Raw genomic sequence first — 71,675 nt, forward strand, 5'->3', positions numbered from 1 at the left:
TTGACTTGAAAGCCATGTCAAGCTTTCCTGATCCATACGTACTTCAAAAGTGGCACCATATAAATAGTGTGTTCACTTTTTAAGTGCATGTACGATGGCTAGTAACTCCCGCTCGTGAGCCGAGTAGTTACGCTGAGCCCTATCTAATTTCTTGCTCTCAAATGCAACAGGGCGTCCCCTTTGCAAAAGCACGGCTCCAATGGCCTCACCACTAGCGTCTGTCTCCAAGACAAACGGCTCAGTAGGGTCAACTATAGTCAAAACAGGTGCAGCTATTATGGCTACCTTAAGTTTTTCGAAGCTTCTTTGTTGGTGTCCCTCCCAACATATATTCTTTGTTTCGTGCGCAACTGATCCGTTTTAACGGGACTACGATCTTCGCGTAGTCCTTTACATACTGTCGGTAAAACCCTGACATGCCAAGAAAAATCTGCAGTTCTTCGAGATTTTTTGGGGCTAGCCACTTGAGAATAGCTTCCACTTTCTCAGGTTCTATCTGCGTACCATGGGCGGATATAATGTGGCCCAAATAGTGAATTTCTCTTTCAAAAAATTCACATTTGCTCTCCTTCGCAAATAGCTTGTGTCGTCGCAATAACTGGAACGCTAATCGCAAATGTGCCAAGTGTTCTTTACGTGTTTTGATGTACACAAGAATATCATCTAGGAAAACTACTACGAATTTTCCTAAGTATGGACGTAAAACACTGTCCATCAGCGTCATAAAAGTTGCTGGAGCATTGGTTAGCCCAAACGGCATAACCAAAAACTCAACGTGACCAAATCGTGTCCTGAATGCTGTCTTCGCAACATCCTCGACCTTAATTCTAGCCTGATGATACGCAGATCTCAGGTTTACTTTAGAGAAATATTTCGACCCATAGAGTTGATCAAACAACTCGTTCATACGTGGCATGGTTGTACCATCTATCAAGAAAAATTCCAAACTACTAATAACCACATTATCAATCACAGATAATGACTGAGCTTGCTGCGAAGCCATAGGTTGCTAGATAATTGATGGTAATTACACAAGCCCAATGTCTCATTACATCATACATTCAATATAAATGCAAACATACCTCGTGATGATGAACTTAGGAATTTCATCCTATCCCTGTTTGGTGTTAGTATGAAGTATAACTATGAGAACATTATTTGCTGCCTCCTCATTATAGCGGCAAAGCTACCTAGTCATCACAGGTGGCAATCTCTACCAAGCTATAACCGATGACAAGCAAATAAACGAGTACTCTTGTAAGAACTTCATAACCATATCTCACACCAAACTCATAATCACTACGGATTAAATGCCAGGGCTTGCAAAATTGAATGTTGTCTGATAGGTAGAGGGGATCATCAAACTACGGATGACCTTGATAACTCACTAGGACTAGTGATGTGTAACTTTTAAGTTACTCCACTCTCCTTTCTTATTCCATACCATCGAACAAATCGGTCCCTCGATTTGAGCAACGTCAACATATTTATGAGTACCTCGATACTCATGGATTGTGGTTCGATAATTTAAAATGTTGATCTAGAGTATCTTTCACTTGAGGATCTTAATTTTATTAGCAGCTATGTATTAGTAGTGAGTAACTACGTACCCACTATCATCACACTAGTATATTAGTCTGTGAGTAACTCCATACCCAATGGCGTACCTCCCCCGAGTGGGAGTACCATATACAACCATGTATAACAAGATGCTTAAGTCACTTGCTGCTAAGAAGTGACTACACAAATTGATCCCTCCATTGCACATTGCAGTACAATCTCTGGTATTACAACACGAATTTTTGGACGTCCTTATCATAGAGGTCAAGTTAAAAACTAGTGCATAGGTCTTGTGGAGTCTCGGCTGACCTAACCACACCACTGGTGACTTCCTACAAAAAATGTGGCGCCGAAGTCACCACCTATGTACTTTAACTCTGTAAAGTACATGGTCTTCATCTATCATCTATGGAAAGTTGTAAAACATTCCTGCGATGGATTTTTATCACCCTAAAATTATTGTGCACTATTTTAGTATGAAGAGCTTTTTTCCTGGGTACGTTCACCCCAAGCTCATCTGTTGCTAAATTCTCCGATTTAACAAAAGATATGTCTGCCTCCAAACACTCCATTTCAGCCCCAGACTTTGAGTTTCTTCTTAACACTCCGGTTAAGTGAAAACTCACCAGATACAGTGGGATTTACCGTTAAGCTCTCCGGCTTAGCCTCCTATCCTAACTCAGCCCGAGTTTATGTACACTACATATGTCGGATCCGATACTAACAACAACCAGGCTCATCTGGAGTGAGATACTACTCACTATTGCCATGTAAAACCTTATTAAATCCTAGAAATGCTCCACTCATTCCTTAGGGGTCATACGACTTATAGGGTTTACACGCACATGAACTTGTAAGCAAAATAGCCTGTCATGCAATATTACAATTGCTTATGTAGGAAAGTAATATATTTCCCAAATTCATATGGTAGCAACTAAAATGTGCTCACAATCGCACACTTATGTTGAACATAGGCAAGACTACGCTTGCAAAATGCTATAGGGCGTCCCCCATGCATGAAATTGTCCAACCAAACTAGTCTTACTGCTAACCTCTAGATTTAGATCACTCCGAAACTAAATCACTCTGTTAGCACTAGTACACCATCATGGTCTTGCTACCTAGAGCTTCTCCGAACTCTGTAAAACTGGGTTTTATCCCAACTTATGGCTATATTTGGTAATTTTCAAAGTTCAAATTTTATCTTGCACACTTTATCACTACAGACAAGTGTACATATAGACCTGCCAAAGAGTCAAGTTACATGCACAAGCCTTGGCGTCCCATTCCACCAAGACTACAATCGATTTCATGAGAATTTGATGTCCCATACCATCAAATTACACCAAACCAATTGATGTGACATATAAAAAGGCTCTTTCCCCCCTCGAAAGATCACCACAAACTCTCGATCAGTGAGATGTCGACGCATGGCAATAAAAAGAAGAGAAAACCATGCTAGTAAGTTTAAGAACAGTTCTCTTCGATCAACTTCTATAAGGGCATTGAGCATTACATCTCAAAACTATACCCCTTCAGATTTACCTTTGATTTCTACAAATCAATCCTAAATCTGCTATTATTATTTAGGCGTATGCTAATCCTTTAGATTAGTACTCCTAGATAAACCATTCAATTGAGTATTGCTAGCAGCACTGCTAGCCCCTTTATCCCAAGTAATACACACCTTAGGGATTACTTTTACAAGGCAATCTACGTGACTAAATCATACTAGTCACTACTCTCTAGGCCAAAGTAGTGACACTATTTTGTTACTACCAACAAGGGCCAGCTTGCCTCTACGGGCCAAGGCTCTCTTGTTGCTACAAACAGTAAGCAACTTGTTTGGACACAAGGCATAACCACATCAAGACTACGCTTGTACATGGTTCTCATTTGCCAAAGTTTATCACAATCTTCTCACAACTGTTAAAAGATCGTGAAGGGTTATGAGCACTACGGCTCAATTAGGCTTACCTTGATTTCTCGTGATAAGCACTTCGTCTAATTTGGGCACAACTGACGCCACTGCCGGTCCTCTTAGCCCCGTCTAATTTGGGCACAACTGACGCCATTGCCGGTCCTCTTAGCCCAAGTAAACACACCGCAGTTTTAGATTTACACTATAGCCAAACTACGTGACTTTGATGGTCAATACTAAGTCTATGCTCAGCTTAAATTTAGTCTCTCTGAACCAAATGTGTGATCTCTACATGTGAAATCAAGTTGTGACTTGATCTCGTATCAATCAATGCAATGGTCTTTGTTTAACTACCCTTTGTAGAAACATGTACACTAAGGCGTGCAGGTTCAATATCTAGGTCATCATCCTCAAGCAATGTGAGTGAAGCCATGTTTACGTGTAGCATTCTCCCTTGGAGTCTTTGTTTTGTTTTGTCTTCCCTTGCCTTGGCTTCTACTTCAGCTTGTTTAATTTTTTCTTATACTAGCTCTTTCTTTTATTTAAGAATATTAGGGGTCATGGTCACATCGTTTACTAGCATACAAGTTTCACATGTTGACTCAAAAATCTCTAGGTGTTGGATTGGGTCTCCATCACACCTGAGAACTTTTGCACGAGTTTTGAAATGATGTGTGGTTTCATTTGAGATGGTATGGATTCAAGGGCAGTGCCCAGTTCCCTAACCATGCCTCTACTCATTTTAACAGCCATATTCAACAAGTCCGCCCTTGTGACTGTATTTAGATCTGCATGGGGATCCACTATTGGCCTACGAGGAGTTATCCCTCCTACTACACCTCGTCCTCCACCTACATAGGTCCTTCTATCCCATCCAGGTCTATGGCTGGGTCTAGGAAATCCCTCCTCCCTTGGCTCATCATTGGTGGCCTCAGCCCGCCTTTATTGATTTAAGAGTTCCATGCTCTACAAAAATGTGGGATTATTGATCATTTCATGTATCTCTTCCCTAGTGTAGAGACGATCCTCTCCTCCGGAAAATGCCCTAAGTTGACCGTCTACTTCTCCTTGCATTTCAAGGACTTCCTCATCTTTGGGTTCCTCATCTATGGGTTCTAAGGTTGGTATCCCTCCTTCTGTAATACCCATCCCCATGCTATCTGTGGCATCTCTAGTTGTTTCTATTTCCTTGCCACATGGCCGTAATAGATTTAAATTATCAATTTTCCTCTGTTTTTCCCTTATTCTTCATGTATTGAGCTCTTGCCTTTTTAAGCTCAGAAGCCTCAATTGATGCTCCGCTTCAGCCAGCTTCATGTCAATGTCCACTTCCTCATATGTGGGGAAGAAGATTTGACCCATCTTGGCAGCATTTTCCTTGTCTCGCCTAACCCTATGAGTCATTCCACTAAGTCTCACGGTGTTAGTGTTCGTGGGGCCAGACGTTAGGGATGTTGGTGTTGTTAAGTCCGGTTTCAAACCATGTTCCTCCGCGCTCGTTGAGACGGACCCTTTCCCGCGCAGATTGAGCCTCATCCTTTGTGCGGATTTGGATACCAAAGAATCCCTTGGCCATATCAAAGATTCTATTAGACTTTGCATGAGAAACGGGATTCCCTTCCTCTCCCAATCCAAAGAACCTTGGCCTTTCTTCCATGGATACATCACTACTAGTTTCTAAAGTGGTCAGATTTCTCCAAGCTACAACACTCACTACTCCAACTCTTTTGCTCGAGTATCTGTTGGACTGACATTTCACGTCGTGAACTATGTCTCACGTTGTGACGTTGTGAATAGCTTCTCCAAGCTACAACACTCAATTGAGTGCTTGCTAAGTGACTTGAACCAACGCTTGGGTGCTTTTCTAGTAGGAATATCTTGGGTGGTTAGATGCACTGTTGTCAAGGGTAGGATCATCTCCAATAAGTTTTCCTGACCTCAAGTTCATGAGAGAGAAAAGTTCAGCACAGCAGGTGAACTCACTACTCCAACTCTTTTGCTCGAGTATCTGTTGGACTAACGTTTCACGTCGTGAACTATGTCTCACGTTGTGACGTTGTGAATAGCTTGTGTTTCATGCCTTGAAATTTTAGATTAGACTTTCATTATTGTGAGTCGGAGAGACGACTATAGTGTACTTACGACTCTCTCTTACCTCTGGTCTAACAATCCGTCAATCCATGAACAACCCTTTTCACGTCGTGAAATGGGAGTTCTCTGTAAAATAGCACACTATATTTCAAGTCGTGAACTGGTAGACTGTGTTTCATGTCATGAAATGCTACTGCATTTCATGCCGTGAATACTTTTCCGTTTCCTTGTGTCAGTCCTGTCAGGATAAGATGCATAAACTTATTCTTGCTTGCTCTTGTTACCTCTCCCTTAGAGACATCCCCTCCATAACCTGTAGTATCATCCTTAACAATCACCTTAAGCCACTCCTTAGGCGCAACTCTTATTTTAACTCGGTCATCCCAAGGACCAATCGTGATCAAACCTTTGTGCCAACTTTGGTCACAATGGGCTTACGAAATCCATGGTTGTCCCAATAAAATTGGGTACAACGTGACATGAGAAGTAGGACATACCACTGGGAAACTAATTCTAAACTCAAGTCCTACAATAGTGGTATTTAGGGCTCGTAACACCTCTAGGGTTTTAACTCTTTGCTGGTCTCAACAGCAAGACTAAACTAGTAGGTTCTCAATCCTTCAACCCTAATTCCTCCTTAGTTTTCTCTATCATTTAGTTGATGGTGGCTGCCCCCATCTAATTATGCTCCATGAATTAAAAAATTACGTACGTTCACATCGATCATAGGAGCTCCTGGATCTAAGAAAAGATCCACTATTTGTACATCTTTTGATTTTCTACACTTAGGGTTTAATCTATCAATTACCACTCTAACTCTACATACTCTTCTTCTTACCAATTTTTGGTAGAGTTGCCTATCTAGGAGCAACCTCAAGCAGTTGTCTTAAGCTTATGGAAAATGGGACCTTCTCTAATTCTGCCATAAATCAAACACTTTATTCTATGTGGATCCACCAACTTCCCTCTCAGTCATCCTTTCTATGTGAACTAATCGTTCTTAGGAAAGGATGACACTCCCATGTGTATTTGTGGGTTTTGCAAGGGGATAGGTAAGATAGGATTATCTGAAGATTTTCCTCGGGATTAAGACTCTGCTAGTTCAATGTTATGGCTTACATTTCCCCCCACACTTACTTTCTTAGGCTCAAGTGTCACTTTCTCAGCTAATTGAGATGAGTCTCTCTTTACTCCTTGGTTTATTTATGAACAAGTCACTATGCTAATCATTGGTTTCATTGTTGCAAAGGTTACTTTGCAAGGCATGTATTTTGATTTAATAGTTTAGAAGGGGTCCTCACTTTTTATTTCTATAAGATTTTTTGAAGAGTTTGGCCTTTCACTCACCACTTGTTCACCCTTATCTTCGTTGAAGACTTGGTTTTTAGTGGGAAATTATGTTTGTAATGGCCTTCCTCACTATATTTTCTACATAGCACAATATAATCTTGATGTTTCATTCCACTGGGGCAATAAGCAGTGCACTATATGCCCCTCTTATCAACAAACGATAGCATATTATGGGGCCTTGTAGCCTAAAGTGATTACCACCCATTTCACTATTTCTAAGATTTCCAAAGTTTCTTCTGAAAGAACCTTTTTGCATATTTCCACTATTAGGATATGAGGTTCTGGGTAATGGAGGTTGCCCTTGTGCAAGCAATCCTCTTTGTACAAAAGGTCGTGGTGGCAGGCCTATCTCATGAGTAGCATTTGTTCTATCCATGAAGTTATGATTACTTTGTAACCCTTGATCTTGTCATTGTGCTACTAATGGTTACGCTTGATAGAACATTTGTCTTCACTATGATTATTTCATAAACAATAATTACAAAAGAGAGTTCGTGGTTGGTCTAGGTTTCAAGTCTTTTATGTATTCTAAATTGTAGACGTTCACACAAAGAGTTAATTTCTCTTTAGCTCCCTGCTCACTCATTTCTCCCTTGTCGTCACTCAGCTCCTGTATAACCTCTTCTTCTTCTTGGGTTTCCTCACTAGCGCTCTTCTTCTTCTTCTTTGGATACCTAATGTATATGGTATAAGTCTCTCTAAGTAGGCTCTTAACTATGTATAGCTTCACATTGCATGGTAGTTCATCTTAACGCACTAGATCTAAGTCTTCACTTGCTAATTCTCATGCTAATTTACCCTTTTGTAACAAGTGCTAATTTACCCAAAAAAAATGCACCAGAAATGACCCACTAGACTACTCTCTATAAAGACAGGTTACTAGCCAACCAAGTGTTAGACTATTATGCTACTAAAAAGGTAATTTATATGTTGGTTGCACACATTTAAGTTCACTTACTCGCATTCTAATGTAGTCCCAAATATCGCCTCCAAACATATTGCATAAACACTTACGTTTTTAATTTTTTCTAGGATAACATTTAGATTAGCAGGGTGGACAATGCCTCTTTCGGATCGTAGCTTCTGAAGACCTTCCACATGCTCCCTACTAGTGTTAAAACCAAAGGAAAATCCTATATAAAATATAAAGAGAAGGATAGCAAAAATATGGAGGGCTTCCCCTCCACTGACTACTTTGCGGCGGATAAACCACTCCTAACTAACCTTAAACTATATCCTAAAAAGAACTAATCACGTTTATCTCACTTACAAGCACAAACTTATTCCACATGCATTAATGTTTCAAATTCTGAATATGTCCATCACACATACACAAACACTTCACTTGAGCATCGGGAATAACTCCATGCTACTCAAATGGACCACATAACCTACTTATTGTACAACAAACTGGCCTCATTTTACAAAGCATGTACCCACATCTAAAATGTAAACAACATAAAATTTACATGCCATAAGAACTCATAAAAAACAACATATTACCATCAGGAAACCTATTGAAATTAATTACCTAACTCTGCTTATTAACCCTCCACTAAACAGATAATTACACACATTTCACACTACAACTATAAATAATATTCATTATCTATCTAAACACTTTAATATAGTAATAAAAAATAGAAAATAAACCAAAGTTTATTTTTTTAAATTCCTTCCAATTCATTCAATATTTTGAGATATTAATTTTCTAAAAATCAAGCTAGAAATAAAGAAAATTCATTATTTTTTAATTAAAAGACATTCTAATGATTTCTCAATATCTAAACACCACATAACAAATCTAAGAAGTATCCTTAATTTTTGAGAATAAATAAAAATAATTTACTATTATCAAGACCCAAAATCCTAATTTTTAGCCCATTAGAATATTAAGTAATTTGCTAATTATAATTAGCAAACATTATGAATAACGTTTCAAATTTTTTCTATCAAAAGAAAACCACATATTACACCATTGATAATATGTATTAATAAAAATTCATTAATTAACTTCATCATTTCAATTAATTAGCAAAGTAGTATAGATTTTGAAAATTGAGATAAAAAAGCAGATTAGCTTCAATAGATTTTAAAAATTCAGGTTAAGGTTTTCTTATTTAAAAAAGAATTGTATTTCATATCAATTTATTAACATCAATAAAAAATATAGTTCCTTCATTAATCATAGTGTAGCTAGTTTTAATAAAGATAATTAAATCACCCCTTAATCCTATTATGATATAATTCTTTAATCAAGTTTATCTAGTCCTAATGCATCGCTTCTTCAAAGGCCTTCAATATTTCATCATTAATTCTCTTAATATTCACTAATTATATCATTAAGAAAGCATGAAATGAGAAGTCAACCTTCAAGAATGATCAAAATGAACAGTTCTTCGTTGTAGATTATATTGATATTGCACTTAAGACTCCATTGGGAACATTTCTAAGCTCCTATTGCATCCCATTTCTCTAATCTGTCATGAATCGATCCCTAAATTGCCCAATTTACAGCCCACTAATGACTCTGCAAATTTCCCGTCTTTGAATGATCATCAAAATTCATAGATGACACACAAGAAGGATAGAAATACAAGTAAGAATGGATAGTATTCCTGCTTTAGAGTCCCAAAACTCTGTTCATACTCAAGAATCATTTCCAATGCTCTCTCCCCTCCTCCAAGAAGTACGTGACTTTTCCTTGCATGCTAAAACCACCCATCACTAAAGGGTCCATTCCCACTAACTTGACACCCTTTCATATCGTGAATGTCCGATCGGCCCCAGAATTGATCCTAAATCATAAACATAATCTAATGCATCTATCTATATCCCACTAATTCCTTGGAGTATGTCAGTGCAAAGCAACACAACCCATAAGTGCCGCCTATTTAAAATTGCCAAAAAATAAATTTTCTGATATACATAAAACTTTGCTAGAAATAACTAATACGCCTTAAAATAGACATGGAAACCTAGTAAAACCCACAAATGGATAACAGACTTGATTTCTAAAAACAGCTATTTTTAATTGCTAAAAATAACCTAATGAACTGCTAAAAATGACTAAAAATACCCAAATAAGGCCAAAAAATGGCCAAATTAAGCCCAAAATTTAGCGATTATCACTTGAGCAATCTCAGGATCTATTTTCATGGAATTTTTACTAGGTCTGTTCATTAGGTCCTTCCAGCTAGAGCAAAATTCCTCTGTTGCCTTCAAGGCTCCCACTATTCTTCCTCCTTTTTGAGGCTTCGCGGGTCTCTAGCTCTAATTTTTGCAGGTTTCTTAGCTCTTTTCAGTAGAGCTCCTCTCTTTTGAGAAATTCTCTAAGAAGGGTCTGTTTTGGAGGCGACAGTTCTTTTTTATCTTCACTATTAGAGGAGCTATTTGGTGCTATTTTTAATTCCTCCTTCCTTGTGGCAAAATCGGTGTTGCTATTTTTGGAAGCCTTGGGATCACAGCCTTGACTAGAATTATGCCACCGAATCCATTCACCAATGCGAAAACCCCACTAATCCACTACCCAGGCGTCCATCACCTCAGTAACGTCACTCCTCTCCAAACAATCATAAAAAATTCACCTCAAGTGCTCACTGACATAATGCAATACTATCAAGAATCGACATTCACTCCACGCCAATGCTACATGGTAACTCTTTTTAAACCTCCACAGGATACAACTAATACAACTATCCTTGTTTGTTTGCATATAGCAACTCTTTCCACCACAAGCTATAAGCCCTCACCTCCAACCATCGTGTACATTCTCTCTTCCCTTCCATCTGCTCTGCACACAGTCATGAAGAATACCATCTATGTCCCCAAGAGCCACCTTCCCAGGAATCTCTAAGAGACTTGATAAGAACACCTACCCCCAAACCTACAACTAAAGTATCACCTAAACGTACACCCATCCCTCCTGAAGAACCCCACACTTCCCACATCACAAAGCCCATAGCTTCTTCTTCTATTCTTTCCCCAAACCACATTTACCATCACCCTAAAAAGAAACCCACCACATTCGGAAAAAGCACAATGTGCTTTTTAGGGTAAGATCCCCACCACAACTCATTGTGCTTTTTACAAAACGGTGCAAAGATACAGCAACTCATTGTGCAGTACTCAGAGAAGTGGCACTAAAAGAGGTCATGATTTATATGTATGAGACTCGCACCAAAGTAGATTGAACACTCTGTGGTGGGGATCTTACCTCCCTTCCATAAAATTGCACTTGGAGTGACGGGATGCCAAAACTATACATAGATGGCCATTCAAGCACAGCACAAAATCACAACCAGAAGTCCATGAAGCCCATTCTTCCATCCACTAGTACAAGAAGATCCAGAGATAAGAGTTGAGCAACCTCCATGGTACATAGTGGTACTTTAACATACATCCAAGACAAAACCAGTCTGTCTTTCCATACTTCACAAACCCTTGCAACATTTTACCTACGTCTCAATTTGTTGAAGACTTGAAGTGTTGGCATAGTGGTGTTACACGTGTGTCTCAAACCTGTGACATCCCAGAGAATAGATTTACTTGTACACAAGAATATTGGCAGCACAAACATTGAGAAGAATATTGACAGCACAAACATTGAGAAGCAATGTCTGCTGTTGCAGCTCCTCCCAAATTCATGCTGTGCTCAGTAAGTTCGCATCATAATTTCGCATCCACATTAGTCAGCCCTTGAATCTTTTCAGCTGCAGCTAGGCCACTAAGAATAGCACATTCAACCTTTGGACCTAGGCAAAAGTCTCCACAGACTGCAATCCGCCTGCCCTCATCCACCAGGCATTTTTCTTCCATAGCAATGCTAGTTTTTGGAAATGCACTTCCCCTGCAAGAATAAAAAACGCATTCATCATGCGCTGTGTTCCCATGTCTTAAGCCGTTACTGTCTTAGTGGTGTCCATGTCATGTTAAAGCATGCTAAAGACATAAAACGCACACGCCCTAGAGCCAAACTGCAAACAATGTGCTCAAACATAGAATTGTAATCATACCATCTGTGAGCTTTTGCAAAGAGAGGAGCAGGAGTTTCTCCAATATCCTTGAAGTGTTCTAGCAGAGAGTGTGTGACAGTAGATAAGAGCTCTTCAGATGGTTTGCCCAAGCCAGCTTTCTCAATAACTTCTTGGGCATACTCTGGTGTTGACTGAAGGATCCAACATTCACTGAAAACCGAGGAAAGCCTATGAGAAATTACTTCTCTTGCAATAAAAATGGGCAGACCAGGTAATCACAATGGTCCCCCCCCACATGCGGTCCTTCTAAGTATGACCAGCCTTAGTAAACTTGTTCTATGACTAACTTCACAAAAAGCCTGGAATGCAGCTTACCCAATTGAGAGCTTGTCCCGCCCCGGTTTACTGCTGTCACGAGCAGCCCAAGCCAGCACCTTTGATCCAATGATGGTAAATCCATCGAAGGGAACCTGTTTGAAATGAGAGAGCCTGGTTAGGACAGCTAGAGGTAGCTACCCTTTGGATATCATGAGGGCAGCTTGAATATTGACTGCGCAAAATCCAATCGTACTTTCAAGTCACATAACAAAAAGGCAAACAAAGAAGACTTGGTATACTAAATCATCAGTCAAAGAGAAAAAAAATTGAAAACACAAAATTGACAACCTGCCCTTCAAATCCTCACCGAGGTGAGATAGTGAGGGAAAGTCAACATGACGGCAAAGCTCGAGGATGAGATCACACCTGCCACTTTCTCTGCTAAACTAGGTACTCCAGCTTCAACTACATCCCCACATGTTACAAATAATTTACTTCATGCAAAAGCGCAACTGTACTAATATTTTTTAGCTCAAGAAGGGAAAGGCCAAATGCGACACAAACCCCCCCCCACCCCCCCCAACCCCCCCCCCAAAAAAAAAAGAGGAAAAAAGGGGACGGAAAGGGGAGGGGGGTTTGTGTCGTCTATAATGCCAAAATTTACCCAGGGGTGGAGGAAGCCCATTCTGGATGAAAAAGCGTGGGGAAGCCATGTTTTTGTCTGTTGCCACAACAGCCCAAAATTCCCCAAGCTTCTGCCCGTTCTTGTCAGCCAACATCCACACTTTCTGTTCTTCCCTCCAATCCAGCTTTGCAACTGTGACACTGAACTTGGTTTTAACTCCTATGAAATAAAGCAACCAACATTCTCAGGTCCAGAAAAGATTAGGAAAGTAGTACAATATACTTCTAAACTTAGGCACCTAGCTCTACCAATTCAGCTAAACAAGAAGAATGTGATGTTAGGCTGACTAGCACACAAGAAGGATGGACTGAGAGCAATAAAATATACACCACCGCGAAGGTTTGATGGACAAGACACCTTGAAAGCGCCAAAATCAAGTCTCTCTATTTGAATCTCCAGAGGAGATTATATATATATGTATACGTAGATGAATCCACCTTATAAGAAAGTGCAATTTATAACCTCATGGTAGTCATCCACAAAATAATAAACCATCAACTCCATCATGCATAGTATGGACTAGATACTACGACATCCCCACTGAAGTGCCCAATAGTGGGTGTACAACTTGGTATCAATATATGCTCCCACACACACACACACACCCCACATGCACACGCACACACATAGGAGCATACATTCATACAAAGGTATGTGTATTGAGTTTTTGTCAGAGCTCCAGAGATGCAAGGCAAACTCAACCATAATGAAGCCTAGCACTAAGGATCATAACAAATAGAAATAATTATTACAACAAAAAGGTAGTTGATAGGACATATGCACCACTAAAGATAGAAAGAATTAACACAATATCAACTGGCCACAACTTTTGACCAAAACTTCACAAGGTGAAATTTGCATGTCCACTAATACAACATAAAGATATACCTAGATGAATCCACGAACATGCCCAGATTCACCGTATAAGAAAGTGCAATTTATAACCTCGTGATAGTCATCCACAAGATAATAAACCATCAACTCCATCATGCATAGTATGGACTAGATACTATGACATCCCCACTAACGTTATCAATGCCCAATAGTGGGTGTAGAATTTGGTATCAATATATGCTCCCACTCACCCCCCCCCGGCGCGCGCGCGCGCGCGCACACACACACACACACACATAAGAGCATACATTCATAGGATTCCGCCATAATAAGCCTAGCAATATAACCTTATCCATCTCTGACGGATGATAGATTCCAAAGGCCCAGTAGGTTCGATGGAGAATTCTTAGGCTCTTCACATATGAGCCATCACTCTTCGCTTTGTCACATAGGGTGTTATTATTGTTGGGACTGCGAAGATGTATATAGCTCTATTCTATAAGGAGGATGGGACAAACATCACCTTGCAACTCACACATTTTCAGATCTCAGCTATTCCTGCTTCCTCGGTCTAGGTCATCCAATGGACCCTAGAGTATACGGTTCCTTCTCTTTTTTGTTGTTGTCTAGTAGGATTTTGGAGATGTGTCATGCATCTGTTACTATAGTACTAATAAAATGTGAATAAAGTGTAGCAATGGTGCCCACGTAATGAAATGTCCACTCCTTTTTAAATGAATGTGAATGCCATTAAAAACCGAGGTTCCCATTTAATAAATTGTCCATCCGATTATAATAATGACGTGGACAGCTTCCAATGTCCATCTTTTGGCCACTGTTCACGCGTGAATCCTTCCCAAAGACTTCGAAGCTTGCCACAAGTATTATGCACGAGCAATTTCAATTGCATGACTCAACATCCTATTCCGGGCACCATATCCATGAGTGTTAGGCACTTGGCACAGGTATTGGATAATCCCCAATTCCCAAAGCTTGTATGCATTATTTATAGGGTTTATGTCACGATTGGTGACAAGCATCACCCCAAGAGTGGACATTGTTTCCATGTATACTGTAGTAGAGGAGGATGACACGTGATCTTCAGTTTACATGCGGAAACACTCTTTGGTCTCATTGTTTTATTGGGTCTTTTCCAGAGAGGAGAGAAGCTGCCGACTATGCCACACAGAGGTTGAGACGGAAGAGCATTACATATGCCGCTCCCCAGTATACTATGAGATCCGCGGGAGGTTTCACTGTCTATTTCGTGAGGAATTCGGTCCACTCTCCAGGATCATTGACTTCCAGGACCAACGTTGCTTGGGCCTCTTCCTGCTTGAGCTCCGCGCCTTCTTGAGACACAGGCCCCAGCCACACCGCCCCCCCACCCCCCCCCCCCCTCGGCAGCCAACCATCACCAGTTTCTTTTGGACCCAAGAGGTGGAGGACACCGACATAGTGGATCTTGTGGACCCTCCACGAGCTGCTCTAGACCTACCTCGCCCGAGAGGAGTTACCTCGGACCGAGCCTCTGCACTCCAACGTGCCCGACGCCCTCGACCCCCCCCCCCCCCCGTCAGCCACGTTCACCTCATCAACTCTAGATCCAGGACCTGCTCCACCGCCATCGAGCTACCTTTCCACGTGACATAGCTGAGGGAGACCTCTCGGCCATACTCGTCAACCCCATGCTTGACATTTTGGAGAGTGGTATACCATCTACTCAGAGCTGATGTTGCTCCCATGTTTTTATGTTCTGAGTATTCCATGACGAGTTTCCATGGACAGTTTTGTATCACCCCACTGAGATAGCTATATTTATGTTTTCATTTTGTTTTATTTTCCATTCCATGATGAGATACGCCATGGACATTATTGTACCACTTTGGTCATTGGCCCATTGGGATAGTAGACGCTTAATATAGTAGACGCTTAATATATCTTTCTCTCTCTCTCTCTCTCTCTCTCTCTCTCTCTCTCTCTCCATGATCATCATTGTATCAGCCCTTTGAGAGAACTATGTTATTTGTACTTGTTTTGTTTTTCTTTTCCATGATGTGACATATGACGGATAGCATTGTATCACTTTGGTCTCATAGACCCATTGGGTCTTTATGAGACATTTAATATAAAACTCTCTCTCTCTCTCTCTCTCTCTCTCTCTCTCTCTCTCTCTTTGTGTGCCGTTGACCACGAGTCGACTAGGCCCACATGGCCACCTCCAGGAGTCACCCTAGACAGAGCTGGAGAGCTATGTAGAGCATGGCATCCACGACCTGCTGGGCCGCGGCCCCAGCCGAGACATTATCAGAGGATACAAGCGATATTGGCACGACGTCATGCGGCACAACCTCAGCGCTTCAGCCTGTCTATGCTGGATCGACCTATGCGAGACATTATGGGATGAGTCTATCTCAGCCGCTTCCCATAGCCTACCATTTTTCTAGTTCCACACTTTTATCAGATATGCCTTTTTCTGGCAGTTGTATCAAGCCACTAGTTCCTCTTTGGCCACATGTTATAGCTAGTTGTTTTTCAGTTTATGCTTTTCATTTTCTACTTGGTACATTTGGGTACATTTGGTTTCCTTGAGTTTTGAATCATAGTTGTTTCTCGTACGCGTACGAACCTATTCGTACGTACGAGTCGTACGGTACGATACCGTACGAATTCGTACGATATCGTACGGTACGAGTTAGGTTTTTTTTTTTTTTTTTTCCCCAAAAAAAATTTTTCCCTTGAAAAAAAATTTCCAAATGCTTAAAAAAAATAGAAACCCTGCTTTACGAAGATCCCAAATGCTCGCAATACTTCGCAACTTTCGTGTCCACTCAGTATTCCATATGGGGTTGTGGAGAGACCTAAAAAATCTGGCGAGGTAGACTGGTAGTGTACACTTGATTGGTAGGATGAGAGAATCTTGCTACATCACTTGGGGATCCCTGGTATAGGTAGGCTAGACAATTAGATTCTCAAGTTATGCACAAGGGAGAACATTTGGACATGGCCATTTTGATCTAGAGAGGAGTCCCTAAACTTATCACCCTAGATGCACTCCTCGTATTTGTGCAAGGACGGTCCCTTAGTCATAAACGCTACACTGGGAGACCTTTGGTATTGCATTACCCATCCAGGTTCTTTTTTGGAGACAATCGGGAGATCCAACCGGGAGAGACACATATCCATGTACTGGTTTCTCAAGCACTGTAGACTCCTCCCCTCCCAACCTTCCCTCACATTCAAGCTTGAAGCTCCATAGCTTGTAAGTGTAAAAAATAAAAACCGTATTTTATCGTACCGTATCCCAAAATTTCATATCGTACCGAATATTCCCGTACGGTATCGTACCGTACCGTATCGTATTTTCGTACCGTGACAACTATGTTTTGAATGTATTGGTACTTTTGTCTCATAGGCCACTTTGGCCTCTTGTAGACGTTAATCTCTCTCTCTCTCTCTCTCTCTCTCTCTCTCTCTCTCTGCCCACCAGTGCACGTTAGGCCTGGCCCCCTTTCCCCACCCGCCCTTGCTCCCCGTCTGCCCATTTCGCCTCTCTGCCCACCAGTGCGCGTTAGGCCTGGCCCCCTTTCCCCACGGTTCGCCATTTCGCCTCTGCCCCCCTTTCGCCTCTGGTCTGCCCATTTCGCCTCTCTGCCCACCAGTGCGTGAAACCGATCCCGTCAAGTGGGAAAGACTCCGTTGGACACCCACACGCTTAAAAGCACAACTTTAAAACCACAAATATGAAATGGACAACTTAAAACAACTTGAAATTAAATGAACAGAAATGGAAAGATGGACACCAGCACTGGGGCCGGAACGGGCCGACCCCCCCCCTCAATATATGATATATTTATTGGGAGTATTTAAAGAATACAATGCTCCATGGGTTCTGAGAACCAGATAATGTCCATGTACATATGAAAACAGTACCAAACAAGTAGGCTCGAATTTCGATGTAGAAGCTCGAAGCAGAATGACCACTAGGGTGGTCCAATCGCTACGGTCCTGTGCTTTCACTGGACTCCGCGGAGAGCGCCACACTGGTGTTCCGAGACCACGCACAGACAGGCGCTCTCGTACTAACGCCTGGCTCTCCCGATCTCAGCACCTTTGGACCGAGGTTTGCCAATACAGCTTGGACAACCCGGCACCGAACGGGTGTGGCCGTAGAGGGATGAATCCCTTACCAGATTTAAACATTAAATGCTTTACTCAAATCTGAAAATCACTTACTTGTAGATGGTTGATAGAAAACCCATACTCGAAGTATGAAGAAGATGAAACCACCCATGATGAAGAAGCAGTTGCCTCGTGGTGAACCACCAAGACAAGCATCACCTCGAAAGACCACAGCCGCCTGCTGTGTTAGAATGAGCACCACTTACTGGTGGTGGATAATGTCCAGCCTTCAAGTATGCTGCCGCCTGTGGGGAGGTAGTTGCAGCCAGCCTGTAGAGGGGCAGGCGCAGCCGGCAGCAGAGGGTATGGCCTGTTGGAGGAGTCGCCTGTAGAGGTGGAAAGAGAAGGCAGCCGCCTGCAGCAGCAAGCTCAGTCGCCTGTAGAGGGGCAGGTGTAGCAGCGGCAGCCAGAGTGTAGGCAGTCGCCTGTAGGAGCAGAGGCAGCACACTGTAGTCAGGAGCAGCCGCCTCTGTGCTGCTGTAGCAATCTGTTGGAAAACAGGCGCAGCCCTCTTGTAGTAAAATCAGCCGGCTGTAGAGAGACAGGCGCAGCCAGCACAGCAGTGGGTACTGCAGTCGTACAAGGAAGGCAGCCAGCCGCTTGGGAAAAACCAGCGAGGAGAAGATGGTTGCCGATTTCTCCACGCAAGTTGGTGGTAGCGACGGGTGATGAACAAAACGCCAGGAAGCAGCGATGAGGTGCCACGCTTGAAGGAAGGCCCTTTTTTTAATAAAATTAAAGTGAAGATAACCTTAGTAGATTCTACGCATGCATGTGGGGGAACTAGTGGGGGTTGGTGACCATGCCCACCCCCACACTCACTTAAAAGTGAGGCTCCCCACCTTGGCCCCAAAGTGGGTGCCCAAAGGGGGTGCCCACTTTTAAATAAGTGTGAATCCCCTAACCTTATAAAACAAAGGGGTTAGAATTTTAATATTAAAACAACGTGTAACATACTTACCACCTGTTCACATGCACTGAAACTTGTCAGAATACAGGGCAGACTTCACGACTCACTGGCAGGCGTCCCCGCTCAGTAAGTAACACGTCAAGCAGGCAAACACACAAATACATGTCATGCGAAAACAGTTTCAAACATGCAAAATATGTGTGCATGTGCAAAAAGTAACATGGACATATCTCCCGTTCATGGAACAAGTACAAAATATCTGTCGGCACAAAACTGGCACGACATAAAAAACATAAAAACCTGGTCTTCCTATGGAGTGACAGTCCCATAGGTAAGACACAGTTCCAGGCACGAGTTTCCCTAGGTGTGACAGTCCCATAGGTAAAACACGGCACGAATACTGGCTCTTCCATGGCGTGACAGTCCCATGGATCGAACACAGTCCAGGTCATACACGGGTGGCACTGATCTGGCTCCCGTCCATACGACACCATCCTGCTAACACACAGGTGGCACCAGTCTGGCTCCCGTCCATGTCAGCAAAATACTGGCCTCTTCACATGAGACACCGACCTGGCCTCAAGTGAACGAGACGCAAAAACTAGGAATGGACCAAATGGGTGACATCCCCCCGGGCTTCTAAAGAGTTGACCTCAACTTAAAAGCCTCAAGATATGCCTGCAACAATTGCGGATAATCTGCAAAATAATCCTCATTTACCCATTTGGCATCAATAGGCAAATAATTTTTAAACTTCACAAGGTATCTCCTGGAAAGCTTTCCTGCAGGTAGCTTTCTCTCCTTGTGAAAAACAATCCGTTCTGGCTGGAGGATCTCCTCAAGCTCTTCAATTTCTGGCGGATCTTCTGTGACAGGCTCATCAGGACATATTTCCGAAATAGACTCACATGAAAAGCATTGTGAATCTTCCAATGACTAGGTAAAGCAAGCCTGTAGGACACTTCATTGATCTTCTGAATCACCTTGAAGGGTCCATAATAGCGAGGAGAAAGCTTAGGATATGATCCTTCTCGTCCTGGCCTCTTCCGAAGCCTAGCCTTCTCAAATTTCAGCAATACCCAATCACCTTCTTTGACTTCCATGTCCCTTCTATGCTTGTCAGCAGCCTTTTTATGCTTATCCTGAGATCTTGCAATGGCTGTCCGCACCTGACCAAAGGCAACATCCAAGTCACGAACATATTCATCAGCTGCAAAAATCTCATCCTTGGTACGAAGGATGGGTGGCAAGACCACTCTGCCATAAATAATCTCAAACGGAGGCTTTCCTGTGGAAGCATGGATCGTATTGTTGTAGGCAAACTCAACAAGTGGAAGATACTTCTCCCATGCACTCTTTTGATCTGCCACATAACACTTCAACAAATCCAACACAGCTGAATTTGCAGCTTCACTTTGGCCATCCGTTTGGGGATGATAAGCTGATGAAAACTCAAGCTTAGTACCCATATTATCAAACAAAGCCCTCCAAAATAGGCTTGTAGTCCTGGGATCTCTATCCCCAACAATGGATTTAGGCATACCATGATGCTTGAAAATATTAGCAAGAAAAAGCTTTACCATATGATCAGCTTTAATGGTTTTCTTGACGGGCAAGAAATGAGCTTGCTTGCTAAACCTGTCCACAATAGTCCAAATAGCATCATTCCCCTGCTGGGATCTAGGCAAATCCATAATAAAATCCATCGTGATACTTTCCCAAGGTTGCGAGGGAATAGGCAATGGCTGAAGCAAACCTGGAGGCTTTTGCCTGTCAAATTTTACCTTTTGGCAAGTAATACATGCACGCACATAAGCCTCAATGTCTTTACGCATGCTTGGCCAAAAGAAATACCTCTGAATCATGCGAGTAGTAGGTATAATACCTCGATGACCAGCATATGGTGGAGCGTGACATTCGTCCATAACCTTTGGACGCAAATCCTTCACCACACATAGGCAATTATCCTTCATTAGATAACCCTCATTGATAACATAAGAGGCATGTGAATGACCAGCCATCAAATCAGTCCATATATGGCAAAAATCAGCATCCAAATGATACAAATCTCTCATAGCAGATAGATCTCCATGAGAGGCCACTGAGACTGCAGCAATATAAGGCCTCCTAGATAGTGCATCGGCCACCACATTTTTCTTTCCTGGAGTATGCACAATCTGAAAATGAAACATGGAAAGAAAGTTTGCCATTCTCATCTGCTTCTCTGAAAGCTTGGTTTGAGATAGAAAGTATCTCAAGCTTTGATGATCTGTCTTGACTACAAATTCAGCCCCAAGAAGATAGTGTTTCCAAATCTTTAAGGCGTGAATTACAGCCAAGAGCTCTTTCTGATAGATATCCATATGAAGCTCAGCATCATGCAAACGACGGCTCTCGTATGCAACTGCATGCCCTTCTTGATTTAGGACAGCTCCTATGCAATCACCACAAGCATCACATTCAACCACGAATGACTTGTGCAAGTCAGGAACAATCAATACTGGACCACATATGATCGCATTCTTGAGCTGCAAGAAAGCATCCTGTTCCTTTGAAGTCCATTTGAAAACAGTTTTCTTCTTCGTGAGATCATGTAGAGGAGTGGCAATCATAGCAAAATGCCTTATGAAACGCCTGTAGTACGAACATAATCCCAGAAAACTACGTACTTGATGTACGTTTTGCAATTCGGGCCAATTCCGAATAGTCGCTATCTTTGCAGGATCCATTGTAACTCCATCTTTGGATACAATATGTCCCAGATAATGAATCTCTGAAAGGAAAAACTCACTTTTCTTGGCATTAACGAAAAGTTTACGCTTCCGCAACTCTTCGAACACTGTGACCAAATGAGTTCTGTGTTCCTGCTCATTCTTGGAGAAAACCAAGATATCATCAAAGAAGACTCTTGTAAACTTGCGATGGGATCGGAATATCCTATCCATCATACGATTAAAAGTAGCAGGAGCATTGGTGAGACCAAAAGGCATTACCAAGAATTCATATAATCCGAAGGCTGTCCTGAATGCAGTCTTATGGACATCTTGTGGCACCACTCGGATCTGGTGATAACCACTCTTCAAATCAAGTCTGCTAAAGCAAGCTGAACCATCAAGCTTATCCAAGATATCATCAATACGTGGAATAGGAAATTTGTTCTTGATGGTAAGCTTGTTCAAAGCTCTATAGTCCACACACATACGGAATGATCCGTCCTTCTTTTGAACAAGAAGCACAGGAGAGCAGTAAGGTGAGGAACTGGGCTGAACCAAACCTTTCTCTAAAAGCTCGTTTACCTGCTTCATAATTTCTTCTTGTTGTGCGGCACTCACTCGGTATGCGGGTTTGTTAGGTGGAGAACTACCTGGCACAAGATCTATGCGGTGATCTTCGGGCCTTTGTGGAGGTAATTCTCCTGGCAACGAGTCAGCAAAACAGTCTTTGAATGCATTAAGAAAATTCAGCCTATCATTAGACATAACATCCACATTTTGTTGATTTGGCACAAAACTATCACGCACAAAAACCAAGTACGCTGAAAGACTCTTTTTCATTGCTTTATTAATTTGGATGTGTGATACAACTGGGATGGAATCCCCTTCTTTGCCAGCATCAATAAAGTGCATGCGGCCTTTATGCATAAAGGAAATCATATTGGACTTGTAGTCTTTGCGGGGCTCAAGCCTATGGTGCCACGGCTTGCCCAACAATACATCACATCCATTCAGTGGAGCAACTAGGAAATGCTCATTATCAAGATAGCCCTGTATATGGATACGCAACTTCCCTATCAAAGGGGTAACCTGCACCTCTTTACCAATAAATGCAGCTTCGGCTTCAATCTGAGGTCCCATGTTTTCAACCTCAATACCCAATGCAGCTGCCATTTGCATAGAGATGAAATTGTCAGTTGCACAATCATCAAACATGAAGAGTGCGGGCTGATCCTTGATTTGCCCCCAAGCCTTGCAAACCATTCTCTCTTTAGCATCATGACCTGTATTACCTTGCACATCAGGAACTGCATGAACATTTGCTTTGGTGTGCTTGTCCTCGTGCTTTGGTTTGCGATCTGGGCATTGCCGAAACATGTGGTCTTTGCTACCACAAGAAAAGCATTTTCCATCCTTAGCATATTGCTCTCTTTGCTCCGGGGTTAAGCCAAATTTGTTCTTCCTTGGGCCCTGTTCTTTAGATGAGTAATTTTCAACTTTACCACCCTTGTAAGGCTCCCGGAAGTTCTTTTTAGATGGCTGTCCGCCCTTTTGCTGATTTGGGGCAGCCTTGTCCTTCGCCTTGGAACCTCCTTGATCCTGCTTGATCTTGAGCACCAATTGCTCTGTAGCAAGGGCAGAAGCTGTGAGTTGTTGCAACGTATGTTTTGGGTGCAATTCAATACCCGATCTATAAGCAGGTTGCAATCCAGAACGAAACTTCCTCTTTCTTTCATCCTCTGAGATTAGCATGAAGGGAGTCACTTCCAGCAACACTTTCCAAAATTTGTTAACATACTGTTGCACACTCTCATTATCTTTTTGTTCCAGCCTGTCCCACTTTTGAGTGAGAGTTTGCTCTGCATTGGGTGGCAAGAACTGAGCATAAAATCTGTCTTTGAATTCCTTCCAAGTAGAGATGGGATCCTTGGTGATCTTTTCGGTGATCCACCAATGGGCAGCAGTGCCTTTCAGAAACATGCTAGCATGGCGCACCTTCGACTTTTCTGTAAAGTCCTCATCGCTAAAAGCAATGTCGAACTGTGCCACAAACGCTAACACCTTAGAGGCATCATGTTCACCATGAAAGACATCAAATTTGACACATTTATCACCTGCTTTGAACTCCTTGAGCTTCCTGGCATGAGGCTCATGGTCCTCTCTTTTTCTTTTCCCCTTATCCAACGGGGTAGCCCTGTCTGCATGGGCTCCATGGGCCGTCATAGAAGCTTCATGGGGCACGGTGGCATGTGCTCCACGAACTCGAAGCTCAGATGCATGTGACTTACCTGCATATGGCATGGTCTCTCCATGAGACAACTCAGAAGGCAAAATTTTTCTGGAAGCAGACCTGTCACCATGAGATACATATCTTGCATGCATGTGACTTTCGTGCCCTCCATGAGCACTGGCATACATAAATCTGTCAGGCTTAGTGCCTTGGGGAGAGGATGCATGTCGAGAGGTGACAGTCACCTCTTCCTTTTGCATAAAAGATTTCAGCCTCTGAGATGCGGGATCTCCATGCTTCAAACGAGGTGGATTTCTGAATTTTAGCTCTCCGTCATCCCCCTCTTTGATATCACCTTTGCGAAGAAGATAGGCAAGTGCCAACTCCCTTGGTTTCTTGCCCACTTCACGAGCCATTGATTCAAAGGTTACATCAACCATAGCATCAGCCTTCCTGGCTTCAATAGCACTTTGCAAATGGGGATCTTCATGTAAAAACTTTAATTCTTGCTCTTGAGCCTGCAAAAGTTTTCTTATATGTTCCATTTCAGCTTTCATAGCATCAGGGTCTTGTTCAAGCATAACTGTCTTTCCTGGAGACAGTTGACCCTTGGATTCACTATCAAGAACCCTTTCAAGGGGCTTGTGCCTACCACGCAGGGCATCAGACCCACGAGAGGCACTAGAGGGACCCCTCGAATTTGGTACTTCCAAAGGGTTGCCTTGGCTGTCCATTGTGTTCAAAGTTTGCTAAAAGCGGGATGTCCAGTACACAGGTTCGTTTCCCCACTAGGAAGAGGGAAACAACCGTGCTCTGATACCAATGAAACCGATCCCGTCAAGTGGGAAAGACTCCGTTGGACACCCACACGCTTAAAAGCACAACTTTAAAACCACAAATATGAAATGGACAACTTAAAACAACTTGAAATTAAATGAACAGAAATGGAAAGATGGACACCAGCACTGGGGCCGGAACGGGCCGACCCCCCCCCCTCAATATATGATATATTTATTGGGAGTATTTAAAGAATACAATGCTCCATGGGTTCTGAGAACCAGATAATGTCCATGTACATATGAAAACAGTACCAAACAAGTAGGCTCGAATTTCGATGTAGAAGCTCGAAGCAGAATGACCACTAGGGTGGTCCAATCGCTACGGTCCTGTGCTTTCACTGGACTCCGCGGAGAGCGCCACACTGGTGTTCCGAGACCACGCACAGACAGGCGCTCTCGTACTAACGCCTGGCTCTCCCGATCTCAGCACCTTTGGACCGAGGTTTGCCAATACAGCTTGGACAACCCGGCACCGAACGGGTGTGGCCGTAGAGGGATGAATCCCTTACCAGATTTAAACATTAAATGCTTTACTCAAATCTGAAAATCACTTACTTGTAGATGGTTGATAGAAAACCCATACTCGAAGTATGAAGAAGATGAAACCACCCATGATGAAGAAGCAGTTGCCTCGTGGTGAACCACCAAGACAAGCATCACCTCGAAAGACCACAGCCGCCTGCTGTGTTAGAATGAGCACCACTTACTGGTGGTGGATAATGTCCAGCCTTCAAGTATGCTGCCGCCTGTGGGGAGGTAGTTGCAGCCAGCCTGTAGAGGGGCAGGCGCAGCCGGCAGCAGAGGGTATGGCCTGTTGGAGGAGTCGCCTGTAGAGGTGGAAAGAGAAGGCAGCCGCCTGCAGCAGCAAGCTCAGTCGCCTGTAGAGGGGCAGGTGTAGCAGCGGCAGCCAGAGTGTAGGCAGTCGCCTGTAGGAGCAGAGGCAGCACACTGTAGTCAGGAGCAGCCGCCTCTGTGCTGCTGTAGCAATCTGTTGGAAAACAGGCGCAGCCCTCTTGTAGTAAAATCAGCCGGCTGTAGAGAGACAGGCGCAGCCAGCACAGCAGTGGGTACTGCAGTCGTACAAGGAAGGCAGCCAGCCGCTTGGGAAAAACCAGCGAGGAGAAGATGGTTGCCGATTTCTCCACGCAAGTTGGTGGTAGCGACGGGTGATGAACAAAACGCCAGGAAGCAGCGATGAGGTGCCACGCTTGAAGGAAGGCCCTTTTTTTAATAAAATTAAAGTGAAGATAACCTTAGTAGATTCTACGCATGCATGTGGGGGAACTAGTGGGGGTTGGTGACCATGCCCACCCCCACACTCACTTAAAAGTGAGGCTCCCCACCTTGGCCCCAAAGTGGGTGCCCAAAGGGGGTGCCCACTTTTAAATAAGTGTGAATCCCCTAACCTTATAAAACAAAGGGGTTAGAATTTTAATATTAAAACAACGTGTAACATACTTACCACCTGTTCACATGCACTGAAACTTGTCAGAATACAGGGCAGACTTCACGACTCACTGGCAGGCGTCCCCGCTCAGTAAGTAACACGTCAAGCAGGCAAACACACAAATACATGTCATGCGAAAACAGTTTCAAACATGCAAAATATGTGTGCATGTGCAAAAAGTAACATGGACATATCTCCCGTTCATGGAACGAGTACAAAATATCTGTCGGCACAAAACTGGCACGACATAAAAAACATAAAAACCTGGTCTTCCTATGGAGTGACAGTCCCATAGGTAAGACACAGTTCCAGGCACGAGTTTCCCTAGGTGTGACAGTCCCATAGGTAAAACACGGCACGAATACTGGCTCTTCCATGGCGTGACAGTCCCATGGATCGAACACAGTCCAGGTCATACACGGGTGGCACTGATCTGGCTCCCGTCCATACGACACCATCCTGCTAACACACAGGTGGCACCAGTCTGGCTCCCGTCCATGTCAGCAAAATACTGGCCTCTTCACATGAGACACCGGCCTGGCCTCAAGTGAACGAGACGCAAAAACTAGGAATGGACCAAATGGTCGGCCAATTGGTGACAGTGCGCGTTAGGCCTGGCCCCCTTTCCCCACGGTTCACCATTTCGCCTCTGCCTTGCCCAGGCCCCCCGCGCTCTCCCCACCCGCCCTTGCTCAGGCCCCCAAGGCAGCAACATAACTCTCTCTCTCTCTCTCTCTCCTCCCTGCCTGTGGGAAGGACTGCAGAGTGATTTGGAGGAATGGCCCCGAGTCTCCAAGAGAAACTGGAGGCCCTCGAGATGGCAATGAAGGCACTAATCAAGGAGAACAAGAAGACATCCGATTCCAACCTCAATGAGGTGGAAAACAAACTACACAGGCACATCATAGCTCTCGAAGCACGGATCACGAACCTCGAACAAGAGAACACGGCACTCAAGGAGGAGGTGAGTGCATTGAAAGTGGAAATGGTAGCCATCAAGAATGCTGAGAAGGAAGAAGGGGAGATCAATGACAACACTCTCACGGCCATCAAAGAAGAGATCTCCAAGGAGATTACAAAGGACATGGAGGGAAAGCTCGAAGCCAAGCAGTCAGGATGGGTCGAGGTGGTGAAGAAGAACATCCGTAAAGAAGTGAGGGAGGAGACTCAAAGGGAAGAAAACCAAATCATTCACACCACCATTGAGGAGGAGAAGATGAGGCATGCCCGCCACCTCAACATTCGAGTCATAGGTATAGCCGAGACACCCAACTCCACTCCCGAGAAAGATGGACAGCTTCTATGCATGAAGCTCGGCTACAAGGAAGAGCACCCTCTCCCCTTCACCAAAGCATGGAGAGCCGGGAAAGACTCAACACGCAAGCGAGCCCTCATCCTACAGTTTGCAGGAGAGACGGAGAGGGTCACCTTCATGAGGAAGAGGGTCATACTACGGGGTTTAGAGGGAGCTCCTATTTTCTTGGATGATGATCTCACAAGGATGCAGCTTGAGCATAGGAGAACTTGCATGCCACGAGTCTTACATGCGAGGAGAGAAGGCAAGAAGGCCTTCTATCGAGATGGTCGGGTCATCATTGATGGCCGGCCCATGGATTAGCAGTTTGGGGCCTATGGGACACAGACCAAGCCACTGACAGAGATACACATAGCAGTATGGAACTGTAATGGTTCACTATGGGTGCAGCCTGGACGACTGGAGCATGTTATGGTGGGGAGAGACATCATACTTCTGACAGAGACACATCAGAGCCCAGAGAGAGGGCTACCTCGAGTAGAGGGATTCCAGTGGGAGTCAGCATACAGGAGGACCACACGCCAGGGTACTTCGAGAGGGTCGGGGGGAGTAGCAGTCCTATTCAGACGGGAGCTACAGGGGAGACTGAGAGTGGTAGCACAGGATCCAGAGGCCAGATACATGTGGATCAGCTTACAGCTCTCACAGGACAGGGTTATATACATAGCTCTATGTTACTTTTCTCCATCAGGATCCTCCTATGTCATTACAGAGGACATGCCACAGGAGGAGGAGACAGGAGCCTCGCCATATACTTGTCTGTCAGAGGAGATTATGCATTATTCTACACTAGGGGAAGTATTTCTTACGGGCGACTTCAATGCCCACACACAGAGCAGACAGTGTGAGGTGTATGACTATGATGACATGGAGATCCTCCACCCTGTGGATCCAGAGGAGATAGGGGCTAGTCGGGCATCAGAGGACACTGGACCAGACAGAGGACATTATGGGGACCACTTACTAGAGTTGGGAGCCAGGCATCGTCTCGTTATTTATAACGGGATGCTACAGTGGCCGGGATCAGGAGGGCTGACATGCTTCCCACATGGGGGTCATACACGGACCGGAGGCACGGTGGTAGACTACATTATGGGGTCTTTGGAGGCATCACAGCTTGTCACCTCATTCTCCATTCCACCTCGTCCTATTGGGGCAGGTCATACATACTTGGCATTTTCACTAGCCGGATCACCAGTATCACCAGCCCCCCACATACCGACGCCACACACTACCATCTACTTCACACATGACATGGCAGACATATACACTGGCAGAGTAGAGGATGGGCTTCTACTCATGGATCCCCTGGCATCTATGGATACCATTACAGCCCAGCTCGCATCACTCCTACACACGGCTGCATTACAGAGCTTCCCACATCGTGTACACTCAGGAGAGCCTGCGAGACCTGGGACTATGCCCCAGAACAGATGGTATCATGACGAGTGCAGAGCCCTATACTCACGACTCCGCATACAGAGAGCCTTGGGAGCCATCACAGAGCAGGAGTCGAGGAGAGAGATGAGGAGACTTACTCGCTGCAAAAGGCGGGCCTTCGCAGAGATACAAGAGCTAGAGATCTTTCATTTCTTCATGAGTAGAGATAGCCCTGTCTCATGGCGGCACTTCAGAGAGCCCCGGACCCCGACACCTATTGCAGACCCACAGACATGGCACACATATGCAGAGGGTCTATACCATGCCCCACAGCAGCCACCTATACCTCAGCCACAGGAGCCTCGACCTACCACAGCTAGCTTCTTTACCCACTCGATGGTACAGGAAGCTATCCGCCGCCTACAGCATGGACGGGCCGCCGACCATATGGGCCTGCAGGGTGAGCATCTCATATATGCAGTAGATTCTTTAGCTCCTTTTCTTGCACACCTGTTTAACAGGGCACTAGCAGAGGGTTTGCCTGCGGAGTGGACGATGCACACCATTGTGCCGATTCACAAAACAGGGAATATGCTCGATCCGAGCAACTACAGGACGGTTATGGTTGGCCACGTGCTGGCCAAACTCTATGGTGCAGTGCTGGAGCAAGAGCTTAGCGTATATGCTGAGCGAGCAGGTTTACGCTCATCAGGGCAGGCAGGCTTCAAGAGAGCTTTCTCTACCACTGACCATGTATTCACTTTGAGATGTATGATTGATCAGGCCAAAGTGAGGAAGAGAAAGCTCTATTGTTGCTTTGTGGATTTCCGCAAGGCATTTGACACAGTACCACGAGAGAGGCTCTTTCAGCGCCTACAGTCTCTTGGCTGACATGGGGCATCTATGCATTATATGAGCAGGTTTTTGGGCGAGTCAGATGTCCAAGAGGTATGTCCGAGACTATTGCTAGCACCATTGGTGTGAAGCAAGGATGCCCACTTTCCCCCACGCTATTTGGGTTATACATTGATGAGGTGGCTAACTTCATTACACGGGGAGGCAGAGATGGAGTTGATTTAGCAGGTACCTCAGTACATATTATGCTCTATGTTGATGATATTGTATTAGTGTCTGAGTCCCCAGGTGGTCTACAGCAGCATCTACATGCACTCGATGATTTCTGCACACAGAGGGGTCTTACTATAAACCTTGGGAAAACCAAGGTTATGGTCTTTCATACATCGAGACAGGGCAGGAGTCAGTTGACATTCACTCTCGCAGGATGCCAGGTGGTGGTGGTGACATCATACGTGTACCTAGGGGTTACCTTCTCTGTAGCAGCCACACGCTTTACCATGGGTTCAGCAGGCAGAGCTAGATTGACACGGGGATATGCAGCATTGGCTATGCTAGAGAGACAGTGCCACCAGGCGCATTTTCAGGAGCCCCGGACGAAGGGGTGGCTATTTGACACATTAGTCACACCGGCATTGATGTATGGAGCAGCAGTATGGGCGCCAGGCCTTGCTACCCATTGGTGGACACAGATAGAGAGACCACAGGCCCTCATGATGGCACGCATGATACGCAACAAACCGTCAGTACCTCATGACATTATCCGAGCAGAGTTTGCTGCGCCTCCTATGATGGTAGAGGCCATATTTCAGACTATATGCCTGCTAGACAGATTCAGAGAGATGCCACACGACAGATTATCATACAGAGCTTTTCAGGCATCTAGACAGTTGGCTGAGGCAGGAGACAGAGGATCATGGTATGCACAGGTCACACATTGGTTCTCACAGCAGGGCCTAGACATGGATCATCTACCACCATTACAGTATGACAGGGATGCACCACATATCCGTCTCTCATAGTGAGAGGAACAGAGTATTGAGACAGGATCTATGGCAGCTCTATACACGAGAGACATGGATATCGCCTACACAGCCTCTTCCACCGAAGATGCTATACTACAGAGATCACTTCATGAGTATCACTGATGATGGATTTATAGAGCAGCCTAGATACATGGAGGGCTTTTTACCACACGGCTACCGAGTGGCTATTGGTCAGCTCAGAGTTTCATCACACCGATTGGAGATTGAGACTGGCAAAGCAGCACGGATCCCCCGAGAGGAGAGGGTATGCAGATTGTGCAGAGAGGAGGTGGAGAGTGAGGAGCATTATGTATGCAGATGCAGAGCATATACAGCCATCAAAGAGAGATATCCCATTTTATTCAGAGAGCCACATTCCCTACGCCAGATCTTTGAGACAGCAGACCAGCGCATACTGGGGAGATACATTCTAGACATACAGCGCCACAGAGAGACATTATTACAGGCTCAGACAGCTCCAAAGGGGGGGCGACAGACACAGATTACTACATCTTTTCAGAGATCCATACCCCTCCCAGCCCCTACACGGCAGGGAATTACTCTCCAGAGAGCAAAGACACTTAGAGCCCGCAGGAGACAGAGGACACCTGGCTTTCGGACACCACGCCTATACCAGAGAGAGATGACAACGATCAGAGCTCAGTTTCACAGAGAGGGTGCGGAGCGACTGGCTCGCTTCAGAGCACACCCAGGCATGTTCTTCAGGGAGCTGTGGACACCCCCTTCACTGATGTATACCATTTTATACCCCCAGTATGGTACAGGATGGAGCTAGCTAGGTTGCATATCATGATTGTATACTCCATGCATATAGCTTTGCATTCTTCTAGTAGTAGAGCTCCATCCCCTGCACACCCAGATTCAGCTTTTTTATTCAGTACTTTTTCATTTTGTTGGGATGACAGAGGATACCCCATACAGGTACTCCGATTTGTCTCATAGGCCGAGTTCGGTCTTTTGGAAGACGCTAATAAAATCTTTCTCTCTCTCTCTCTCTCTCTCTCTCTCTCTCTCTCTCTCTCTCTCCTCCTCAACCTCCACATACACATCACATGGATTGCACCTTTGGAGCTCCGAGAAGATGCACTTCTACAAAGATCGTTTCCTCAGACTCACAAAGGATGGCTTCATCCAACAGCCAAGCTACCTGTGTATTCACAAGTCACATGCCATGCAGATCACCATTGGCCAGCTACGGGTATCTCTATGATGAGTCAAAAAAGAATGCTCTCGCGTTTTGTCCCAATCTTTGATGATCACACCCAAGTCTGGTGTATGTGTAGGCCGAGTAGATCTAACCAGATGATCTGGTTGATCTCTTGTCGTGAGAGGTTGAGGTGTGGAGAGTTTAGGCTGCACTGAAATGGGGGGAGACGATCCATGTGCATGAAACCATTCAACTACCTCTGAGTACCATACCTGTTGTGGTGTGTGGCAGTCGTCTTCTCTAAGGGGGAGACGATCCATCTGCAATCCATGTGCATGAAACCATTCAACTACCTCCGAGTACCATACCTGCTGTGGTGTGTGGCAGTCGTCTTCTCTACAAGGAGGGTAGTATGGCCTCTCTCTCTGCTCCCTCTCCCTCTCTTGATACACAGGCATAGAAGACTAGTGCTTGCCGGGGGAGGCGGTCTCTATCTAGGCAGTATATATGCTGAATGTAGGTAATGGTCTGGAAGAGAAGAGCATATGTGATGCCAATGAGGTGATAGCCCGAGTGGTGGTGGTGTTTGCCTAGGACCAGGAGGTGGCATCGCCTACAGGCAGATAAAAAGTGCTAACGGGCGAGGGCCTATGGGCGGTGAAAAACAGTAACTACAGGAGGATCTTGGGCCTAAGGCTGGTCGGAAAAAAAAGAATTTTTTTTTAAAAGAGATCATCTGTGACCACGGGGGTTACCCCAAACTTCGCAGGTATATTGTCATGGAACACAGACGGCTTACTCCTGATCGTGTGTGACACCATGAGCACCTAAAGCCTCTTAATACTCCTCCACACAGCCTCCGCCAATCGAAGACAATAGTGCTGGCCGAGGGAGACGATCTCTATCCAGGGAGTATACATGCTGAATGTAGGTAAAGGTCTGGAAGAGAGCATATGTGACCAGTGGGGTTAGCCCAAACTTAGCACATATTATGTCATGGGGCATGGACAGCTTACTCCTGTTCATGCGTGACAACATCAGCACCTGAAGCCTCTCAATACTCCTCCACACATCCTCCACCAATCCTGGTCCCCAAATGGCTGCTCCATGCATAGCTGCTCGGCGCACTAAGGTGTCAAAGAGCCGACACTTAGTGCGAGGTTCCTGAAAATGTGCCTGGAAGTAGTCTCTCCAAATAGGCTAGGGAGACATGCCCTCGTGCTAATCTGTCAGTGGAAGCAGTAGTCATACTGTGAACACGGGACCTATAAATGTGACTCCAAGGTAATCTCCATTCACACCCTCTAGGTAGTTAGGATAACTGTGAGGTGGTCAGGCGGTGGTGTTAAATACCATCACTTTCGTTTTTCCCAAATTGACCATAAGGTCTCTTTTCCTGCAGAATGTGTCTAGAGCATCTAGGTGTTTCCAGAATGTCTGGAGAGGTTTAAAGGGTCAAAGTACATTATATTGTTAGTTTGTCTCATTGTTTGACAATTAGTTAAGCACTCCACAAATTAAAAGTCCGTTGATAAAAATACCTGGCTGTTGTGACAATACTTGGCAGATCGCATTCATGCCCGGAACACCAACATATCGTTTTCTAAACAAGTCCTGCAATGGAGCATTGCCCATGGAAATTATTATCATGGTTCCAAAGCAGAAGATAAGCATGATATAATTCAATCATCTACTGGTGCTGAGTTTCCATGAAGGTGAAGTACACACAGCATCTGCAATAAAACTCTTCGTACTAGCATCATAGGTACCAAAGTTGCCTTTCCATTCTGCAACAACTCCAGCTGTCTCCCACTTGTCAACCAACTGCTGTACCACAGCATCTTTTACCGTGAAATATTGTGCTCCATGGTCAAAATAGTGGAATTTTCCATCTGGAGTCCTCTCCCTGCACAAAGCCATGGAAATGGCCTCCTCAAAAAGCCCTAAGATTCTCGATCAATGCAAGTTTTACAGATAAATATGAATTTTTAACAACTGAAATTTTCGCAAGTTCTTATTAGCTTCAATTTTCGCAAGTTCTCATAAGCTTCTACAAACGCTGTGGCATGATTGGCACACTTGTCTTGGGCATAGTTTGCACAGCCTCAGGTGCTACGACGATGATTGGGATGATTCAATAGGTTTCTAATCTGGCTCAAGAAATGCAACCGCTTGGGGTTGCCTAACAGTTTCATTTGGATACATAGAAAACAGTTACCCAAATATCCAGATTCTAGGTTGCCAAATGGGACCTGTGTACAACAATGAGAGCCTATCGTAGTGAGCCGTAAAATTAGTACTGTACTAGCTGAAATCTTCCAGAGTGATGGTGAACAAAGAGGTTTCCGAAGCATCATTTGGCACATCTACATCAAAGTCCAACAAGAAAAGAAGTGACTCCTCCAATAGAGGAATTAGCTACTTCCCTAATGCACCAAATGACCCAGAAATGGACAGTTGAACTCCAAAGAGACCAACAAGGCCAACACCAACTATACCCAAGAAGAGAGAGAGTTTGGCGTGCGATCTGTCACACCGTACCAGCTCCGAACGTCCATAGTTGAGGCCAAGACAAGCCCCCCAGTGCCCACTCTGTGTATTGCCTAGGATTGAAGAATCACGAGACAGCTCACTGTAAGTCACACAGCCTGCAAGCTTACCAACAGCTGCTAGTTTTGCTGCCTAACCCTAGGCAGCCTTTGGCTTTGCCACCTCCACCAACCAGGCCAACGAACAGAAACGCACGACAGATCATGCCCCAATGAGGGATTCTAAAGGTGCCAGACATGCCCTTATCACGACTAGCGCTACCACCTAAACCCCCGCGGTACACTGTGAAGTAACGCCAATGAACCAACTCAGCATTGAAGATATCTTAGAGGGAGAGGATGTTGGATATTCTTCAAAGAAATTCTTGTCAAGCCACACCGCTTCATGTATCCCTCGGTCTTGAAACTTCGTGAGGAGTTGTCTTTCTCTTTGGCTGGAGCCGTGCTTGAAACGATAAGAATAGACCTATACAAAGCTACCAGAAATCCAAAGCCCTCCTTGGTTGTTTTGGCGGGTAGAGGTAGTGGTGTTGGAGGTGTTGCCTCTATTTTCCTTGGCTCTAAAAACGCACTCATCATCAAAATGTCTAAGCATTTGGCAATAAGTGCAAAATCTATTCTTTTTGCGAATATTTTCAGTCACAGGGGACAGGGGGAACGGACCCCTGGGACAGGGAAACGCCGTTCCATAACGGACTGGAACGGAGACAGAATGGGGACGGATGGGGGACATGCGAGTCCGAGGTGTAACAACGGGGCGGCGTTTCGGGGACGCCAAGACAGTTCAGCCTATGGGACGGGACGGACTGGGACGGTCAACTGACCGTTGGGCAGTTGACTGTTGTAGCCGTTGTGCATTGTAGTCGTTGGGCGGCTAGGCATTGAGCAGCCCCTCCCCACTTGGCCCATGGCTATAAGAAGAGCCCCCATGCTATAAGAAGACACACCTCCTTGCTCTTAGCTCTTGCCTCTCGTCACTTGAGTCTCCTTCAAAATCTTCAACCTAGACCTGATGGTAACCACTCTTGAGGTCGATCTTAGTGAAAAATTTAGCACCGTCTAAATGCTCCAAAATGTACTCTATCCTTGGCATATAAAACTTATTCTTAATGGTGAGTTTAATTAATGCCCTGTAGTCTACACAAAGGCGTGCAGACTTGTCCTTCTTTTGGACAAATAGGATTGGTGCAACAAATGGTGAGGAAGAAGGCCGAATGAATCCGGCTCAGAGGAGCTCAGATAACTGTTTTTCTAACTCGCCCTCTAAAGTCTTGGAAAGACGATAAGGAAACCTGCTAGGAGGATCTGATCCAGGGATCAAATCAATGTGATGGTCCTCAAGGCAAGAGAGTGGGAGACTGGGCGGGAGATCGTCCCTAAGCATAATGTCCTGATGTCTAGTCAGGAGGTCTACTAAGTGAGGGACTGAGGATGAGATGGATGCTACCGATGAGGTAGAGGCTGTTTGAGCAAGAACATAAAGTAGTGCTCCTTCTGCTCCCTTGCGGATAGCTCGTCAGGCCTAGAAATGCGAAATCAATGGGATACCAAGAATGCTTCTATCCCCACGAATCATGACAGGCTCAGGAAAACCTTTACAGATAGTAAAAAGTGTCCTACCCCCAATCGGGAATAGGCTCATACTGACAGAACCACTGAATTCCTAAGATCATGTCACATCCCAATAGAGGCGAGACCATGAAATCTCGTTGGAATGAGACCTTCTGAACATCAAAGGCAAACTGTTGTGCCTTCTAAGAAATGTAGGTGCGGAGACCAGGTGTAAACACGTCCACATCCAGATGATATGGGACTAATGTGCAGCTCATTTTATTAGCCAACTGGGGAGAGATGGCATCTTCAGAACTGCCCATATCGTAAAGGACTACAAACTGTCGGCCCTTGGCAGAGCCATAAGCTCGGATGAGGCTTTTCTGTGCAGCAGCATCGCTCTCACCCTCCTACTGAGCATCAAATACCACGGATGGCATAGGCTACATAGAAGGTAAAAGTTGAACCGCATTGGTGGTAGTAGGCAAGGCTGGAGGAGCTAGGGATGTTGTGGCAACTGTGGCAGAAGGAGCTTTGGCGGCTTGTTCCGCTTGCCATTTGTGGCAATCCTTCTTACCATGCCCTATGATGTGACAGGAAAAACATCTATTTTCGAACTGATACTTCTTTTGCTCCTCTAGAGAAAGATAACCTCCAGTAATGTCTGCTTTAGCCTTTTCATCAGGGGTTTTCTTAGGCTTAGATTTTTTATCTTTCTTACCCCCGGAACTGGAGCTATTACTGTCGTCCTTCTTAGCATCTTTAGAAGATGCATTACCTTTCCCTAGCTACGCAGCCGATTGCTGCTGCTAGGGTTTGGTACTGGACTAGGATGATTGCTTGGGCTTGCCTCCGTTCAACTTCATTTCTTCATTCTGAGCGAGAGTCAAAGCCCGGTCATATGTACTGGGTTCAAAGTTGCGAACTGTGAACCGAATGTTAGGATCGAATCCACGAATGAATTGCTCCATCTTGGCCTGTGCAGATAGCCCTAACTGTTGTGCTAAAGTAATAACCTTGCCGGAAAACTAAAGCACTGGGGATTCGTTCTGTCTGAGTCCATACAACTCATCTGCCCGACCGGTCATGTACTAGGGCGAGAGGAATCTGGTCTTCAAGTCATGGACAAATGTATCCTAGCTAAAAGCTATGACACCTGTGGTCTGGTCTGTATAAAGATTAGACCAATGCTGCCACCAAGTGACTGCCTCACCAGTGAGATGGGAAGACGATACGTGGACTCTATCCTGAGAATTTGTGATCCTAGCTAATGAAAAATGAGCAGTAAATTGATGAATAAACTAATTAACTCCTAAATGATCACACTTACCATCATACTTACTAAAATTTGGTTGATTGCGAATGACGGTAGTTGATGTTGCGGACTGCTAGTTGGTGGCACTTGAGGCGGGGGATGCTGAAGAGAGGTGCTGGTATCTAAGATGAATGGCCTCCTTTTCCCTTTGGTGCTCGAGTAACATACGTTCTCGATCGAGCTCTCGTTGGTGTTCCCGACGCCGGTCTTCGTCGATCCTATGTTGGGCTTCCTCATAGTCCCGAATTTTTGCTTTTTCTTGTTGTTTTCTCGCTTCTGCTTTTGCTTTTTCTTCTCTCCTTCGGGCTTCGTCTTCTCTTCTTTGTTGTTCCATCTGAAAGAAGAGGGAGATGTAGTCGGGGGCTGCTGGAGGTGGAGGAGGACGTGCTGCTGCTGCCTCCAAGAGTTGGAGACGCTCCATGAGAAGCTGATTCTGAGCTCTAAGAAGAGCTATGGTGTCTCCTGTAGTCGGAAGAGCAAGGTCTCCTTCGAGGGAGACTTCTTCCAGAGATGGGTACTCTCCTCTGTAGACATGATGCTGAAGTCGGTGGTCGTGCCAGAACGCAATCTGACCATCCAAGGATGCCCTCACGCTAGGATATGGTGTGTGTGGACAAGCTGAATCTGATACCAATGTAACACGCAACGAAAGTATTCGTATTGGAGGATCCTATCACTCAATGCTCACACCGTCGTCTGTATCCTGAGTTTCGCGAGTTTAGCAATCCACTTTAAGACTTCAAACTTTAAAGAGATATGAGAGAGAGAGAGAGAGAGATGAGAACTGTACACCGTATGGGGTCTCGAATTACCCACTGAAGGACCCCCTACCCCATTACCGAGATAGTATTTGCTTTATTATCTTTAAAGAGACTGATGGTGTGACTGACGATAAGCCAAACACAAGACCTCTGAAGACCAAGTGTTGGGCTGAACTGTACACTGCTGTAGATACCAAAGATGTCCAATCTCGAGCCTATGCACTCTTCACCAAGTGGCTGGAGCAAAACGATGAGGTGATGAATGCTGAAAACTGTATGGATGCAGAAAACGCAAGGTTAAATGCTGGTTGACTGAATGCTGAAACTGCTGCGTTTTGCTGTTGCAGGGGCTGAATGCTCATGCGTTGATGCGCCTAGGACTTTAGGACGAAAACGCTGGGGTATGAGGACTGGAAACTGCAATCGCTTTATGCTCCTTATGCTGAAGGCTCCAAGCGTCGAATGCTCTATACTGAATATGATGAATGAATGGCTGAATATGCTAGGGATCTATTTATATGAGCACAATGAGCCAGTCGGCTGGCTACAGAGCTGGCCGACTGCTCATGTCCACCATAAAAGCATAAATGATGTGTAAAATCCTGAAAATGATGGAAAAAATACCCAAAAAATCCTAGTAAATATCCTGATAAATACTAGATGATATATGGGGTGTTTGCTATGGTCTAGATGCAATGGATGAATGATGTGCAATATACAGAATGCTTTCTGATGCAAACCCTAAGGTTTCTACTGATTGTATATGCATGAATGTGTCTCTTTAAGCGGGTTAAGGGACTTAGACTGACTGACTGACTGACTATGGCTGAGAATGACCTACGTAGCTCGTGCCTAACTTATCCTGGACTGAGGATTACAATGGGGTCACGGCGTACGACAAATATCATCCTGAATGGTACTAACAATGTTACAATGTTGCACTGATGATGATGAGCCAGTTTGTCACCATGCACTACAATGCAGAGTGCATGTGACAAATGACAAAGGTGAAGCATAATGACAAGGCAAGAGGTTTACCTCAAAAGTTCATATATTTGATCCATTAGATGAAGTGCCTTTTTTAAGGCTTGAGTGCATCTACATTAGCCATTAATCATGGCCCATAAGCTTGGTTACACATCCCCTAATCTTTTCTAGATTTGAACACCATCTCCCTTGAAGTGAGCGCCCATGAAAGCATCTCTTCCCACTTGTTCTAGGCGCCTACTTTTAGCCTCCACATGGACTGGCCATTCCACCTTTTCATTAACCTTTGGACTCTCGTTAACCCTTTGAACCATAGTCAATGACTTATGCAACCATTACAAATGTTGAGTCACATACCACTCCCACTTGCTCCAGACATTTACCCCACATCACTTGCTTTTTCAACAAGGTGGCCAATGGGTAGAAGCATGTCCACATCACTCGGGAGCGCGTGCACGTGGCATCCCCTCCTACTTATCTCGGAGCGCGGGTGCAAATGATGCTCCACCGTTCCAACCCCGTAAGGATCATCTAGCGAACTCGTTCTGTGCTCCACACACCGGTCTGAACTCCAATAGCATAACTATTGGACCTGCTCTCTTCAATGATGTCACCACCACTGCATCTTCCAAAATTGTGGGCACTGGAATGAGCTCCTCTGTCTTTGGATGCTCAGCTAGCATGGTAGACACCACTGTGGAATCGCTCATCTCATCCTCCTCCTCAATGGATTTGGAGAAAAAAAATTTGAAACTCACTTCATGACTCCTCTTTGTCCTCCAAAACTGGAATGGATTCTGGGGTTGGTTCCACTCCATTTGTCTCGATCACTTCCAATCTTGGTAGTGTCTACTCCTTGGACTCATGCTCCAAATTTTCTCCTTACTTGGGTACTCTTATCACCGATATCACTTCCTCTCTTGAAAGCTTTCTGGCACCCTCACACACTCCCTACTATTGACCTTCATTTATGGATCGACTGACTACTGTATGTGCTGCCTTTCTTGCTTGGATCTCTTGTTAGCAAGCTGCCAACTGCTCGATCATCTCCACACTCCTCTCTATCCATATGCTGCCACTATGTTCTTGTAGAGATCGATGTTGGCAGACCATGTTTACTCCAAAGAAACCAAAGAGCTCTCAAACATCTGCCGAAACTCCATGTTCTACACACGTGTACCGTCTGCAGATGTGCGTGAAGAAACACACGTACATCTGCAGATGTACATGAACAAACACACCTTTGCAATCAAGGACCAATCGAAGGTTTCATCCCTGCGCGAAGGAGGAAGGGTGGGTGTAGCCAATTGGCTTGATCACAAAAGCCGCATAGACACAGATATAAAGCGCTACCCTATCTACCCCCTCCACCCACAAACTGGCCGGCCTGTAGCATCCCCTTAGAGGCGCTCTTCTACTCCCATTTGCTACTACGGATGGCTACCTACTGTGTGCTGTCCTGCAACCTAAATAGGGTACATTTTACCGATTCTGGCCGCCTACTGTGTGCTGTTCGGCAGCCTAAATAGGGCTGTATTTTTACTGAATCTGGCTATCCTTATGCTCTCCCAGATCTGGGCTTTGAGTGCCCACCACTGGACCCCCCTGATGTGCCTTCTTCCACCCATGTTGTAATATGCGGAAGCTTCGGAGAAGGATCGGTACTTCAAAACTCAGAAATCAGCACTCTTTTCGCGACGGAATTAACGCACAAAACTGAAAGACGATGTGCAGAAAATAAAGAGAGAAGGGGGAGATGGAGAAGGACACAGTATTGGGTCCCAATTACCCTCTGTAGGGCCCCCACCACGGATGGTGTATTTGCTTTATTAGAATGATGTAAATCTGAAACAAATACAAAGTACTTGACCTTTTCTTGGCTGGAAAACCTGCCCTTGACCTTCAGTCCTTCACCCCTTAGCTTTAGCAAACCCTTGGCTGTCCTGGCCCTTGAATGCTTGATGCTCTTGGTGAATTATGAGATGACTACAATGAATTATGGGCTGGGCTTTTATACTACTCCCTTCATGCAGTCGGCTGGCTTCAGGACAGCCCACGACTGAGTATTTTTTAATAAAATACTCACACACTTTAATAAAGTGTTTTCACACTTGTAATCCCTGCTGTCCAGCCTGCGCATGCTTCTGGACAGCACCCTGGCTGCTGGGCATGCTGCGCATGGGTGTGGGACTGCCCCCCACACCTGGCCGCCTGCTGTTTAGGGCTTTAATCTCTGTCGGCTGCCTGTCCAGAAGCTCTGGAGCTGGCCGACTGCCCCTCCAGCCCTTGCCTTGGCTGGTGGGCAATATCTTGGGCCCTCTTCGCCCCTTGGGGGTGGTTCTACACCTCCCCCATGCCCAGACTAAGTATGCAAGCTGCAAATCCTTGCACTGGGGTAGCCCTATGGGCTGGCCCCATCTCTACATGCAAACTACATGCCTACAGAGGCCTGGCATCCAGTTGCAAACCAGATACACAGCACATCTAACATCATTCCAGAGGGAGACTCACAGCGCGGACTGGCACTGCTTCATGTGCAGGACAATGCACACCTGACCTTGGACTCATGTGCAGGACGATGCACACCTGACCTCGGACGACTGAGATGGATCCCCGGCTGACTCGTCCCGGACTGGGCTCACATGGGACCAGTTCACCATCCCAGGTCCTGCACCTTCTGTACAGAAATGTCTACGTGGCATCCAAGTGCGGGATGCACGTGACATCCCCTTCTGCTTAACTTGACGGAAGCTGCATAGCCTCCAAATAATCCGTCAATAATGCCGGATAGTCTTCGAAAAATTCTTTGTCGAGCCATACCGCTTCATGAGTTCCTCGGTCTTGAAACTTCGTGAGGAACTGTCGTAGTCTTCGGCCTGAGCCATGCTTGAAACGGTGCAGAAGGATCTGTTCTGGAACCATTACTTCTGCTTCATCAATGATGTCTGGTTCCGCTTCGTCTTTGACCTCTGAAGGGGGTGGACCTGCATATGGCTTTAACCAACTGACATGAAATACATCGTGCATAGTCCAACTCGGAGGTAGCTTTAATTGCATAGACACCTCATTAATCTTTTTCCGGATGGGGAATGGTCCGAAGCTCCTGAAAGACAACTTTGGGCATTGCTTGCTCACCTGCTTCAATCTTTGCTTCATAATCCGAAGATATACCCAATCTCCTTCCGAAAACTTCATGTCCCTTCGGTCTTCATTGGCCTGTCGAGTGTAGGCCTCTTGCGCTTTAGCCAACGTGTCTTTAACGGACTCTAGGATCTCCTGGTAAGACTCCGTCACTCTGTTCGCCTCCGGTACTGAAGACGAAGTCCTGGTTAACAACGACTGGAAAGGCCTTCCAAACGCTGCCTCATATGGAGTCCTGCCAATAGCTGAAGAAAAAGAGTCATTCAGAACAGCTTGAACTAAAGGCAAAAACGATTCCCACTTACCTTGCTGATCGTGGACATAACACTTCAGCACATCAAAGGCCAACTAGTTGTATATCTCTGTCTGGCCATCTGTCTGTGGGTGGAATGCACTGGAAAAATTCAACTTAGTACCAAAATTATCAAACAATGCCCTCCAAAAATGACTGGTAAACTTGGCATCTCGGTCCGACACTATGGTCCTAGGAATCCCACCAATCGGGTACCAATGCCGAATGAATAGCTGGGCAACATCCTCGGCGGTCACATTGACCCTGCAAGGAATAAGCAGTTGCCCTCGGCGGTCACATTGGCCCTGCAAGGAATAAGCATAACAAATTTGCTGAACCTGTCAACAATAGTCAAACACTGTGTATTACGCTTACTCGGACTGGGAGGCAGATTTGTGACAAAGTCCATCGAAATGTCTTGGAAAGGACCCTCAGGAATTGGCAAAGGCTGTAACAACCCTATCTTCTTTCCACGAGAAGCTTTCACCTTTTGACAAATGTCACAGCGTTGTACATATGTAAACACATCACGCCTCATCTTTGGCCAATAGTATTGCCGTTCTAATTTCTCCAAAGTCGAATTCATGCCCCTATGACCACCTGTAATGGCGTCATGGGCATCATGGAGAAGAGCTGCCCGGAATGATTTCATGACACACAGTCGGCCTTTGTAATAAAGCCAACCATCGCGTATCAGAAAATGGCATGGTCCTGTGGCATCCAATGCCTGTTCCCACTGAGTACCGAATTCCTCGGAATCCGCGTACGTGAGTCCTGTACCAACAAGGTCAAGTCTAGTGGTCTGAATCGCAGATACTTGTCCCTTCCTACTCAAAGCATCGGCCACTGGGTTGGCCTTTCCTGGAAGGTACTCAATCATGCCACCGAACTGCTGGAATATCTGACTCCAGCGGTGTTGTCGATCACTCCTCTGTGCACTTGGCATCGTCTGAATCCAGCGCAATGCCTGATGGTCAGTGCGAACCTCGAAGTCACGGCCATACAGGAAATGTTTCCAATGTTTCAAGGCCTGTATAACTGCTAGGAGTTCACGATCATAGACTGAGTAGTTCTTTTCGGCGGGCAGTAACTTACGAGACATGTAAGCTACTAGATGACCATTCTGTTGCAATACACCTCCAATGGCGATGTTACTCGCATCGGTGATCACCTGAAATGGTTCGTCCCACGAGGCAAGGGCTAAACAAGGCGCTTCAGACAAAGCCACCTTGAGGTTCTGGAATGCCTCCAACGCTCGTGGAGTCATTCGAATCTTTTGCCTCCTTGTTTTCACTCCCTTTAGCAGATCGGTGAGGTCTGCCGAGAGATCAGAAAACTTGTCAATGTGGGTGGAATATGCCTGGCATATACCCACAAATGATCTAATGTCATAAGCAGTCTGAGGTACTTCCCAGTTAACAATCTCGGCCACTTTAGCCGGATCAAGTCGAATGCCTTCGGCACTGATTATATATCCCAAGTAATGTACCTGGAACAGATAAAATTCTGACTTCTTTTCATTGATATAGAGCTCGTTGCTTTCCAGCAACTTAAGGACTTTCTCCACATCAATGTCATGCTGCTCAACTGTAGCTGAAAATATGAGTATGTCGTCCAGAAATATGAACACACACACTCCGATCAACTCCCGGAAAATACGCATCATCATGCGGTTAAATGTAGCTGGGGCATTCGTCAAACCAAATGGCATGACCACAAATTCATAGTGGGCCCGTTCTGTACGGAAAGCTGTCTTGGGGATGTCCCCCTCAACAATCCGAACCTGGTGGTACCCACTCTTTAAATCCAATTTAGAGAACACCTTAGCTCCATTCAGCCTCTCGAGAATATAGTCAATTCGAGGCATCGGGAATCGGCTCTTGATAGTCAGCTTGTTGAGTGCACGATAATCGACACACAACCGAGAAGACCCATCTTTCTTCTTGACAAATAAGATCGGAGCTGCAAATGGCGACACGCTGGGGCGGATGAAGCCAGCTTGCAACAATTCTTGGAGTTGGCGGTCCAACTCCGATTCCATTGCCTTAGAAAGGCGATACGGAAACTTGCTCGGGGGTTCCGAGCCTGGGAGGAGGTCAATCTTGTGATCCTCCGGTCTGGACGGGGGAAGCTGGGGAGGGAGACTGTCCCGAAGAAAAATCTTCTGGAACTTTTCATGGAGAACCGAGTACTTCTCGGAAGCACTGGCCACCGTCTGGGCTGTCTGGACGTAAATCATCGCACACTGTGCGCCTTTCCTGACTGCTCGTTTAGCCTGCAAGTGGCTTATGAGCGGAAAGTTTGGAATACCTGGCTCACACTTAATGGTCACAGGGGTGTTTGACACATTCCGATCGATCTGGAACGTGTGCTTGTCCCACTTGACATCAGGAAGAAACTTGTGAAACCACTGGATACCCAAAATTATGTCTGCTCCTACAAGAGGGGCAACCATAAAGTCACGCACAAACTCTATGCCCTGAATCACTAATTTAGCACCTAGAGCTTCATACTTGACGCTCGTTGTCATACCTGTGCTAAAACCCTCAACTTGTTTGTCCACCGGAGTTAGCTTGAAACGGGCACGCCTAGCGGCCTCTTCCGTGATCACATCCTCCGTGCTGCCGCCGCAGTCAAACAAGACAACGACTCTTTGGCCACCTATGTAGCCAAAGGACTTGAGCAATTCGTTGCGCTCATACTCCTGGTCATGGGCGCCCTTCTGCTTATCTTCGAGCTCCCGGCTAATAATTGCTCCAACTGAAGCACCGGGGGTTGAAGAACTAGGGGTAGCCTGTCACCATTTGGCCACCCAAATGGTTCACTCTTGCTTTCACACTATGTACATATTGGATTGGTGTCCATGGCTTATGGAATATGCCTATGCAGGTGATTGACACGTGTCATGCTGTATAGTTGGATATGATATTCCGCTGGGACTTGATGTTATCATGCCCGGAATATCTAGAGGACTTGGCTTTCCGCTGGGACTTGTGCCTTTGTGTACATGCCCGGAAACGCTTGGAGGACTTGGCTTTCCGCTGGGACTTGTGCCTTTGTGTACATGCCCGGAAACGCCTGGAGGATTGGCTTTCCACTGGGTCTGGTATTGCGTATACTTGCCTGGAAACGCCTGGTCTTATATGGTTTCATGAACGGAAATTGCTCATGCCAATGCTGCACTGCATAGCATCTTTATGTGCTTGCCTGCAAATGAAATTGCATGCTGTTTTCATGCCTGCATGACCTATGTGTAGTTCCGGGCTAGGGGACGCCCGCCCGTGAACCGTGCGTGTGAAACTATCTGCTGACATGGTTGTGTGGCATGTGAACAGGTGGTAAGTATTACCCAATCTAGGCTCAAATAGCCCTTAGGACTTAGCCAATATTTATAAGTGAGTGCGTTCCCATTTCATTAAAGTTTGGGCGCCCAAAAGTCACTTATAAATTATGACCGCTTCCAAGTTCACACTCACTGAAGTCCCGAGGCGGACAAGACTCAATGTCCAGGACCTGATCCTCCCTTTTTACTCATAAATGGGCATCTCCCCATGTCCCTTCACCTGATTGGACCCCAATTCACTTACTTATTAAGAGAAATTCGTGTTTTCTCTTCATGAGGATTTTTGGAGGCTGAAAACTCTGTTTTTCCACCATTTCTCTCCATTTCCAAGCTCTCCATAGCCATACCCAACTTGCTAGGGTGTTTTCCAAGCTTCCAAGAGTGTTTCCAAGTGCTAATCACTCTCCTACTCACTCCCAATGACTGAAATTCAGCAAAACAGCTCTCATTTTTGCTGTAATTTCTGGTCTTTTTGCTGAAAACCCTAATTTCAGCCTTCCTTTCTCAAGTTGAACCATAGGGGAAGCTTTCCCAAGGTTCCCTTCATCCTCTTGAAGACTTTTGTCGCGAAGGATTGCGGCAAATCGAAGATATCAACACTTCTAAAGCTTCCAACGCGAAGGCTTCCGCTTGCAACAACTTCTATGAAGACTGGTAAGCTAATTGGACAATGTGTTGTCATTACTTACTCAGTAGAAGGGCAGGACTCCTTGTTTAGCCGCCCTGTGTAGTATTTCTCTTGTCCTATGTGCTCTTGAAGATGTTGCTACCTTGCTTGGTAGAACATAGAGCCAATGGTAGAGAATATGGGCACTGAAGTCGGGCCGGGCATCAAGGCAGCTCCTTGGTGATCTACATCGACATACCATTGTTTTCTAAATGCTGAATTTCATATGCATTGGCATGGAGGATTTGGCAATGAATGCCCGTGAAGCTATGTATTGAATTTCTCCAATAGTAATACAATTTACTCAAGGGAGGGGTCGGCCGTTCCGGCTCATTGTGTGCCTCTTGTCAATTCAGCAATTTACTTCTTGTATTTGAGCAAGTGTCCTTCAAATCTTAGTGTATTTAAGTGTATTGATTAGCATTGTGTTCAACCAAGTTACATTGGTATCAGAGCATACGGTTCTCTTTCACTTCTATCGTGAGAGACGATCACCGTGAACACTAGCTATCTCTACACTTAGAACATTATGGACAGCCATACAATGAATGTTGGAGATGCTAATACAAGTGGCAGGGACAATGAAATGCATGCCTCCAATGCTTTACAGGATGAGCAAACTCATGTGGTGCACAATAGGGAACATGAATATGTGGGACAGCCGTCTCGTGGCAAAGAGAAGATGCAAGAAGAAGAGTCCATAGTCTTGAGAGCTGAACTTACTCGTATGCAGGCTCTTCTCCATGCACAACAAGAAGAATTGAATCTCTATCGCCGCGAGGATCCATTGATACATGATCGTTTGAAGGCCAAGAAAGCTGAATCTTATATGGATCATGCAATGGCAATGATTGCTCAAGAGTTGCACATGCAACCGAGGGATGCAGCACGTGCATACTTGGCTCGTACCGAGGATGCCTATGCAGAAAAGGCAACCATCCCACATGTCTTGGAATCCCCAAAAGTGCCCGAACAAGAAGTTATGTCTAAGAGGATGAATCTCCATGCTATGGGAGAGGAACAATCAGTGACTTCACGCCATGCAGGAATATCTCATGTAGCCCGTGAAGGATACAATGTTTATGGCAGTGGTCAAAATGTATGTCAAATGCCATTGCCGGCTGAAAATGTACATGCACAACACATGCAACATGGGCTGCAATTTTCTGTTGGTGCAGGTATTCCGCGTATCTCTCATGCCACTCATGCCTTCGAGTGTGCTCGTGAGGGAGAAGCTATGGCTGAAAATGTATCAATGCATGTTGAGGGGCCAGCCATGCCTCATGCTTACAGGGCACATGTATCTATGCCTTATGCATCACCTTTTGGTCCAAAAATGATGCCAATTAAAGGGACTGTCCCAATGGACAAACATGGGGGAAAACATGTTGAGATGCACACACATGCATCAAAGTCTCGTGACTTCAAAGCCGGAGACAAATCTGTGAAGTTTGACACATATCATGGGGAATACGATGCATCAAAGGCACTTGCTTTTATTGCCCAGTTTGATATTGCTTTCAGTGATGAGGATTTCACTCAGAAATCCATGATCCGGCATGTAAGCATGTTCATGAAAGGCACTGCTGCCCATTGGTGGCTCACGGAGAAGCTCTCACCGAATCCCGTTAGATCATGGGAAGAATTCAAGGAGAGGTTTTATGCTCAATTCTTGCCTCCCAATGCATTGAATGAGATAACAATGAAGTGGGATTGGGTAAAGCAAAATGAGGGGGAATCGGTAAATGCATATGTACAAAAGTTTTGGAAAGTGCTTTTGGAGGTGTCTCCATTTATGCATGTCACCGAGGCGGAAAGGAAGAGAAGGTTTCAATCGGGATTGCAACCCGTGTACAAAGCGGGATTACAAATGTATCCTGGTCATACCTTACACCAATTAATCGCAGCCGCCACCGCCACCGAGCAATTGGAACTCAAATTGAGTCGATCCAATAAGGCTAAACCCTCATTTCAAGGCAAAGAGAGGGCTGTCCAAAACCTGCAAAATGATGGACAGCCACCTAAAAGGGACCAAAACCAAGCCAAATCAGGTCCAAAAGCTGAAAATAAGTTTGCTAACAAGCGCCCTTATAAGCCGGCAAACTTTGGTCTTAGTGCTGAGAAGAAGGAGCAATATATGCGTGAAGGCAAATGCTTTACTTGTGGCAGCACTGAGCACATGGCAAGAGCATGCCCAAATAAGAAGAACAAAGCTGAAAATGCTAATGTACCGAAGCCTAATGTGCATATGGTTCCGGATGTACAGGGCAACACTTCACATGATAGCAAAGATAGGGTTGTATGTAAAGCTTGGGGACAGCTCAAAGATCAACCTGCTTTGTTCATGTTTGATGATTGTGCATCGGAGAATTTCATATCCACTCAGATGGCAGCTGCTTTGGGTATTGAAGTGGAGGACATGGGTCCTCAAATTGAAGCAGGGGCTGCCTTTGTTGGTAGAGAAGTGCAGGTCATGCCTATTTTTGGCAAGTTGCGCATACACATTCAAGGCTATGTGGATCATGAGGATTTTCTTGTGGCGCCTTTGAATGGCTGTGATGTATTGCTTGGAAAGCCTTGGCATACACGTATTGATCCGTGCAAGGCTTACAAGACTAACAGGATCACCTTCATGCATAAAGGCCGAGAACATGTAATTGATGCTGGTGAAGAGGGTGATACCATTCCCCTTGTATCTCATGTACAAATTAAGAAAGTAATGAAAAAGAGTGTTTTTGCGTACTTGATTTTTGTACGAGATCCTATTGAGAAAACTAATGTACATGTAAACACTCTTTGTAATGATAGGCTGAAATTTTTGCAAGAGCACAATGATTGTTTTGCTGATGAGTTACCAAATGAGTTACCACCTGTACGACCGGAAGATCATCGCATTGATCTTGTGCCGGGTAGCTCACCACCTAATAGGCCAGCCTATCGTGTAAGTGCATCCCAAAAAGAGGAGATCATGAAGCAAGTGAATGAGCTTCTTGAGAAGGGTTTGGTTCAGCCAAGCTCTTCCCCATATTGTTCACCTGTCCTCTTGGTTCAAAAGAAGGATGGATCCTTTCGTATGTGTGTGGATTATAGAGCTTTGAATAAGCTTACCATCAAGAATCGGTTTCCGATTCCACGCATAGACGACATCCTTGACAAGTTGGATGGATCGGCATGCTTTAGCCGAATTGATCTCAAGAGTGGATATCATCAAGTGCGTGTAGTGCCTCAGGATGTACACAAAACTGCTTTCAGGACAGCATTTGGGCTTTATGAGTATCTTGTTATGCCTTTTGGTCTTACAAATGCCCCGGCTACATTCAATAGAATGATGGATCGCATATTCCGTGGGTACAGGAAATTTACAGGTGTCTTCTTTGATGACATACTAGTCTTCTCGAAGACCGAAGAAGAGCATAAAGCTCATTTGGCTATTGTTTTTGAAGAGCTCCATAAGCATAAACTCTTCATAAATGCAAAGAAGAGTGAGTTCTTCTTGTCAGAGATACATTATCTTGGGCATATTGTGTCCAAAGATGGAGTGCGGATGGATCCTGCAAAGATTGATGCAATTCGGAATTGGCCCGAATTGAGTTCAGTGCATGAGATCCGTAGTTTTCTTGGATTATGCTCTTACTACCGCAGGTTCATTCGGCACTTTGCATGGATTGCTTCTCCTTTGCATGATTTGACAAAGAAGAAGGCCGTGTTCAAATGGACTAATGTAGAGAGAGATGCATTCCTCGCATTGAAAGATGCAACTACTCATGGTCCAGTGTTGATCGTTCCGGATTTGCAAAAGCCTTTTTGTGTGGAATGTGATGCATCTGGAAATTGCATAGGGGCTGTCCTTAATCAAGAGGGACATGCCGTGGCTTATGAGAGTCGTAGATTGCATGATGCAGAGCTATCTCTTGGCATTTATGAGAAAGAGCTCTTGGCTGTAATTCATGCACTTACTATATGGAAACATTACCTTCTTGGGGCTGATTTCACTGTGAAGACAGATCACCAGAGTTTGAGATATTTTCTTACTCAAACTAAATTGTCAGAGAAGCATATGAGGATGGCCAATTTCCTCTCTATGTTTCATTTTCAGATCTTGCACACCCCGGGAAAGAAGAATGTAGTGGCCGATGCATTGTCACGAAAGCCGTATGTAGCAGCTATCTCGGTTGCCTCTCATGGGGACTTGTCTACCATGCGTGATTTGTATCATACGGATGCTGATTTTGCCACTATTTGGGCTGATTTGATGGTTGGTCATGCACATGCCTCATATGTGATCAAAGAGGGTTATCTCATGAAAGATAATTGCCTATGTGTAGTGTCTGACATGAGGCAAAAGGTTTTGGATGAGTGCCATGCTCCTCCATATGCTGGTCATAGAGGCATAATGCCTACTACGCACATGATTGAGCGGTATTTCTTTTGGCCAGGTATGCGGAAGGACATAGAGGCACATGTACGTGCATGTATCACCTGTCAAAAGGTCAAATTTGACAGGCAAAAGGCACCAGGTCTGCTTCAGCCATTGCCTATTCCCACGCAGCCATGGGAAAGTATTACAATGGATTTCATTATGGACTTGCCACGTACCCAACAGGGTAATGATGCAATTTGGACAATTGTGGACAGGTTTAGCAAGCAAGCTCATTTCTTGCCGGTCAAAAAGACCATCAAAGCTGAGCATATGGTTAAAATATATCTTGCACAAGTGTTCAAACATCATGGAATGCCGAAGTCCATTGTGGGGGATAGAGATCCCAGGACTACAAGTCTCTTTTGGCGGGCCTTATTTGATAATATGGGCACCAAATTGGACTTCTCATCAGCTTATCACCCTCAAACGGATGGGCAAAGTGAGGCTGCAAATTCAGCCGTGTTGGATCTCTTGAAATGTTATGTGGCGGATCAGAAGTCTTCTTGGGAGAAGTACTTACCGCTTGTGGAATTTGCATACAACAACACGGTGCATGCATCTACGGGAAAGGCCCCGTTTGAGATTGTTTATGGTAAGGTGGTTTTGCCACCCATCCTTCGCACAAAGGATGAGATATTTGCAGCTGATGAGTATGTAAGAGACTTGGATATTGCTTTTGCTCAGGTGCGGACAGCCATTGCAAGGTCACAAGACAAGCATAAAAAGGCTGCCGACAAGCATAGAAGGCAATTGGATGTTAAAGAGAATGATTGGGTATTGCTGAAATTTGAGAAAGCAAGACTTGCAAAGAGGCCTGGCAAAGAGGGTGCATATCCTAAGCTTGCAACTAGGTACTATGGACCTTTTCAAGTGATCGAGAAGATCAATGAAGTGGCTTTCAGATTGGCATTACCTAGTCATTGGCACATACACAATGCTTTTCATGTGAGTCTCCTTCGCAAGTATGTAGGGCCGGAGCCCAGTGAAATGGTCATTGAGGATCCACCAGAAGTGGATGAGCTTGAAGAGATCTTGCAGCCAGAGCAGATTGTGTATCACAAGGAACGCAAGCTTGCTGCAGGCAAAGTTGTGAGGCGTTACCTTGTGAAGTTTAAGAACTATCTTCCCATTGATGCTAAATGGGTAGATGAAGAGTTCTTCAAAGATTGCCCGCATGTGCTTCAGACATATTTGGATGCATTTCAGTTGCGGACAACTGTTTAGAAGCGGGGGGGAATGTCACCATTTGGCCACCCAAATGGTTCACTCTTGCTTTCACACTATGTACATATTGGATTGGTGTCCATGGCTTATGGAATATGCCTATGCAGGTGATTGACACGTGTCATGCTGTATAGTTGGATATGATATTCCGCTGGGACTTGATGTTATCATGCCCGGAATATCTAGAGGACTTGGCTTTCCGCTGGGACTTGTGCCTTTGTGTACATGCCCGGAAACGCTTGGAGGACTTGGCTTTCCGCTGGGACTTGTGCCTTTGTGTACATGCCCGGAAACGCCTGGAGGATTGGCTTTCCACTGGGTCTGGTATTGCGTATACTTGCCTGGAAACGCCTGGTCTTATATGGTTTCATGAACGGAAATTGCTCATGCCAATGCTGCATTGCATAGCATCTTTATGTGCTTGCCTGCAAATGAAATTGCATGCTGTTTTCATGCCTGCATGACCTATGTGTAGTTCCGGGCTAGGGGACGCCCGCCCGTGAACCGTGCGTGTGAAACTATCTGCTGACATGGTTGTGTGGCATGTGAACAGGTGGTAAGTATTACCCAATCTAGGCTCAAATAGCCCTTAGGACTTAGCCAATATTTATAAGTGAGTGCGTTCCCATTTCATTAAAGTTTGGGCGCCCAAAAGTCACTTATAAATTATGACCGCTTCCAAGTTCACACTCACTGAAGTCCCGAGGCGGACAAGACTCAATGTCCAGGACCTGATCCTCCCTTTTTACTCATAAATGGGCATCTCCCCATGTCCCTTCACCTGATTGGACCCCAATTCACTTACTTATTAAGAGAAATTCGTGTTTTCTCTTCATGAGGATTTTTGGAGGCTGAAAACTCTGTTTTTCCACCATTTCTCTCCATTTCCAAGCTCTCCATAGCCATACCCAACTTGCTAGGGTGTTTTCCAAGCTTCCAAGAGTGTTTCCAAGTGCTAATCACTCTCCTACTCACTCCCAATGACTGAAATTCAGCAAAACAGCTCTCATTTTTGCTGTAATTTCTGGTCTTTTTGCTGAAAACCCTAATTTCAGCCTTCCTTTCTCAAGTTGAACCATAGGGGAAGCTTTCCCAAGGTTCCCTTCATCCTCTTGAAGACTTTTGTCGCGAAGGATTGCGGCAAATCGAAGATATCAACACTTCTAAAGCTTCCAACGCGAAGGCTTCCGCTTGCAACAACTTCTATGAAGACTGGTAAGCTAATTGGACAATGTGTTGTCATTACTTACTCAGTAGAAGGGCAGGACTCCTTGTTTAGCCGCCCTGTGTAGTATTTCTCTTGTCCTATGTGCTCTTGAAGATGTTGCTACCTTGCTTGGTAGAACATAGAGCCAATGGTAGAGAATATGGGCACTGAAGTCGGGCCGGGCATCAAGGCAGCTCCTTGGTGATCTACATCGACATACCATTGTTTTCTAAATGCTGAATTTCATATGCATTGGCATGGAGGATTTGGCAATGAATGCCCGTGAAGCTATGTATTGAATTTCTCCAATAGTAATACAATTTACTCAAGGGAGGGGTCGGCCGTTCCGGCTCATTGTGTGCCTCTTGTCAATTCAGCAATTTACTTCTTGTATTTGAGCAAGTGTCCTTCAAATCTTAGTGTATTTAAGTGTATTGATTAGCATTGTGTTCAACCAAGTTACATAGCCACTGGGATCTGTGGGGGAGCAGTGCTCACCACGGAAGCTGTGGAGGCGGCGGCGGCCTTTGGAGGCTTCTTCGGACAATCCCGAGAAGTATGTCCTTTTGTGTGACAAAAGTAACATCTACCCTCCTTCCTGTACTGAGAAAGCTCCTCAGCACTCAACTTGCCACCTGTCTTGCCTGCCTCCACTTTCTGGTCTGGAGTAAGCTTAGACGCATTGTTCGAGTTCTTGGAGCCAGAGGCTCCCGGGCTCTGTCTTGGGGAAGACCCCGTCTGGTTCTGGCTTTTGCCCCCCGAGGTGTTAGCCTTGGGAGAAGCCGGCTGGGAAGTCTTGGGCTTGCCACCATTGTGTTTCATTTCTGCACTCTGCGCAAGCGAGAGTGCGTCCTCAAAGGTGGCTGGTCTAAACATACGCACCTCCCATTGGATGTGCGTGTCCAGGCCATACAAAAACTGCCCTTTCTTGTCCGCATCAGATAAGCCTAATTGTAGACACAAGGTCGAAATTCTATTGGCAAACTGAAGGACTAGTTGCGCATTCTGACGCGCACCCCTGAACTCGTCTTCGAGTCGCTCAAGGTAGTGGGGCGGTAAAAACCGCTGCTTAAGGTCACGGACGAACTCGTCCCACCCATAAGCTGCCATACCTGATCTGGTGTGGGCATGAGCCCACTGAGTCCACCAAGGAATGGCCTCACCTTCCAAATACCAACTGGCTAAGATCACTTTGTCAATATCTGATTTCCTAACTGCGGCAAAGTAAGCTTCAAATTGATGTAACCATGAATACAGAGTAGTGGGATCGAGTTTACCATTATACTTACTGAAGTTCATTTTCTCGGGAAAATGATTCGAGGGCGTCGCCGGTGTCAATCTAGCGTCCAAAGCTCTGAGGTAACGCTCGTGTTCCACTCGTCGCATGGCTTCGTCTTCTCGTTGTCGAATCTCCAATGCACGCATCTGCATCTCAAGCAAGGAGCTTGGCTGCGGCTGTGACCCCTCGAGAGGGTCCCTGTGACGAGGATCTGGTATCTGGGGTACGGAAGGAGAGGGAGGAGGAGATGGAAAACGCGACGCTGGAGAGCGAGAACGCTCCTCCAGAGCCAAAATCCGCGCCTTCTGCTCATCCAACTTGGTTGTCTGGTCTGCGATTGCTCGCATCATCTGCTGGAACATGTCTTGTACACTCAAGCCGCGTGCCCTAGCTGGGCTGCTTGGTGCACTCTGGTCCCATGGTTCTGGTTCTCTCTCGTCGCCAAGTTCGCCATAGCGGGAAAATGCAGTTCCTTTCCGGAACGCAATCTGACCATCCACTATCTGTGTGGGAGACTTCCGGAGGCTAAAAACCAACCGTCCTTCGAGGGACAGGAGTCACTCCGAAAAGGGTAGTCCGCCGGCGTCTAAAAACCAACCACACGAGCGAAAAAATTTTCTGGTTTTCTTTGCTGAATCTTTGCCCTTGAAGTGAGCTCTGATACCACTATAATATGCGGAAGCTTCGGAGAAGGATCGGTACTTCAAAACTCAGAAATCAGCACTCTTTTCGCGACGGAATTAACGCACAAAACTGAAAGACGATGTGCAGAAAATAAAGAGAGAAGGGGGAGATGGAGAAGGACACAGTATTGGGTCCCAATTACCCTCTGTAGGGACCCCACCACGGATGGTGTATTTGCTTTATTAGAATGATGTAAATCTGAAACAAATACAAAGTACTTGACCTTTTCTTGGCTGGAAAACCTGCCCTTGACCTTCAGTCCTTCACCCCTTAGCTTTAGCAAACCCTTGGCTGTCCTGGCCCTTGAATGCTTGATGCTCTTGGTGAATTATGAGATGACTACAATGAATTATGGGCTGGGCTTTTATACTACTCCCTTCATGCAGTCGGCTAGCTTCAGGACAGCCCACGACTGAGTATTTTTTAATAAAATACTCACACACTTTAATAAAGTGTTTTCACACTTGTAATCCCTGCTGTCCAGCCTGCGCATGCTTCTGGACAGCACCCTGGCTGCTGGGCATGCTGCACATGGGTGTGGGACTGCCCCCCACACCTGGCCGCCTGCTGTTTAGGGCTTTAATCTCTGTTGGCTGCCTGTCCAGAAGCTCTGGAGCTGGCCGACTGCCCCTCCAGCCCTTGCCTTGGCTGGTGGGCAATATCTTGGGCCCTCCTGGCCCCTTGGGGGTGGTTCTACACCTCCCCCATGCCCAGACTAAGTATGCAAGCTGCAAATCCTTGCACTGGGGTAGCCCTATGGGCTGGCCCCATCTCTACATGCAAACTACATGCCTACAGAGGCCTGGCATCCAGTTGCAAACCAGATACACAGCACATCTAACATCATTCCAGAGGGAGACTCACAGCGCGGACTGGCACTACTTCATGTGCAGGACAATGCACACCTGACCTTGGACTCATGTGCAGGACGATGCACACCTGACCTCGGACGACTGAGATGGATCCCTGGCTGACTCGTCCCGGACTGGGCTCACATGGGACCAGTTCACCATCCCAGGTCCTGCACCTTCTGTACAGAAATGTCTACGTGGCATCCAAGTGCGGGATGCACGTGACACATGTCTAGCTGCGTTTGAAGCACCAACAAGCTGCCTTGCTTGTTTGCTCTGTCCGCCCTCTACCTGGTGCATTTCACCCTCTTTCTTGCCCTATGGCTGAGCGTCCCCCTTGCACACACATGAGCTATCTAGTACAGAATTTGCAAAACACAGCCTTGATGAATAAAATGCAAGCCTGAGTGAAAATTTTGACGATGATGAGGTTCTTCACAATGACGCCCTTATGAGATCAAAAATTGTCACTTTTCTTCTATCAAAATCCGACACTCTGATACCAATCTTAAGGGGCACAAGAAATCATCTATACGCCAAATCTGACGAGCCCAAGTCAGGAGAAGCAAAGGAGAGCCCAAGTCAAGAGAAGCAAAGGAGAGTTGTTGGGTTGTTCCCAAGAAGCCATATCATCCTGGGAACAACCCAAACTTTTCCAGATGTTTGCATTAACTCTGAGTCACCATTGTCCGTATTCATGGTATGCAATATACAGTAGATTGATTCTCTGATCTTTGTGTATATTTGCAGCTTTATGTGATTATGTCTTTAATTAGTGTTAATCAACCTCCTAATCAATGTTAATTAGGGCATAAGCAAGCACACTTCCGCATGCATGTAACGTCTTGTCTCTTCTATTGGTTTTATATGATATTTTGAGCCTCTCAACAGCACATTTGAATAACTGCCAGATGTCATTTCTGATAGCATTCATGTAGTTCTTGGCTGCGTAGTTCACATCAGCGCTCTTAATACTAAAGTGGTGGTAATGCGTCTATGAATATACCATGTGTTGTCATCCATCTCAATGCTTTGGCATACGTGTTATCTATTATACCCATCAACAAACATCATATTAACAATTAAAAAGCACACAAACACTCCTTTGACCCTTATCAACTTGATGGGCAAGAAACCAGTAGAGACAAGGAACGCACCCAAAGGCTGTAGGAACTTCCACTCCTGCCAGGATACCAATCTCCTAAATATATTTCACGCCAAATAACTAACCCAAAAAAACTTCTGCAGCGCATCGAGTTTTAGGCATGCCAAGGGATCAGATTAAGTTATCGAACACTAAAGATCACACAGGCGATAGAGTTCATTGAGTTATTGTGGGACAGCATGGCTCACCATGACACACAAACTTTTGGTGGTGGCTACAGAAGCTTTCAAAGTGGGAGCCAAGAAGAGAACGGGTTGAGAGAGAAACTTCTCATCACAATGGGCAAAGGAGCCACCCAGGTTGACACGCCACTAGGGACTCACAAGCTATCTTAGGAGAACCGCAAAAAGGGAAGATCTCACCTGCCCGCCCCTCATGGGCGAGGGATCTCCTGCCACCCATTGGATGGGCAGAGGAGATGTCAATAACCCTTGCAGGGAATCTCCACCATTCAACCCCCACCCATCCGATGGGTGGGCAGAGAAGATGTCTTTTAAGACCCTTACATTGTTAAAATTGCCAATGGTTTTGTGCTGGGTTGGCTTCTTTACTGGTTTTCTAAGATGATGTGATGAAAACTTCTATATTATACTCTCTATCTTTCTAAGGATAGTACAGCAAATCATATTTATTTTTCAAAGATAGTACGACAAACTCATTTTTTTCTCTTGTAGGGGCGTGACATTACCTACGTTGAGACATTCGGCCGCCAGGGCCACGGCCGCTGTCGAAAACTGTGACAGGAAAACCCTGCTCAGCTAGCCTGGAGGCACATGCAAGACCAGCCACTGCAAAATCCGTGTAGGATAATGGTGAGGCTTTTGTTTTTTTATTCCATATGAAACGCATAAAAGCAACCCATTTACTCAAAGCCCTGGGAAGAGCTTCAAAAGCAAAAAGCAAAAGCACGGCACTACCAGTACAAAGCAAATGCAAAATGCAAAAGGCAGGAAGCAACCCACCTCCAGCGCCTACTACAGCCACGAGCTTGTCTGCCACAGTGGTTGAAGGATATGACGAAGCCATTGACCTCTGCAGAAGTGAACCTGAATGTACGAGAAATTTGAGTTAGTGATGAGGAAATACCCTGCCAGAAAGCGTTCGCTCCCACGGTTACAGTATATTCTACTTATGTGCATTGATAGGACTAGTATTGGAGTACGGCAGCTGGGGTTCACTTCAACATAGAATTATTGGAGAAAAAAAACATGCTTGGTTTTTTTTTGAAGATTTAGGCCATGTTAAGTAAACACAATACATAATTTCAAGTGATTTCATATATATATATTTTTTTAATTAATCCATGTTTCACATAGATTTATAACGAGAACAAATATCATAATAATGTAGCATATAAAGACTTAAGAAAGGACCAATATCACATATTCTCAAAATGCATCACACAAAATTATCTAAGTCAATAATATATATATATCCTTATAAGTCACTAATCTAAGTCAGTAATATCAGAATCAGTAAATTGAATTCTTTCCCTACAAGAAGGACCATTCATCTGTCTCATAATATGCTCTGTATTGTAAGGCGGTGATCCGTTCCCCACATGTTCTACTATCAGTTAACGAAAAGGACCTGCACAAATGATACAATGATAAATAAAATCTCAAAAAATATATAATAAAAAAACATAATCAAGATTACCTTGTACAATAGAACATTGAGTGGATGGTACATGAGGAGCTCTAGTATGAAACTCATAACGAATACCAATGATCATGATGGATGTAAGAAACAACCAGTAGTCAAGTACTGAAGTCAAGTACTGAATACCCCTCAAAAGATGCAAAGCATCTCTCTCTCCGAAATAAATAAACGCCCCACTCTTCATCCGAAACACTAATTCCGTACATTTCCATGCCTTCGTGGACAACTCTCACCATAAATGTATCAATGTCATGCAATATCCTAAAATCAAAACATAATAAATAGGTTCCATAATTATTTATACATAAGTTTAACAAATGTTTATACAATGTCTCTTTGGCCTTATAATTACACTTATACTTACCCATCCCTATAGGCATTGATCATAATCCCTTCTACGTGACTTGTAGTAATAAGAGCTGACCATAGAGGTGACTCTGTATACAGACATATATTAGTATAGAATGTCATGTTTCATACTTTGTAATCAAGAAAAGTTATACAAATATAGAGAGTAACTAACTTACTATCCTTGACAAAGGTATGTCCAATGTAAAGATAACCCCTGACATATCTATCAAAACATGAACAACAAAAATAAGTACTTTACCATGGACAAATATGTATAAAAAAGAAATCACAACAAAATTAATCAAAACGCAGAACCTAAATACGAAACTTGACTTGTCAAGTCTTCAAGATCTCCTTATAAACAATGTTATTTGTCGTAGGTGTATAACTTTGAAGATCATCAAATGAAGACTCTACATTAGCATTATCCTAGTAACACCTTCACAGCATGAGGAGACCATGCTTGTGACAACGCAACATACAATTACCCATGAGTGAACAATGGAGTCACCAAATACAACCCCAAGATATTTAGGGATTGGGTTTAGCCTTGTTATTTGTTTATTGATATGCCAAATGCCAACACATGGGAAACTATCTCCGTCTTATGGTAAATGGTAGTTGGGTCACCATGCATATAAAGGATTCATGGAAGAAATACTCTTTTACCAATTTTAGTACCAGTGATGATTTCAGTCTCCAAGACTTTAGAGTGAAAGGCCTTACATAGGGTCTATTACTACATGACTAGTATTTGATCCAGTTGTAGGTGGGGCTAGTAAAGCTAATGGGCTGAAGAGCTACTCCTATCATTCTTTCCATTCGTTGTGCATGGTAACAACTAGATTATTCGTGATTTACATATCTCCTATAATACGAGCACCATTGGTTCCCTCTAGCTCTCAAGGATGGGCAGCACTCATGGACTGTAAACTGCACACCAAGTCATTTTCCAATGCGGATGACCTATCTCGCTAGGAGAGGCTTTGCACACGTCTTCTAGCCATTTGATCACCACCTGATCATCCGATTGATTTACTTCCTGGCAATTCGCCACCAACTCGTGCTCTGTATCGGGTCTCTTTAGGCTCCGTCGCTTGATCCTCCCGCCCCCTTAGGGTCTGTCGCCCCCTTAGGCTCCGTCGCTTGATCCTCCCGCCCCTCAGAGGGATGTCTACGCACTAGGGTGGGCTAATTCACCGCACTAGCCTGGGCCCTCAGAACTAGGCAGCATCATAATCACTCGCCTCAATCGGTGAACCTCATTCTCCCAATGGTATGAGGGATACCATGGGTCAACTCTCCGGGCCTTACTAACGTCTCCATCGTCCGGCTACATAAGCACAAGAATGGGGCAGCATCAAGGCAGGGAGAAGTTGTACCTGTATCTTAATTTAACCAAGATAACAATCCATTTACTCAACTAAACCATAGGACTAGAATCCATGTTACCTTCTTAAGAAAACAATCCTTTTCACAAAGATTTTAGCATTTCAACTTGAGATTGTGATAAGACGTTCTTTATTAAGGCATATGCTGTTGTTTAAAAGAATACAAACTTTAACTAGTAAATCAATCAAATAGATCACTATTAACAATTAATAGAGAAGCCAGGGCCATACCTCAACCCCTAAGAATGATATATAATTGAATATATATATATATATATATATATATATATACCTTATAGAATGATATATAATTGAATATATATATATATATATATATATACCTTATAGAAATTTATCGTTTATCGTTGTCTTTGCTCGTTCACAATAAGAGTTTCAGAACTTGATATATGAGAATAGAGAGTCTTCTAATACCTTCTCTTACGACTGAAATTATCCGATCATCCCCAAGATTTATCTCCTCTTACTCGTACTCTGACTTTTCTCTCTTTCGAAGGTCTATGGCAAAATAGCCTTCTCTTGCAGGGCTACGGCATACTATTCTTTTTTTAAAAGAAAAGCTATGGAGTTTTGGTCTCTTCCTCCGAAAGACCATAGCAATCTAACCTTCTCTTCTAAGATATTAGATAAGAATGAAGGGATATATACATCTCAAGCTCTAGGATTACCATACCTTCTCTTCTAAGATATTAGATACGAATGAAGGGATATATACATCTCAAGCTCTAGGATTACCATGAGGCTACTTGCTGCCTTCTTACAGTTTTTCCTGTGTAGAGACCCTGACAGAATCGGCAAATTGTTTCAACCATAACTCTCTGATAAAAACTCAGAATATGGTTGTATAACCAGTCAAAGAACCGAAAGGCATCTAGTCTACAAGCCTACATGGGTAGAATAGGCAAAAACGTCTGTATATAGCCACAAACGCGCTATCTTTAGAAACGCATTGCTTTTCCACATTTTTAGTATGCATAGACTCTAAATAAGTAAAAGTACTCTAAATACGACCTCCTGTCACCTAAATTCGAATTTCTATTTTTGAAGATACTTATCTCTTATTTAATAGAACTATTCTTGTCTTCTTATTTCTTTTAGGATTTTTGGAGCTAATATTTTTATTCTAACACTTTCCTAATGTTTCTAGCCTTATTGTATCACTCTTCTCTAAGTGCACTCTCTTTCCTTATTGAAATATATATTAAAAGAGACACATACATGGCTTGGGAGGGACCTTACATTTTTAGAGTTCCAAAGTAGTTAGAGAGTCATTGCAAAAATAGAAAATTCACTTTTGTGGATCACCACAAAACAAGGCTCATTTATCCTCAATACACTCTTCACATAAATGACTAAACAACTGACAAACCCCCCAAGCCCAAAACTTACTTCCGTCCAATGCCACAAAATAAGGCTAATTTGTTCTAATTATTCTTTTCTATAGGGGATTATGATGTCCCATCCAGCATCACGACATATTGTTAAGGTGTAGTGTGAGACTTGCGTCTTAATAGGGCCTGGAATAGTTCCACCTTAGACAGAGCAACTTGATGCATGAAGGAATGAGTTTGTGCACCCAAGTTGAGCACTTGTAGGAACACAAAGGCACATAAGTAAGGTGTTTGCTCTCCCGCTTTTGAAGTCCTCACAAGTGTAATGAGAGAGCTCCAAAATTATGACCAAATAGTTTACACCCTTGGTGCCTAATCCCTTCGTGTGCTGATATAAAATACGTGTGATTCATTGTATAAGATGATTGCTTCCCAAACCACTTCAGTTGAGAGATTTTTTTCCTTTTCTAATTTTTCAATTAACTCTTTAGTTAACTTATCCCTATAAGAATATGGCACAGCGGAAAGAGATAGCAAGACAAAGCACAATAGATAATGCAATAGATACACAATGGAGAGAATTTAAAATTCTGATTATACCAAAGAGGTACAAGTGATGGTGTTGACCACCCGTGCGCTCTCAATAGAGCTTAGATGGCAATCTAGACAGACTCTGGATGGAGTATGTACAAGGTGTAGAAGGGGGTGGATACTCACAAGCATTGGATGCCTTAGCTCATGGCAACCATGTCCATATATAGTACTGTAGGCGGTGTGGTAGACGCGTAGTTACATTGCATAGACACGGTCACCGCGCCGCGCATCAAGAATGCGGCCCACCGACCATCGCCCACTAATGATGGACTTGGTATCTGCGGGAATATTCCTCATACGGGGAGATGTTAACGCTTGTACCCCTGACCATCTCATAACCATCATCAATGGTCACAATAATGACCCCATTGGCGTCTGAGCCAGGGTTCCCACTAAAGTCATATGCACCATAGCTACTCCTCATAATGGGGGCCTAACAAATGTGCATTATACATCAAAGTGAGATACATGCTAAGAGGCGGGCATTGAGTGTATACTAACACTCCCTCCATCATCCAACTACCTTGCCATCTTTATATTTAGGACGCACATCATTGATTGACCTTGGAGTGGTGTGGTGATCTCTTTGGTTATTAGAGGTTGAGCTTCCTCTTTCCAAAACAAAACCACTCCCATGAAGATCTTTCAATCTCAACATTGGTGATACTTGTTCTTGTAGCAATCAGCCACATGCCAGGAGCGAGACCCGGTGGCCCCAAGACCTGGGATGTATCCACAACCGACGAGTGTGTATTAGTGGAGTTGTAGAACCATATAAAACTCTCCATTGTACCACCAGGGTAATGACGGGTGACCCCAAAAACCAGGTGCAGGGACACCCTCATCTATTGACTTCCCCACAAGGTTGATCAATTTCTCACACCTCATCTTGCTCTCTGGCAATAGTCCAAAACATGTGACCATGCTATGCAGTTCCATTCTTCGAATAGCCCATAAGCTCTTGTTGACATTTGCCTCCACAACATCTATATTGAATTGTCTTTCTAGCACACGTGGGTCCACTCGCTCATTCACTACTGTTACGGTCATGTACTCTGGCCCATGACTATCTTCTCAAGAATAACACTAGGAGCATTCAACATGGGGTACTTGCATTGCACACTACATTGTTCCCTGTGAACACGCTGCATCTCAGGAGAGTTTGTGCCTACCTCTTCCATTACTTAACTAAGCTAAATTAGCAAGCTTTTTACCAGATGTTGCAGCAATCTCCCCACGACAGAACTTGTCTCATATGCCCTCAAGTTGTGGACCAGTTCTAATGCTTTCTTGTTAAGGAATGCATTGTAGTTCGAGCTTTGCAAAACTACCAAGGACAAGTATGCACCAATAGCTTTATATAAGGAAATGAGATTTTTAAATCCCACACTTGTTCTCATGCTAGAGTGCTTTGCCTCAACCAAATTTGTTGTCGACATGAATAACCCGTTGTTAGGTTGAGTAGGACAAAACCAAGAGCCTTTATAGCAAACCCAACCTTCACTATGGGATATCGATAATACCATAACTCCCAACCACAAGATATATACAATCAATGCTTTTTCACTTCCACCCTCCAGAGGGACAATAAATTTTAGACATGTATAGGGAAAATAAACTAAAGTAATAGCTTTCAAGAGGATATATTAAAACTGTAAAAGAAACTCTAAGTATATGAACTAACAGCAAGTGTTTATTTATACATAATACATCAAGATGGATGGATGGTTCAATCTACTTCATCATCATTGTACAACCCAGTATCTATGATTCCCTTAGGTAACTCCAAGGGAATGGTAACATTTCCCATCCATGAATGAAGCTTGATCAACACAAACCACTAGAACTCTGTCCGAAACGAACCCACTATGTCCATCTAAAAGCCTTCACTCCTTATACATTGCACCTAGGGTTCAAATACAAGAGAGAGGCACATGATATAGGTCTTCATGTTTTCCACAATCACACACCCATACCTTCACAATTGAGAGAGTAAGAAGGGAAATTATACAACTAGGAGTGATAACTCCACAACACCCAGTAATTTTGCACACAAGAGTGCTTTTGGAATCTTGCAACACACCAACTCAAAGATCACCCATGATAACACACATCCAACACCTTGTTTAACTGACGACAAGCTTAACTTGAGGGGAGTAAAGCTTAAACCTCAAGGGGCTCACCAAAACCTACACATACACTAACCATAGTAGTATTCAAGGGATTTTCACAAGCTCAAGTCTCAGGTACAAGAAAGGTTTGAATTATGTTTAACAAAGCAATCACAAGATGGCGTCATACACAAGCACCATACAAAGTCCCCGGCTCAAGATAAGGCTCTGGTTCAAGAAAAATCCATCTAGCATGGATACACAAAAGACTATGGATGATGAGTTAAGAAGAAAGAAAATAGCCAAGCTCTCTCCAATTACGAGTTCACCCTAGTATCTTGAGAAGAGAAAACACCATAAGAGTCTCGTTCATGGCTGCAACATGGCCCTTCAGGAAGATTTCAGCTTCAGGTCCACAATGGTCTTCACAGATCGCTATTTTTCTCTTCATAGAATCTCCACAAAAACGAGTGCTACTCTCAAACTAGAAGTATCTCCCCAATCACCCTCACTCTCTCTTGCACAACTCAATGAATCAATAGTATGCCAACTTATCCATCTCCTCCATTGTGAGTTCTCTTAAAAAAAATCCTTTACAATAGTGCTTCTCTTTTTCATCTGTTCTTAGGACCCTGTTCATATAGCATGAGGTTACAAGCACTAGACAAAGCATTTGTGCCAAATGGCATCACCTTATCACTTTTGTTGGCATCACCTCGTCACCTTCATCAACTTTCCTTCTATGCACCATCAACTTGCCAGAGAGGATTATGTCATGGATCAGTCATGCATAGAGTTCCATACTACTTTTAGTTGGTTGTCACCCATCGTCATGCTACGTTGTGCCATATGGCCTACCTAGTGCCGTCATCTTTCCTCTCTCAGCTCCCGTATGATGATCATCATCAATATTACCATATCCAGACAACTGCAACGTAGCACGTTGGTGGTTGGCTCACTGCACGCTATACCCAAAACCTTAGTATAGTGTTATTGAAATTTTATTAGCCCAGGTTCATACCATACCACTTGTTCAAGTGTAATGAAAAAATCTTTGAATACCATCATCCATAGTCACCAAAAGTACAATGTCATGGAAGAGTCTTCATAGAAGTATTGTCATCATTTCTTGAGCCCATGGTCACACACAACAAGCAAATGCTATATTTTGTACATATGATGAAAATGCATGTATACACTGAAAATGCAACACTCATCTGGACACATAAGCTTATTGCCAGCTATCTAGATTTTTTCTTTATAAAGGTAGAAAACAAAAACAAAAACGCATGACCAATGAGTGTACCAAGGTAAAGGATATGAGCCTTTACCACTCCTTTACATGATTTTGGGGTTTGCTTTTTCCTCTTAACATGTTTTGGCCACCTCTTAGGCTGCTGAGACATTTATGTCCAGTAGTCTAACTCAAATAGTTGTTGAAGATGCCATGAATCCATCTCTTTTTCTTCTTTTTGTTGAGTGAAAGATGGATCATCGATTTCTGCAAATTCTTCTTTAGTGATTATGATGAGCCAAGAAACATATTGCTTTAATCTACAACCATTCACTCTTCGTTTGTGCAAGGTATCATCCAAGTTAGTGAGTTGATAAGAACCATTGGGGTATTTGTGTTTAACTCTAAACGATCTAGTAACTCAAGAGTTCTTCTTTAAGCTTGATAAGCATCTTTAAAGCGGGAATTTCCACCTCAATCGGAAGCAAAGCCTCTTTACCATAGAGTAAGTGAAAGGGTGAGAAACATGTGCCCTCCTTAATTGATGTCCTATAGGCCCACAATGCACATGGAAGCTCTACATCATTGGTTTTTATGTGATTCTTCATCATCTTGTTTATTATTCGAATTAATTCTCCATTGAACTACTCATTCAGGCCATTACACTGAGGATGATAAGGAGTAGCAAACCGATGTTTAATATTCAGCTTCTTGCACAATAGGTTCATGAGCTCAATTGGGAAACCTAGTCCCTTTGTCAAACAACAATTCTAATGGTACACCAAAGTGGCAACACACATCATACACAAAATTAGCTACCTCTTTGGCATTCACTTGTTTTATTACCTTTGCCTCTGCCCAACAAGACAAATAATCATGATGGTTGTAAGGATATAGCATTTTTGCCTTACAGTGATTGGCAATGGACCAATAGCATCAATCCCCATTTTTCAAAAATATCATGTGAAAGTATCACATTCTTAGGTTCATATCTAAGGATTCTTTTGCTCATTCGTTGGCATTGATGGCAAGATTTGCACCAGTGTTGAGCATCTCTTTGGATAGATGGCCACACATATCCTTCTTGTATTATTTTTCGAAGAGTTATCTTGAAGGAAAAATGCCCTCCACAAGCTCCTTCATGGTTCTCCTCTAATATGTGGTACAAATCTTCTCGCCAGGGCACTCTTCTCAATACCAAATTAGCACCTTTCATGTATAAAAAAGCATCATCAAGAAGGATGTATTGGTTGTTGGCTTTTCTTTAAAAATTGGTACTTCTTTGCTTTTGGGAGATTTGGAGGAATTGTCCCTATCATAAGAAAATTTTCCTCCTGAGCCAGATGTTTCCATCCAAGGTATAAGGGACTTTCCACCTTCATTGCATACATAGCCTTGGTGATAGCTTCTTGAGCCACCTCATGAGCAAGATAGTTTTTTTCTCTCTCTATATGACATAGTCTCCATGCTTCAAAGTGACCATGAAGTTTCTTGATTTGGTTTACTAAAGCCTTGAGCTTGTCATTTTTGGTTTGCCAGACACCTAGCACATGTTTGATAATTAATAAAGAACCCCCTTGGATTGTTAGTCTCCTTATTCCTAGTCGCAAACATTCCAACAAACCTTGATGTAAGGCATTGTATTATGCCTCATTGTTACTTGTGGCTTTTAACTGAAGACTTTGTTGTTTCATTATTTGTCCTTGTGGATGTTGGATGACAAACCCTCCTATAGCCTGATTGAGACTCTTTTTAAAAGAGCCATTAAAAAATATAGTATAAGGATTGTCCAGCTCCATCTCCTCTTTCTCCATATACTTGAGCAATATTGGACCTTCCTTATAGGTAAGAAGATCTGCTAATGAAGCTCGAGTAGATTCTTCTACTAAGAAAGAGAAATTGAACTCTTGCAATTCAATTATCCACCTCATCATACTTTTGGCCAAATTAACATTATTGACTAATTGAGGCAAAAGAGTGTAGCTAGTTAATACAGTAAAAGGTTTAGGAAGCAAATAAGATCTAAACCTTCTACATGTGTACACCAAGCTAGAAAGTATTAATTTTACCTCAATATACCTTCTCTCTGCTTCAGTCTTCACTTTGTTGTCATAATGGACTAGTTTCATATACCTTGAGCCTTGTCCTTGTTGAAGTAGAATTTCCCCCAATGCATCTGGACCCATTGATGGGTTCACATAAAACATTTTCTTAAAGTCAGGTGCTTGCACACTCGTGGCTTCTCCTAACACTTCACCTTTTGAAAGACTTCCTCACATTCTTCGGTCCATTGAAGAGGATCTTTCTTCGCCGCTTGTTGCAGAGAAAATAAAGGTTGAGAGTTTAAAGAATAAACCTTGACATTGAGACATGTTTTACAGAAACCTTTTTTTTGTAATTATTTCACACCTTGTCATTACTATGGGTATTATTTTAGACCTTATAAATTATGTAGAAATCACATATTTTTTCTATTTTTTTTCCGTGTTATTTATCATACACATCACTATGTTCCCCCTACATCTATGTATATATATATATATATATATATATATATATATATATATATATATATATATATATATATATATATACATATATATACATATATATATATGTACATCAACTACTTTGATTTCTATGGTTGGGTGGTTTTATTTAGAGTAATAAGTTTCAACCTATTAAGGGGAAATATTTGCGTAACTCTTGAGACAAACCAAGTGCACATAAAATGAAGTCAAGAACGGGTGGGACACATACCTTAGTTATTAATATGCATTATTATGTAGTGAGTGAATAAGTCAATATTTTCCAATATTATAATATTATTGGCAGGTGCATGCATGTCTTACTTAAGATGGATACAAGGGAGTGGTGACATGCTCTTACAAGTGGGGACTACTCTGACCTTGTATTAAAGAGCTAAGTCCATACACCATGTATATTCACATGCCTTATTCTTTTTATGGTGAGTGACTAAGGAAAGAATATAAAAATCAAGGGGCCCTCTTGGAAGACTTTTGTTTTGGGGGAGGCAAATTTGATTTAAAGTTTTGAGCATCTTCCACTCGGAATTTGGCAATCAAAGTTCACGAACTACTTTGTAAATCATGGAAATTTTTTCTATAGAATGGGTCACGAACTTCAACTTTGCTTTTTGAAGCTTCTCAATCCGAGCTATACGCAAATAGTTACAGCCAAAATAGTGGCTTACAAAAATTCTTGAAAGCTTGCTTAAATCTCTTTCTCACTTTTTCTCTTACCCACACTCCCCACTTTGTAATGTTTACATCCCACACCTATTCAATATGACCTTTGAAAACCTTGGCTCAAATGGAAAATTGTAATATCTTTTGGAATCTTCCTTCACCACCTTGGACCTAGGAACAACTAAGACCTGGTCCAATTACAACCTCTTCATCATCAAACCACTTTTACACCCCTTATATCTTTGCTAAGGGAGTCCCCTTCCACCTATATAAAGAGGCCATCTATCACCATAAAGGGACATCTTTCTTCTTTCCTTCTTTGGCCTCAAGATTATGTTAATCTCCTTCTTTTCAACACCCATGCCATCATAAACTCCTTAGTCCTCTCCGAATTCTCACTCCCTCATTGTTAAAACCCTAAGATCTCTTTAGATAATTGTTATGCATAAACATGCATAAATCAGGCATAAACTCATCCACCCGACCCCAAGGGATGCACACATGAACTATAAAGAAGTACATCATACCTTTACCTTGATGTCCCATACCATCAAGAGGTTTAACTCCAATCCAATAGCATGTAGCTATAGTGTGAAATGGTAGGTGAGTAGATATGATCCTCTACACAAGAGACCATAGCCTAAGCCTCCAAGCCCCCAAGCCTCCCTTGAGTGTGAGGGCCCTCAAGTGACTCTTGACTCTCCATTTTCTATGTGTGATCCTTGGATGCCTGACCCTAACCTTAACCCTTAAGGTTAGTCCTAACCCATGCTTCCACGCTCACAAGCTTAATGTGGGTTAGCCTCCTAGTATATGCACACATAATGTGCATATAACATACTTCCCCTCTCTCTCAAAACATTGCACTCTTGCAATGAAAAGAAGGAGAACTGCATTGAACAATATCAACCGACTCCCAAGTCAAAGAAGTTTATCTAGAGAATGCCCACACAATAACTTTAAATGAATTCAGAAAATGAGATTGTCTTTGAATGTTGAGGTCAACATGCTAAGTGATGTAAGCAAAGCAACAATCTTGAGCCCAAATTATCCCATAAAATAATATATGTGAGGGATCGCTAGTGTTCCATACCACCATGATACCACCCATACATACCTTACCAATTTGAAACTCCCTCTAGTATGCCGTCTAGGAAATATGAATAAAATCCTGTATAAAAGGAATAAGATGGCCTTATCCCAGACTTTCATATACTAAAACCTGTCTCTATATTCCTGAGACCACATCAAGGAATAACTCTTTCCGAGTACATCATTAGAAAAGAATTTTGAATTATTGGCATCTTTCTAATGATAACTACCCAAAACACAATAAAGTTAGGGTTAAAAAAATAACTCACCTAGATACATAAGCAATTAAGTATCCGAGTTGGAATATGTACAAGAGTACAAGGAACATAGTCCAAAATTATGTGCAAAAAACGAAGGCAAATGCTACCTTCAAAGCACAAGATATTATCCAAAAGATCAAAAGATCCTTATAAAACCATGGATAAAACCATAGAAGCTCCTCAAATCCATGAAAACCATAGTTGATCATAAAAATCAATGCATGCCATCTAATGGACATTAATCATGCCAAAAGAAGCATTAAAATTGGTGGCCAACTCATCATCTAGAGTATATGAACGTGGTGTCATTCAAGCAAAACTCCAAAGTAAGCAAGTGAAACACATGTGTGTAGCACTCATTAAAAAACCCCTAGACACAAGTGATCTAGGTAGAACCCGATGAGTCCATATAAAACTTGGAAAACATCCAATAAAATCCACCAAAACAAACTGATTAACTAACCCATGATAGAATTTGTCTTAGGCTTAGAAAATTAAGCATAGACCACACGATTCAGAGGAGACCATGAGAGAGAAGAAAATCCAAGCCAAGGAGGAAGGTGGGAGCAGTAAGAGAGTTAAGAAAACCAAGAAGACTAAGTGAAAGATTATTATGGAAGACTTTCCTTTGGGTAAGGGTCTCAAATCTTATAATCTTTCCATTGATTTAAGTTCACAAAAGTCTAATATTACTTATCCATAACTCTTAGAGTTATCACCCCTTTGAAAAAGCTGTAAGATTCCTCCCTCTAGCTTTTGAGGTGTAAAGGTGTAAGAACCTCCCCTTCTATTCTTGTATTTATTCCCCTCTCTGAAATAGAAGAAAGATCTAGTTTTATCCTAGTTTGGCCTAGAGAGAGAAAATATCTAGAGAGAGAGAATCCAAAATTGAGATAACTTTGGATATAAAAATTCTCCTAGTGTCTAAAATGGATTCCCCTAAAACAGAATTTCAAAATAAACTTTCCAATGTGCATTAGGATTTAATTGAAAATGGTATAAGGGACCTTAGCCTAAGGGTCTACATTTTCAGAAATTTTTAGATTATGGTCCAATTAAGGTTCCAATGGGCCAATTGGATTAATCCAAGTGTTGGGATGAGATAAATTCAAAATAATAAAAGAAAATACCCAAACAATGAGTAAATGCTCACATAAGATGAAGAGTTGACTGAGTACAAGATTTA

The 71,675-nt window shown here is 43.9% G+C and overlaps 1 protein-coding gene across 1 annotated transcript; it reads right to left on the reverse strand.

The window, feature by feature from the left end:
- Nucleotides 1-11,061: 11,061 nt before the first annotated feature.
- On the reverse strand, nucleotides 11,062-58,379 carry LOC147613184 (FAD/NAD(P)-binding oxidoreductase family protein). The gene is made up of 9 exons (XM_086782448.1): nucleotides 58,199-58,379; nucleotides 57,925-58,024; nucleotides 33,529-33,706; nucleotides 33,342-33,414; nucleotides 12,881-13,060; nucleotides 12,584-12,681; nucleotides 12,274-12,368; nucleotides 11,938-12,108; nucleotides 11,062-11,771 (listed from the first exon to the last, which is right to left on the reverse strand). Exons 1-9 carry the CDS (start codon nucleotides 58,260-58,262, stop codon nucleotides 11,591-11,593), a joined length of 1,140 nt encoding a protein of 379 aa, XP_086638574.1. The 5' UTR covers nucleotides 58,263-58,379; the 3' UTR covers nucleotides 11,062-11,590.
- Nucleotides 58,380-71,675: the final 13,296 nt, after the last annotated feature.

This window comes from Cibotium barometz, chromosome 44 (genome assembly GCF_041138505.1).
Source record: "Cibotium barometz isolate CiBa-2024 chromosome 44, ASM4113850v1, whole genome shotgun sequence".
Classification (NCBI taxonomy): domain Eukaryota; kingdom Viridiplantae; phylum Streptophyta; class Polypodiopsida; order Cyatheales; family Cibotiaceae; genus Cibotium; species Cibotium barometz.

Excerpts from the sequence above, each read along its gene's own strand:
- LOC147613184 (XM_086782448.1), bottom strand. The coding sequence starts at position 58,262 with ATGGCTTCGTCATATCCTTCAACCACTGTGGCAGACAAGCTCGTGGCT. Across the intron at positions 33,415-33,528 it reads AGAGTTTTATTGCAGATGCT|GACTTGTTTAGAAAACGATA; the intron begins GTGTGTACTTCA and ends GCTCCATTGCAG. Across the intron at positions 12,369-12,583 it reads TCCCTCACTATCTCACCTCG|GTTCCCTTCGATGGATTTAC; the intron begins GTGAGGATTTGA and ends CATTTCAAACAG.